Source organism: Podarcis muralis, chromosome 9, assembly GCF_964188315.1.
Source record: "Podarcis muralis chromosome 9, rPodMur119.hap1.1, whole genome shotgun sequence".
NCBI classification, from domain to species: Eukaryota; Metazoa; Chordata; class Lepidosauria; order Squamata; family Lacertidae; genus Podarcis; species Podarcis muralis.
Genome location: NC_135663.1, coordinates 41,209,282 through 41,281,370, shown reverse-complemented (window position 1 = coordinate 41,281,370; position 72,089 = coordinate 41,209,282). Strand labels below are relative to the sequence as shown.

Here is a 72,089-nt window from a genome sequence, read left to right as displayed (position 1 = left end):
GGACTGGTGGCTGAAAATGATATAGACAGACAAACAGATTTCCTGTGGATATGAGCGATTCTGCATCACTGCATGCCCTGGAATACAATTGAAAGATCACCAACTACTTCTTCAGAAACATAACATGATTTTTCCATAAGCAATCCTTTGATTCAAATTCATATGATTTTCCTGATACTCTGCAGCTGCTGGTCAATTGCTTCATATATCCAGGCAACTGTTAGTTCTCCGTTATTTTGCAAAAAGAACAGTTACCATAGCAACTGCTATACCTCATTGCTTAAACTATATGTTACCTCTGAAATAAAAGAGCAGCTTCTTTAAATCTACATCACCATGGGGGTGTGATCACAAGGTACATTGTGATATATATATCACAATAGAAAGAAATGTTATTCTGATGGTAAAGGACAACCTCATATATAAATAACTATATCTTATATTTCAGACATCTGAGATCATTGTAGCCACAGACAAAAGGAAACAAACACTCATGAGAGACTTTGTCAAAATAAGTATAGTCTTTGCATTATCCCAGTTGCTATGCCAGACTATAAAATAATCAGAAGAAAATAAATGATATAATACTCCTAATGCTGGTGAGAGAGGATTGCTTCTCCATTTGGGATTGAGCAAGGTAAGATCTAAGCCTGCATGCTGCATACAGCTCCCTTACTGATTTTGGAAAATACATTATGAGTTATTAGTGTTACGGCTTCACAGGTTCATGAAAAATCATTTTTACATAATGGAAGCTCTGGTGGAAGATCCTGTTTTTCAAATAAATCTTTATTAATTCATTTGATGCCTTGAATGAATCAATAAGAAGGTAAGTCTCATCTACAACGTGTCTGGAGTGGTATAGAAGGGACCCCCTCTTGATGGAGGGTTTACTTAAGTAATTTGCTCCATCAGGCATTCTGTCCAGAAGCGAAACCCAAAATTCTCCTTCAGCTTGTATACCTAACTCTTCCTTAGTCTTATGTATCTGCTCCCAAAACACCAAAATGTGCATCAGTGAGCTCCTGCCTACTTTCATAAGGTCAGACAGCAAGACAGAAGGCAACGTAGCTAGTCATCCTACTCAGATGGACAACAGGAAAAAGAGCGCAGGGGCATCAAGTCATTTAGAACTTCCAAATCCAAAGAACATCGAAAAGCTGAGGGTCACAAAGTGTTGTAATTATACTTGAGACAAAATTGACTACAACAAAATTGTGTGTTGAAATTCTCAGGCTTATCGTTAAAAGGGTTTATCCAATTTTCATTTGAGGGCAAGAACCAAAAGAAAAGTTATCCTCCAAACTATTAATGCCAATGTAGGGTTACCATAGTTCAAAAATATGAAGTTTTTGAGCTATTTTTAAGAAAATTTACCAAAATCTACACTTCCGACATGGGTTGCCATACATCCAGATTTTCCCAGACATTTAAGCGATTTCCGCCCAGGCGCTGTTAAGATCACCCGAATCCCAGCCATGTCTGGGAAATTTCAGACATATGACAATGCTGTCTAAAGTCAATGTGAAGGTTTAGAGCTGTGACTAGATTATTCCATATTTCTTCTGGGACGGGGAACCCATCAGAATTGGATTGGGGCCATGACTGCACACCTGTCAATCAGGTGACAACTTGAAAGGGCCTCACCTTTGAAGCCCGTTTGCAAGCAGTTTCAATGGGAACCACTTGCAAGCAGACTTCAAAGTGATCTCACTCAGCACCCATCAGCTGACTGGCGCTGAGAGATTGCACCTTTGAAGTCCGTTTGCAAGTGGTTTGCATTGAAACTGCTTGCAAATGGGCTTCAAAGGCATCTTTCACCATGGGTCAGCTGATGGGCAAGGAGAAAGGACACTTTGAAGTCCATTTGCAAACAATTTCAATACATGCTCCTTGCAAACAGACTCCAAAATGTTGGTAGCTGCACTTATACCTCCCTCACACTTGGCATGACATACAACATCAGAAGTGGTGCAAGTTGGCATGGGTTGGAGGAATGAGAGGCACAGGCCAAATCTGGGGCCCTGCCAGACTTAGTTAGGCTTGTGATTCCCCTGATGTAGCTAGGGTAAGCAAACTACATTTACAAACTTACGTGCAAAAACATTACATTCATTGGAACACACTACCTATATGTATGCACAATGGGGAACAATATCTATAAGGTGCAGCTATTTGGGCTCACATGTCTCCATCTTATGCAAATCTATTCATGGAAAAACTTGAACAGGACATTCTAAAATGGTCCACTAACAAACCACATACATGACGGCAATGCACTGATGAGTAACTTTGTGGAAAGCGTCAAGCAATATGAATATTACCTCAACTCTATTCATCCTGCAAGCTAGTTTACATGCAGCAGTGTCACTGAAAAATCTACACATTCCTTTACTCAGTGCCCTCCTCGCTTATCAACAACAACAAAATAGTCACTGTTCTTCACAACAAACCCACTGCTACCTAAATTGGAATTCTTGTCATTCCAAACATAAGCTAGAGGAACGTCATCTACAGATTGATCTCAGAATTAAATGCATCTGCAAAGAAAATGACCATAGAAGAGTCAATTAAAAAAAAATATTTACCTTCCACACAAAGAAAATTCTCCACGTGTTATTGAGTACAACACCCAAGAGACATGAATCTTCTGGAGCAGGGATAGGGAACAATTTTTAGCCTGGGGGCCACATTCTATCCTGGGCAATCTTTCAAGGGCCGCACACCAATGATGGGTGGTGGCAGAGGCAAAAATGTGTGGAGCTACAAACATAAATTATGCCTTTGTACAATAAACTAATTCCTACACATTCTCCCACAGCCCTCTCTATTCCCCTTTCAGATAAAGCAAGAGTTGTTATCAAAGGACACAGAGCAGCCAGTCCAAATTACTGAGTCTGGGGAGAGGTCTGGGGGTGAGAAATATAGGCCTAAAAGGGTGCATTTGGCACCCATTCTAGAGAAACTGTTCTCCATGAAAGTAAAGACTCCAGCAACAACAATAAAATCTATTTCCACCTTGCATTTTGTATCACTTGCCAATCAGAGAAAACTATAGCCAACTCTGAACATATTGCTTAAGCAATTATCAGGCTTCTCGCTATAGAATTGCACCAGCCTTTCAATCTACACAGATTACAAATGGCATTTGTGTTTAAACTATCCGTTTGTAAACCCGAAGCACATCCTTGTGATTTCAAATCACCTGTATTTATCTCAGGGAGGCAGTTACCATCAATAACACTATGACTGGCGGTAGTTGTTCTATCAAACAAAGCACCACTTGCAGATCCTGCAATATAATATGCCTCACTGAGTACAAATATTCAGGATATTCAGGTAGATATTCATACATGGGTAAAACAACAACTAACATTACACATGCATTTTAGGAACCAGTCATGGCAGAGAAATAAGAAGAACCAGTTGTAGAGCAGCTCAGTTGAGATAATTGCACCTCCCTGCTCTGACACTCATTTCATTTCAGATGCGATTTGATCCAAGTACACTGGAAGCAAGAGCAAATCTCTGCATATTTAGACAACATAACATGGCTTCAACCTGGAGAACAGTACCTACAACAGAATGCCACACTCTCAAATATTCCATCCTCATTGTTCTATAACTACCAGCTTGACTACACAGTATGCTTTGATTTACATCAGAGCAACTGAGGAAGGCAGAATATTTTATCATCTGTTATATTAGTTGATGGGATGCGGGTGGCGCTGTGGGTAAAAGCCTCAGCGCCTAGGGCTTGCCGATCGAAAGGTCGGCGGTTCGAATCCCCACAGCGGGGTGCGCTCCCGTTGCTCGGTCCCAGCGCCTGCCAACCTAGCAGTTCGAAAGCACCCCCGGGTGCAAGTAGATAAATAGGGACCGCTTTCTAGCAGGAAGGTAAACGGCGTTTCCGTGTGCGGTTCTGGCTCGCCAGAGCAGCTTCATCACGCTGGCCGCGTGACCCGGAAGTGTCTTCGGACAGCGCTGGCCCCCGGCCTCTTGAGTGAGATGGGCGCACAACCCCAGAGTCTGTCAAGACTGGCCTGTACGGGCAGGGGTACCTTTACCTTTACCTTATATTAGTTGATGTACTAGACATATTGCTTTAATGTTTAATTTCATCCTTCCAGGATCCAGAGAATATTTGCTTTAAAAATTATAGATAGATGATAGATGATATAGATAGATAGATAGATGATAGATAGATAGATAGATAGATAGATAGATAGATAGATAGATAGATACGGTAGATAGATAGATATAGAGAGATAGATGATAGATAAGTAGGTAGATAAGTAGGTGGGACGCGGGTGGCGCTGTGGGTAAAACCTCAGCGCCTAGGACTTGCCAATCGCATGGTCGGTGGTTCGAATCCCCGCGGCGGGGTAAGCTCCCGTCGTTCGGTCCCAGCTCCTACCCACCTAGCAGTTCGAAAGCACCCTTAAGTGCAAGTAGATAAATAGGGACCGCTTTATAGCGGGAAGGTAAACGGCGTTTCCGTGTGCTGCTCTGGTGCCGGTCGCCGGAGCAGCTTTGTCATGCTGGCCACGTGACCCGGAAGTGTCTGCGGACAGCGCTGGCTCCCGGCCTCTAGAGTGAGATGAGCGCACAACCCTAGAGTCTGTCAAGACTGGCCCGTACTGGCAGGGGTACCTTTACCTTTTTAAGTAGGTAGATTTCGCATAGAAGATTAAGAAGTGTAGCAGTTTAGGACACAAACTGCTCTCATACTTTGTTATGCCTGGGCCAGACAGTGGAATGAATTTACTGCAAGCAGATCCAGATAGGTATCCCCGTTTGTGGAATGCTCCCCAGAGGGGCTCGCCTGGTGCCTAAAGCACATATTCGCACAAACCTAATGCATCCTTGTACTTTAGCATTGCAGGTTTAAGATTCAAACTGTTTCCTTAATTTTTGAGGTAATTTCACAAACTCATCACACTGAATAGACCCTATGCCAACTTACCCATCAGCAGGTTGTGGGATAAGCTCAAAAATTCAAATTGGCAACAGCATCTAAAGTACTAGCTTATATTCACTTGAATATCTTTTTCTTCCACATCCTACTTTATTATTATTCTTGCTTTCCTTGTCTAGCAAAAAAACCACCCCACACATATTGTACAATATTGAGCCAGGTTGTAAATTGCTACTGAAGGAAGGAAACTGCTCAGACTCATAAGATCCAACAACTGGGTGATCAAACTCATAAACCTTGGACTGGATATGAATAAATTTTGCTGCTGGTTTATAAAACATATTGTAAAAACACTGTGGCCGTTGTGGTATGAATAATTATGGCTGAATTTTTAATGAATCTTCCTAAACCCAGGACTTTTACCTACTCTAATGGGATTTCTATATATAGCTGTGAAACAAATTCTTTGGAACAAGCTAAAATGAAAGATGAAATTTATCTCAAAGGAAGGAAGAAAAGAAAAGAAAAGAAAAGAAAAGAAAAGAAAAGAAAAGAGTGAAAAAGTCAGGGTTCAATTTTGATTAGAGTATGGAATACAAGTTTACCTGATAACTTTTTTTCCTGCCAAGTTCAAATGGTTGGTCTGATGATGGTCTATATGTGGGGTGGTGAACTTGTGGACCCCCAGCTGTTGTTGGACTCCAACTCCCATCAGCCCAGCCATCATCACCAATAGTCAGGGATGATGGAAGTTGTAGTCCTACTTATACTATACAAATGTATAAGTAGAAATGAGAAAAAGTCAGCCAAAAATAGCTGGAGAAGCAAAGAGAGAGAGAAACTAAAGGATAATCTATTGATTCAATTACCTAGTTTGTGCAACTAATTATGTATATTATCATAATCTATGTTATAGTTAAATGGCATGCCCTTCTTCAATCCATTTTGTACTTGGGAGTTTTTTATGAGTATTAAATATCTTCATCTTTCATAAAATGCTGTTGTTCTTATATTGATTTTATTCTGCATTAATCTGTGTTTACAGCTGCCTCATTTGTTGAAATGAGTTGAACAGTGCATTTGAATTTGAACCAATAATTCTTCCCTCAGGGACCAATTGAGGCTTACCACTCTTATTGCTAGTTTCTATACGGAACTGTGAGGTGTTCATTATCGATCATAAAAAAGGAATTATTTATCGTGGAAAATGATAGAGTGCTGTGCAAAGGAACAGTACAAAATGTGGTTCTGAAGAGAATCAGGCATATCCCAGTTTCCCACAAGCTGATTGCTATCTGTGATCAATCATAAAGCTGTGAGGTACAGCCAGGCAGGGAATTCCTATTGTACAAAACAAATATAACTTAATTTGGTTGGTGGAGGAGAAGATTCTACTGTCATTCAGCACACACAATTTTCAGGGTTACGATTTTAAAAAATAACTTCTCAGATAAAATACTTGCACAGATTTATGCTCAAGCCAGATTTTTTTCCCCAAGTGTTAATCAAATCCCATTCTAGCTCTGCATCCTTCAGAAACTATATCATATTTATGTTCCTTTGTGTTTTTGCCTACATTTCTTTGTTTTCTCCTTAAGCTTGATTTAATCCTTTTGGAAATAAATCAATGAAATCTAAGGCAGTGATTAAATGAACTCTGCATTAAGGAGCCTTAATGCTACACTGCATCTATTTATATATTTTGTTGGCATTTTTTAACATTAATAAGAGAAAGATAAACAATTGCACTGTGTACAGAACATTCTTCAAGCGTGGATGACAGAGCATAACTGGGAACTTTGCGTTCCATTTCCCCCTTTTTTCTAAACTTCATTTTTTAAAAAAACAAAAGTGAAAGAAAGCAACATTCCCTTTACAGAGAATGACAGAATCAGGCAAATGGATAGAAAACAAATGCAGGGTTTATGGGAGAAATTAAATGTCTTCCACCTGTCAGATGTTAGGAAAACATACTGGTCCAAATTTAACATCCACACGTAAGCGGAATCAGTTTATAAAGAATGCCATGCTCATTGGGAGGGGGGGAGTAAAGAACAATGCTGACAATTAAAATGTTTTTTGGACTCTCTCCAAACTGTTAAGAGATTTTCATACGCATGCCCAGCCCCCCTGCTGCTGGAGAATATTCAGTGATACTGAGATCATTCAGGAGGAAGGCAGGATAAATGTTCAATAGAAGCTAAAAGAAAATAAAAATGTCTTCCCCCTGCCAAAGTTATCTGCCCACGAACAAATACGAGACTGCCTGACACAGCTGTGGATCCATTTTTAATTATTGTTTAGTAACATTTTAGTATTGTTGCAGGAAGCAATAGGCTTGGCCCCTCACTCCATCTGGACCTCCTCTCTTAGACCATTGCTTCTTCATCCATCAGTATCAGGAATGGTTAGAGAGAAGCGTTGCCGCCACACAGATGACCTCCTGGCACCAGAGTTTCTGCCACTTGCCAAGAGGTGGCATGGAGGTCAGTGCTGTGTGAGTGCATCTGTAGAGCCAATCCCGTGCTCCCATTGATGCACCCACATAGTGCCATCTTCTCTGCCACCTTGTCCTTCCCTTCACCCTCCTGGGGAGTGGTAGTGACTATTGCTGGGAGGCCTTGTGGCAGTGGTACCCTCTCCTCGTTCCCAATCAGTATAAACCAACAACTCAACTTCATTCAGTACAAAGTGAGTGGAGATTCGTCTTCTCTAAAGGTTTACTGATGAATTTTCAGAGGGTTTTCTTCTTAGGACATCCTCAAACTATTGTGTGATATTTGATGGAGTCCCTTCAAATAGGATGGATACGTTTTGGGAAGGCATTTTTACTCGGTCCCAACCATGTATGCTGTGACTTGGAATGGGCAAACTGCAAATCTCTATCCATGGGTAATTGCACTTGGGCCTAGAACCTCAGCCAAAGGGGTAAGTGGAATTGATGTAGTGGTCCCTTTGGAGACCATGGCCTTATAACTGGGTCTGCTACACACAGTTGTGTACTTGAATGTTCCAAATTCCTTCTGAGATATTAGATACAAGCTAAGCAGATGCAGAGGCACTCCTCTGGGTCTCCACAACTTGTTAAAATATATCCTTCTTTTTCTTGCACAGTGGAACAGAATCAAACCCGCCTTTTTAACTCAGAGCAAGAAAGTAAAGATTAATGACATCCTGAACAAAGTTTTGATTTCCTCAGCATATTTTTTATGATAGGGTAAAAACTAAACATCTCCCATTCAAGAGCTTCATGAAAGGCCAACCAAAACATTGTTATGTAGCTGTTAAGATGGCCACAAACTTTCTCGTTTTTGAGCATATTCAGGTCTTACATGCTCCATATAAAATGCTTTCCCTCGGAATATTCTCCTGACCCAAACTGTATGATTTAGCCTTTCAGGTAGCATTTCTTTAAAAAGAGGGGCTGATGCCAGATAAGAGAATGGGACTAATGAATTGGAGAGATGTTAATATTCTACAATTTCATTACAGAAAATTGGAAAACTGACTGATTTGACCTCAGACTGCAACAGGGCTGTAATGAAACCTCTCCCACACTGCTGCTCTTTGCACAATTTATAGGGTCAATTTCAAGGTGTGTGAAACAAGGGATGGCTTAATTAATAAATAATTTTTGCTTCAGCTCCTGTCTCCAATGTGTGGTTAATATATGATCAGTTATAATGATACATCTGGAGGGGAAACCTGTGAAGCAGTAAATGACTAATCTAAATAAATAAATAACACTATAAGTTTGATTAATGACAATTCTGTTCCTTCCCCATATGGGAGAGTGGTACATTTGCCACACTCTCCTTCCCTGCAAGAAGAAGGGAGATTGACTCTCCTGAAGCGGAGAGAAGCAGAGATCAGGCTATTTAAGCCCATGTAATACCACATGCTGCCCTCTTCTCATTGAGACAACCCCCCACTGCTTTTTCAGTGTGGGCTTCATTAAGGTGACTGAGTAGGATTTTTTTGGGATGACTTTAATTGGCCTTTGTCACATCTTTTTTTTTGCCAACTTCACTGTTGGGCATCATCTGCATGAGCGGAGTGATGTTTTGTTAGAATCTTGCTAATTGGCATTTGGTCCAGGTGGGTGAGTGGATTTTGGAACATATCAGACTAATCTTGCAACCAGAGCGGTGTTTGGGCCTGTCAGGTGCATCAGGGCGAACATCGGCTAACGGGGCCGCAATGTGCATGTCAGATTCATATACCCAAGGAGCACACAGAGAGGAAGGTAAGTTTCCTTGAGCCTTGCTGTGTGATCCCAGTGTGTGGCTGGCAGCTGGCTCTGGAGGTGGAAGAGTTGAAATCCTCCCATCGCTCCACCTCACTGTCTGCAGTAGAAAACTCTTAATATTTGAGAAATCAACCACAACAGCACTTGCTAATGGAGCATGCTTGTGGAAGCGGAGTTCTGTGTATGCATCAAAGCACCCAGGGAACTGTATGGTGAGTAGTGGGGTGGAGGGGAGCAGTGAAAGGAGTACTTCATAAATTAACCCTCTATTTGCAGAGATAATTCACATCCAACCAATTAAAGCATGTACTGGTGGATATTAGAGCAAAGTAGGATTGACCTTTTGATCATATCAGGTGGATATAAAAATAGTTCATAATATCACAGATGTAAAATATTATTCATGCCAAGTTGATGTGGAAAGAGTAAAATCCCAAGGAAACTGTAATTATTTAAATAGTTTTCTGAATAATGGCTCTGATGCAATAATTAGCAGCTGTGGAAACCAGATATCTTTCATTAGTGGAGAATCAGGAATTAAGTGAGAAGTACAATACAGATTTTGCAGTTCAGTAATAGTGCTGAGGGGCATCAAGGAGACCCCCCAGGACAAGGAATTTCCAATTTTCTTCACTGTTCATTTGAAAAGCACAGAGATATAACATTTTAAAAGTTAAAACAAGAAGTATCTCATTGCATTAGCCTTAATGGCAATTTTAATGAATGCAAATGTATTGATTTTTATTTATTTATTATTCAGCATACATCAAACTATCTGCACAACCCAGCCAAAGTCTAAGTATTAAGCCCATTGATTTCTGTCCTCCACTGAAGCATTAAAAGTGTTCAGTTTTATAACACAAATGAAGAATAATTGCTTTATGGATCTTTCATATTCAGCTTCTCTTTCATATTTTTAATTAGTACTGAAATTATGGTTATCGGACCAGGTTATCTGAAGGACGGGTGACACTCCTGTGACTTTGCCCATGCTCTTAAGATTGGCCTCACAGGCTCTGGTTGTAGCCCTTCTATTAAGATCAATTATATTGACAAGCTCTAGAGACAGGGCTATCTCAGTGGAGGCCCCCGTATTGGTGAACTCCTTCCTGAATAATATATGTTTGGCTCCATCTTCATCAGCTTTTCAGTAAGCCTTGAAACTCCTTTATTTCACTCTGCTTTTAGTTAAAGATTCTGTGATGGATTTTTCATTGTTTTACTATATATGTTGTCGCTGTCTAGGCTTAAATTGTTTTGCTGAACTTGCTCTTACATCTTAATGCAAACTTTGTATGTAAGCTGCTTCAAGAAATGGACTACTCTGTGTTAACATTTTGTTTTTGTTTTTAATGTTTTCAGTGGAAAAGAGGCAGCAGGTTTTTTTAAAAAAGGTAGAAATAAAAGGGATAGTTGTGACTTGAAAACCTTAAATAGAAAAGTAAACTGAGAAAGAATCAAATGTATCTCTGTTTTCAACCATAAGTGCATTCTTGGTCATTTATAAAGGGGAGGGGGGGATATCAAATTTGGCAAAGAGTTTTTAGGAATACTTGGCTGCAATTCAGAAGAGTTATTTTCATAATTAAAAGTAACAATTCAGAAAAGAAATATGTTTCTTTTAGAGTATGATACACTTAGCATCAGGGTTGTGGGTTTTTGCTCCATGTTGGACAAAAGATCCCTTCATTGCAGGGTTTAGACTAGATGACCCTCATGGTCCCTTCCAAGTATAAAATTCTATGATTCTATGAAACTTAAGACAAGGAGGAGGAGCAGGGAGAACATTCTGTCAGGCAAAAAGAAATTCTTGAAGTGACTAGGACAAGATCTGCCAAGAAAAACAAAGAACTTATTTATGTATGCTACAACAGCGGTAAGAGTCTTGATAGCAGAAGGATGGAAGAATGAGGAAATCCCAACGAAAGAACAGTGGCAAGAAAAATTGATGAGCTATGCAGAACTGGCTAAATTGACATACAAATTGCAGGACAAGGACAACTGTGACTTTAAGGAAGAATGGGAGCTTTTTACAATTTATCTAAAAAGACAACAAAATGAACTGGACTCCTTGGCAGGTTTTGAATAAACATACACAAATTTATTAGTTGATAACATGGTAGATAGATAATGTAAGGGTATGTATAATTTTATAACATGCAGAGAATAATATGTGCTGAGAAATCAGAGAGAGAAGCTGAGGGAAGTCTCGGGCGGGGCGAAGGGTTTGAAGGGGTGGGGAAAAGGGGGGAAATAATGAATATGATATGTTTTGATAATTTGTTATGTTGAAATTGTTAATAAAAACATTTTTTAAAAAAAGAAATTCTTGAAGTGGCAGAAAGTTCACCTTGGTGCTATATTGAATACAACCTTATGATTTTCATAGTCCTCTGTACTGTAGCTCATTATTAGCACGGCCATACTGGTTAACAGTGTGCCTGGATGTAGAGGACAATGGGAGCTACCATTCTTCCATGGACTCCTAAAATTGCAGAGGCCTTTGAGAAATTATAATTGCCCCCGTTCCTCAATATGTTGCTGGCCAGCATGATGTCGAGAAAGAAGGGAGGGGAATTTGTCCCTCCTCCAGGGGCACTAGCTATAGGAGGCTGAAGGGGTTTCAGCCCCCTCAATATTTCTAGGCAGGGAGCTGAGCTCCCTCCACCTCATATTAAGGTGGCCACCATCCCATCACCTCCAGCGAGTGCCAGCCCACCAGGCAGGGGCAGAAGGTATGGAGGACAATTTTCACCCTCTACGCTCCCCACCAGAATCGCCTTCACATCCTGACCAGATGGGGGGCCGTCGTGTGTGTGACATCATGCATGGGCTCAACTCGGCGTACCTGCCCTCCTTAATTTGCCACCCAAAAATATCCCTTTGTTGCTGGTCAATTTAAAAGAAGGGAAATATGGCTGATCCAATTCCCCTCTCCCTACAAAAAGCAAAAGAAATGTTTGGACCTGCATACATGTTTGGACCTTAACTTCTCACATATTAGCATAGTCCATTATGACATTTTACTGTGGGTCTTTATCTTCAGTGTTTAACAACCTTTCGAGTTACATTGCTAATACCATTACTATTTCATTTTTTCATTTTGGAAGAGTCTTAATTTTGCTTTAATGACGTCTCATTACTGGAAGAAAATGCATATGTTCTCACTTACCTTATGTCTGCTATCGGCTCATTATCCTTCATTGCCTCTTTAAACCATTCCTCTAAGCATAAAGAAATCAGACATGTTATTGCATTTAAAATTATGAGTAATAAATGATACTTAGTTTTCCCGTGAGCTTTATGTCTTTAGTCTATAATTTGTAGGGAAGAGTGTGAATCATGTGGAAAACTCTGAAGAAAATATCCAAGCTTAATTTAATTTATAGCTTATTACATAGAAGTTGTGGTTCTTAAACAAACCCAGAATAAATCCATCTGGAGTGAGCGGATATAATCCACAATTACACAAGCATAAGAGCTTTCTTGATTACAGCCTACAATCCCCTAAAACAACTTACGGCAGAGTAACACTAGAGAAATAAATGGATGAGCTTTGGAGTAAATCTCTGCAGAATTGTGGTTATTCTTCAGACTTTTAAATATACACTCAAATTTTAACTCCACATTCCAGACCAGCTGCTACTTCCTAATACTTTTCAACTGCAGACCCACATCAAGTAGCTGATACTTGAGGTTTCCAGGGTGGGGGGAATAGTTGTCCAATGTGGCATGGGGCAAATAATAGGAGAAGCAATTTAAATCAGGGAAACAGTGAATGGAAGAAATTGTGTAAGGAGAAGGATTAAGTTGGAGGAGGAGTGACTTGTGGTCCTTCAGCTGTTGTTGGACTCCAATTCCCATCAGCTTCTGCCAGCATAGCCAATAGTCAGGGATGGTGGGTATTGTAGCTGAGGGCCACTGGTCCCACACCCTTGGTTGAAACCCACTCTTATTCAGCATGAACAATAGACCCCAGCCTTTTTATCTACTTTTAACTAAACATCAGTTGAGTGATTCATCATTGTTCTGCCTCCATCCAGGTCAAGCTTAAATGCAACATTTATATGGAGTATGTGATGCATAGCTGCATTTTCCATTTAAAAGGTTTATCCTTAAAGGATTTTAAAACACTTGTATTTCCTTTGTTGTTTCCTTTCAAGGATTTCTACCCCTAGTTTTTCATGTGAGGTTTTAATTAACTAGCACTTAATTCAGAGCCTGAGCAGAAGAAAAAGTGAACAGCAATTGCCTTATTATATCTTGATTCTGTGGCTTATCTTTTGCCCACAATTCTCATTCCTTGTACTATTACATTGCAAAATAGTTTAGTTGTTCTAAATCTGCCGTCATTGGCTGCGGCAGGGTCAGAAAGCAGAGTGAGCATCTTGTTCACTCAAACTATGAAGGCAATTCACCTTCTCTGCAGAAAACACTTGGGCACCACAGTGCTGAAGCAAACCTAATCTGTCAGAAAGTTCAGAAGCTACAGCTTCACAGAAGAGGGGGCAGGCTAAAATGTGCCCAGAGAAGTATGTGATAAGAAACAAACCAGCTGTAATATGGTCTTTGTGCCCTATCTAGGCTGTTTACTGCAAAGCTCCCTTAGCAGACATGGAGAGCCAAAGTAATCAATAAAGGCGTGATACCAGATTGAAAAGTAAAGAGAGAGGCTGCTGTTCTCTGCATAGTTTAGTGTACGCAACCACTGAATTCAGGTGAGCTAGGACCATAAACTAGAGTCCCATCTGTTGTAGTCTCGTTGCTGAGCAACAACGTGCAGAGCTCAGTGGAGTGGGAGGCCAGCCAACCAGAAGAGTCTCTGAGGTGTACTTGTCTGGAGGAAGAATCAGCATCCAAAGTTGGATCCATTCCTAGGGTCAGGCAAACAGAAGTCCACATGGTCAGATGGTCCAAGGGTCAGGCATTCCAATGATCATGGGGTCAAGAGTCAGGACAAGCAGGAAGCAGCAAAGAAGGACCAGGAACTACAAACATTGTTACCAGCATCTAGCTGCTGCTGGAAGCTCTGCTTGAGAAGGTTCAATCCAGCTGGTTCTCATCAGTGCCTTCTTCTTTGTGTCCTTGAAGGATGATCAGCTGCAGGTGGAGTCATTCTGCCTTCTCCCCCTTCAGGCTGCTCTTCAGCAGGCAAAGACCATGATACCACCTGAGCATTCTCCTCCACATGATTACAGTGGACCGCATCCCCCACCTGCCATTGCTACATCCCATGTTGACCGCTCCCACTTGCAGCCCATGCAATGGCCGATCATTTGAGGAGAGGAGCCTGCTCTATGTCTATCACTCACCCACACCCAATTGAGAAACCTGATTGTATAGGGCTCTCTGTCATAGGGCAGCCTACCCATGTAGGCTCACCTCTTTAGATCTTTCCCAAGCACTTGGAGGGTGGACAGAGCTGGCAGGGAATGTGGTATGAGAGATCTGGCCAATGGCCACGGCCCCAGTCTCCCACTCTAAGGCAAAGGCCTGAGTTTTATCATAAGAGGAAGCCCCAACTGTTGTTCACATGGAAAAGAGCAGAATTCACATACAGCGGTACCTCAGGTTAAGTACTTAATTTGTTCCGGAGGTCCGTACTTAACCTGAAACTGTTCTTAACCTGAAGCACCACTTTAGCTAATGGGGCCTCCTGCTGCTGCCGCGCTGCCGGAGCTCGATTTCTGTTCTCATCCTGAAGCAAAGTTCTTAACCTGAAGCACTATTTCTGGGTTAGCAGAGTTAGCGATTTCCGTTCTCATCCTGAAGCGTATGTAACCTGAAGCGTATGTAACCCGAGGTACCCCTGTACTTATGTCTCAGCTCATGGACAACTGCTTGGTGGCAGGTACTGGGGCAACCCCCTAACTGTTCCTCCTGAAACCCTTGCCAATGGGTTGTTTTTTATCCCTTTCATAAGTAATAGCAGAACCTTCTGTTGTTTTGAAGCTTGCTATGGAAGAAAGAGGATTACTGGAAAATCAGAAGAGTAAAGCAGTTTCCTGCTTATAGAACCACGACCAGTTGATGGGGAGGGGTATTTCATATAGTGAAATGAAGGCCGCATACCCAAAACTACGACTTTCTTTCTACAACTGAATTTGACATTTTAGCACATTTAGGTAGGAAGTAACAGAACCACATCCAGAAGTGAAGGAAGCATACATGTCCATATGAAATATTATTCTTGGAAACCTCTACTTCCTAAACTTGCACACAATTTATACTGGCTTCTATTTTATCTGAGAAAGGGAAACTTCAACATGAATAACTTAAGATTTTTTATAATTAAAACAAAAACCCCAAACTGGCATTTGAATGCCAAGGGCCATCTTTCATCCTCATGGCGTTCTCTTTCTCTCAGATATCCTTGATCTTCAATGTGATAAGGTCACATTATCCTTTTAACAGCAGACAAGATTGCAGAAACTACTGTCGGATCCTCAGGCACCATTCACATGGAGCAACGTACTGCCGTCTCAGCTACATTATTCCTAGTTTTGCAGTCTCACGGGGTGGGGGGAGGCCTCAAGAGTTGGGCTTTGCAAATCTGAGTGGAAAGAAAATAAAAAGATACATACACAAACAATTTGGGATATCCAGGAAGGCTAGGCTGAAGAAGGACAGATAATCTAGCGTGTATGTATGCATGAAAATCCAAAGCAGCTTCTTTCTGCTTGAATTTAGCAAGATGACCATGGAAGATACATAGCCCTAATGATTAAAATGCCGTATTAAAACCTAGCCAATTTGCAGATTATTCAAAGCAGCTAGGAAGTGTGACCCGCATTCCAGTCCAGCCCGTGTTCCAAATGCAAATATATCCAGCTATCATATTCACTTTTGAGTGTGCTGAAAGAGATCAAAAACATCTATGGCTTGGGAATATTAATCGGTAGCAAGGGTTTTGCATTGCAACGAGGGATGGGGGAGCATTTCTGTTTCACATCACTTGTTGCAATGAGGCACATTTAAATTGGTAGCATTTTAATGATGCTATGCAGTCCTGACCATTGCCTGCTCCCTCCTTTCTGGAAGCCACCTACTAGCTTTCAACAAATCAGGATATGGATACTGCCAGCGGTAAGAGGAATACATCACTCGCAGGTTCTCCATCTCTGCCACAGTGTTGTTGCACTTTACTGTTCTTTGCTGACAAGTACCTGATGTACTGCAGAATCAGTGTGACTGGTGGGTGGGTGTCCAGGATAGAACACTTCCTGAGGGCCAAGCTACACATCGCAGGGAAGATTGACCTTTTAAAACTGAAATGCAGGGATGTAGAATTTGCTCACTGCAGCAGTAGCAGCGGAGGAGGGAATCTTGCCTGAACCATTTCTCCCCTATCCCAGCTGCTGTTCTTGCCCTGGAGAAAGAGGGACTACTTGAAGAGGTCAAAATTTGTCCAAATAAACCATTGTTGTTGTTTAGTCGTTTAATCGTGTCTGACTCTTCGTGACCCCATGGACCAGAGCATGCCAGGCACTCCTGTCTTCCACTGCCTCCCGCAGTTTGGTCAAACTCATACTGGTAGCTTCAAGAACACTGTCCAACCATCTCGTCCTCTGTCGTCCCCTTCTCCTTGTGCCCTCAATCTTTCCCAACATCAGGGTCTTTTCCAGGGAGTCTTCTCTTCTCATGAGGTGACCAAAGTATTGGAGCCTCAGCTTCAGGATCTGTCCTTCCAGTGAGCACTCAGGGCTGATTTCCTTAAGAATGGATACGTTTGATCTTCTTGCAGTCCACGGGACTCTCAAGAGTCTCCTCCAGCACCATAATTCAAAAGCATCAATTCTTCGGCGATCAGCCTTCTTTATGGTCCAGCTCTCACTTCCATACATCACTACTGGGAAAACCATGGCTTTAACTATGCGGACCTTTGTTGGCAAGGTGATGTCTCTGCTTTTTAAGACGCTGTCTAGGTTTGCCATTGCCTTTCTCCCAAGGAGCAGGCGTCTTTTAATTTTGTGACTGCTGTCACCATCTACCATGATCATGGAGCCCAAGAAAGTAAAATCTCTCACTGCCTCCATTTCTTTTCCTTCTATTTGCCAGGAGGTGATGGGCCCAGTGGCCATGATCTTCATTTTTTTAAAACATAGAGGCCTATAAAATGCTATGTGAGGGGTGCCCACAAAAGCTGTTTCTGGGTAGGTTTATTGTGGAAACCTCCCCTTCTCAATATATTTAGGATGATTTTCATTATAAAGCTTCCCAGCACCTTTGTGGTCTATTGCAGGGCACCACTTCCCACTTTAATTTAGCCTGTTGAAATTGGGTGTACTGCAAAACTATCAAAATATATGAGAGTTTAATCAGTTGTATGTTGTTAAAAGCCTTGTCCAATATACAGCTCAATGTTTCATAGCTGTTTTAGCTCCTAAAAAAAAGCTGTAGGCAGTAGATGACAAATAAAATAGAAAGATTAATTTATTTATAATAAACAGCTACGTCTCTCCTTTTGATCTGGTGCTGTTAACCATTTAGCACGGTGGCATTTATCATATTTAAGGAAAAACAAATCAAAGTTAAATAATATTAATTAACAGCTTCACTGTGATTAACGATGCCTATGCCAATTTGCTGGGAGGGGGGCATTTTTGGAAAACAAGTCTGTCCTACTTGATGGGCTGTTTAAAAGGTAAGTAAATGGCATGACAGTGCACTGAATTGCTACATGACCTTAAAGGGAGAGGAAAAATGATAGATGCATTGCAGGTTGCTGATAACCTGTAAAGGAATAATGAAACATTCAGGAGTTCCAGGTAGCAGTAATAAAACAATTAGCATTTCTTTTTCTTTTCTTTTCTGTTTTATTTTTATATTCATATTTTCTCCCTTTAATTAAATTTAAACCATTTGCATTTCAAAGTTACCTACTATAAAAGGGGAAACTCAATAATGAGTTTGGACAAGTGGGCTTTGTTTAAAAGACATGAAACAGCTATATCTCTTCTCCTCTAAGGACAAAACTGGGAGAGAGAGAAAATGAGAGAAGAATTTTTTGCAACTTATGCCAGGCATAATATCCCATGATGACTGGCAATCAAGTTTCTTCAGGGGATACTCTTGAAAACTGTATTCTGTCATGCAGCATGGAGAGTCTCCCTTCTCTCTTGAACATGGTCGAACCAGCTAGTTGATGAGGGCACAGCATATAGATGGATGGGCAACTCAGTGCAGTAAGTGTCTTTTGCCTTGTGTCACATGGGATGCATCCCAGGAAGGCATGTATGAAGAGATCACTGAATGATTTGCTCAATTTCATGAGGCTTGCTAGGTGTGTTTTGAGATGTATGTGCATGGATCCTCCATTGCTGAGTTGCTTTTAATCATCATCATCATCATCATCCAGAGCTCTTCAGTACTTCACAGGCAAGATACTTTGGACAGTACTGCCTTCTTGCAAAGCCCATGGATCTAGGAAAACATAAATATAGACAGCAGTTGAGCTATAACATCCAGAAAAGAACAGGTGCAAGAGAGCGACAGAGCAAAAAGAGTCTTTGTGGGGGCCCAGAAGTGACATTGCCATTTGACTCAAGAGCAAGGGTGAAATTCTCAATGATCCTGATTCATCATGTAGTCCACTCCTCACACATTGCCAACACACACCTCTATTTTAAAGCCCTTTGTGACTTGGACATTGTAAAAACCACCCTCTCCTGCATGAATCTGCCTCAGGGGCAGATTTACAGTGGTACCTCAGGTTATAGATGCTTCAGGTTACAGACTCTGCTAACCCAGAAATAGTACCTCGGGTTAAGAACTTTGCTTCAGGATGAGAACAGAAATCGTGCGGTGGCGGCAGCTGGAGGTCCCATTAGCTAAAGTGGTATCTCAGGTTAAGAACAGTTTCAGGTTAAGAATGGATCTCCAGAACAAATTAAGTTCTTAACCCCCTTGGGACCCCTGGAGGAGGCCCAGAACCGAATTTAGTCCACATTGCTTAAAATTTATGGCACTAGTAGACCCAACTTGAGTCACACGACTCAAACTGATTAATTTTTTGTTGTAAGTATTTCAACAATTTCAAAGTTTGAGAGTCAGTAGCACAGATGTTGTAAAGGTTTGGTGATCTGTCGTGGAACAAACCTATAGAAGAAGATAACAGTAGTTACCCAGAGCTTGTTTCTGGTTGCAAAGGGGGGCCCATAACAGTTCCAGCTTCAGGGCCCCCAGGTCCACCATTGATCTGCCTCACTGCTAACATCATCTCCAAGTCCCCTGCATTCATAGGTGAGATGGGCAATTTGTGGGGCCCACTCTCTTGGATACTCTACCCTGTTATGTTTGTCTGGTACCAGAAATTATGTCCTATCAGTATCAGATTTTTTTAATTTAATTTTATTTGACCATGCCTTCTATCGTATCACTTATGTTTGCTTTAACTTTGCTGATAATTTTTATGAAATCTGCTGACTTTACTGTGTTGGTCCACTTTACTGTTAGCTGTGTTAATAATACTTGTTAATCCCATTTTCATTGTTAGCTTTTGTTATGCTTATTTAATTTGTTCTATTTCTAGATCTTCTATCAATCCAAGTTCAGTCATCAGTTTAGAACAGGCATCCCCAAATTCGGCTCTCCAGATGTTTTGGGACTACAATTCCCATCATCCCTAACCACTGGTCCTGTTAGCTAGAGATGATGGGAGATGTAGTCCCAAAACATCTGGAGGGCTGAGTTTGGGGGTTCCTGTTTAGAAGATGCAAAAATCCAGAAGCCAGCACAAAGCAGCATTAAAAACATAATAAAAACAGAGCAACCTACAACTGATATTAAAATTATCTTGAAAATCCCACAAAGAGAACATATTGTAATGCTACCCTGGAAGTTATATAACTGAGGGGTAGGATATAAATAAAATACCCACTAATCATTCCTCATATTGTTGAATTCACATTATTAAAACAGCCGAAGCTTAGACGTACATGTTAATTTAAGGCCAATTTTACTCTAAGGAAATCTCAGGGTGGGAGATCATCTTCCCACCAAATGGAAACATCCCATTGATGTTAAAACACAGGGGTGTCACTTCTCATATACCAGAACAATGATTAATTGTTCGCATTTTATATGAAGAATCACAAGCTAAATTACAGCTCTCTTAAAAATAAATTTTTTTTTTTGAAGTACAGGATTCAATAGATTGTTCCTGAAAGACCTCCTGCCATAATGGCCAGCATAAACATGGCATGGCCATCTCTTCTTGATGTTTTCAGAAACAATATTCAAAGGCACTTTCTGAAAGGATGGAAACATTAGACCTTCTCACGAAGAGAAAATTGCTCTTGAAGTTCTCTGAATGGAAGAGACGGCTCCAAAGTTACACTCTTTGACAGGTCATGCAGGGAGAGAGGAAGAAAAAAGGACGTAAACAGAGAAAATCATATGGGAATCTATAACAAAGGATATGCTGAAATGGGAATGATCAGAAACAGAAAAGTATAGAGGTGAAAGTTACACTCAATAGACTATTTCTAGTCACCAGCACGACAGAGACCAAGCCTTCCATTTTACTGTATTAAACATCAGAGACTGGAGAAAATGGTCATAAATAGAACAGCCAGGAGGATAATGAGAGGGAAAGGTTTTTATCTGCTTTATAGATGAATGTACTAGAGTCTCATTTAGAAGAGCAATTCTGTTCCCATGAAACAATTCTCTGCTCATCATAGGCATGGAATAAAATAGACAACCAGATTCTTTGCAAGTGAAAAGGAACGAAAGTATCACTAGAGTATATTGCTTTCAGATGCATACAGCAGAATTCAATTAACATACAAATGTGACACATAAAACTAATTAGATATTGCCAAGGTGACTGAAGATAAAGGAACAACCTACAATCACAATAGAATTTCTTATCTCTGTATCTGTATGTGATTAGATAGATAGATAGATAGATAGATAGATAGATAGATCTATAGATATCACACACACACACACACACACACACACACACACACACAGTCAGGAACTAAATGTCGTCCATCAACTTGTTTCCTTTCAAAATTCTCTACTGCTCTTCTATTACATGGCTTCATATCCTGAGTTATTTTGTGACCATTACGCATATAATAAGAAAATAACCATAAAAGGTAAATGCAATTCCTTTCCCCCCTATTATCAATTTGATTACCAACTATTATCAATTTGATTACCACAATAAATTTAGGATAGTATCATTGGGAAGGAGAAAACAGAATTTTCAGTTGGAAGATAAATATTACCTCCAAGCTAACAGATTTGAGTGTGGGAAATTCGTCATTTCATAACTGTATTGTGGGTGTGCAGTAACATTTCAGCTGACATTTGAAGTTCCTACAGACTGACTATGCAAGGAAGTCACGAGTCCAGAATAACTGTTGGCCTATGAGAAAGGAAAACATTAAAGGTTTGCTGTATGGTGAGGCAAAACTTGCAACTTTGTATAGAATTTGTGTGTAATTTGGGTAGCAGCCATAACACCCACATGACTGTGAAGGCATAAAGGCTTTAAAAAGGCACACTGCATCATTCGGAGCTACAGCTAACATGTGCAATCAAATCATTGTGCTGGTTGGATTAACAATATTGAAAGCAGAAAATGTAATTGTGCACTACATTAAACCAAGATAATGAAATCTATATAGCAAACCCTGGATAACTAGACATGCCTAGTTTTAGCATAAACATGTTGCACATTTCTTCATTCCCATTAGCGTGGCCAAGATCTTACTGCTGCAAATGGAATGGCCAACCCTTTCTAACTGGCTAAAACAGCTGGAATACTAAAACTGAGTTTTTAATTAACTATTATACAATATGAAGTGTATCTTAGCTGGAACATGAGCACAAAGTTAGATGTAAAAAAGCTCACATAACACTTAAGCATTATGGCTGCATTTTAAAACAAGCTGCTATATAATTAAGAAAGGCCAACAATGTAGAAGAACACAGTCTTACTACTTTAAAATAATTAAATTTCAGGCAATATTCCTGGATACAAACTTTTCTGGGTGCTAGTTTTACATACTTTTGAGCATCCATCTGCCATCACTGCCTTACCAAGCAAGGTTGCTGCTTGGTCCTGAATCCTAGAAGACTTAAAAATAGTTATAACGTTAGACATTTTTCTGGGGGGAAATATATGAGGAGGTGGGGTTTCTGATCTAATCCATTATTGAGTTATTTTAAAGCGGTCCTTTTCGTGTAGTCATATAATCACTTAATGGGGAAAATATATACAATGCAAACTTGAAAGGCATGGGGTAACAGAAGTTTGTATGCTGAGAATAGCCACCTCACTGTGACTAGAGCCCTTTGAAGGTCCATTCCCCAGAAGAAGAGCACCCTGTTTGCTGCTGCATACCCCACAAGAGTCCCGAAAAAAGGGACATCCCATTTTCTTGCACAAGGCAAGAACAAATAAACTTTATGTTATGTACTGAAGTTCTCACCCTGGGCCAGCAGGGGGATACTGTAGATAGTTCAGGTCCACATATGCAAATAAGGGGTCGAAAGTGACGTTCAGTGATTGGATAGTTACAGGAAATGGTTACTGTTGCGTTCTAGTGGAGCTCTATATAAGCAGGCTGACTGAACCCTTCAGTTCAGTTCTGTTCCAGTTTACAAATAAAGAGCTGCTTTGGAGAAATCGCTGCGTCGTCTGCTATGTCCACCCACAACTTAACACTTTACCAGTTTATTTGTTAACCTATACAAACCAAAGACTACGGGGTGAGACTGGGGAGAGCCTAAACAGAGGAGATACACTGAAGGGCATACAGGAAGAAAGAGTTGTTCCCAAGTACATCAGAAAGAATTTTATCCAAAACATGTTTCAGTTGAAGTGCTCAAAGGCACACATGTCCATCCAAATCCCTCGGCACGTAAATTGGGTCCTGACCTAGGTCACATCCATACCATAAAGTATTCTTTTTCCACTTTAACAGTCATGAAGAATTCTGGGAACTATAACTTGCTAAGGGTACTGGGAATTATAGATCTATGAGGCCAGCACACTTAGCAAACTACAGTTCCCAGGATTTTCCATAACAATTAAGCATGCTTTAAATGTATTGTGTGGATGTGACCCTAGCCATGCTTTGAAGAAGCCCACTTAATCAAGGGAACTTAAGTTAGTCATGACTAGCTTAATTCCTAATGATTTTAATAGGTCATTTTTAAGGATGACAAAGTTTGGATCTAACTCATTTTAGCCTGAGAATTAAGTTTGAATTTCCTTATGTTATAAGAACTTAGCTGTAGCTGTATCCAGCCCAAAGGATTATGTGCATATTAGAGTTCACGTCTTCAATTTATTAGGCTAATATTTGTATAAGTGGCAGCTTCATTAAAAATAAAATAAAGCACCTAATCATCTATTTCGGAAACATTTTTGGTGAATTCCTGCAGGAAAGCGGAGTTGTGTGACTTCTAAAAAATCTTTCTACAAATCATATGCTACATCTGAGCTGATGACAAGAAGATCAGCTGCAAAATAAGTGACAGTAGACTGTTTATCTTGGCCAACATCTTAAGACCTCCCACCCAGCATTAGGAAAATCAACATATGACTCTCTTTTTTTTGAGGGGGGAGTTCTGTATTTAATGAAGTAAAGTGCTATATGCCCTGCCTTGAGCAAATATAAATCACAGTGTTTGTTGGGTTTGATGATCTTGTTGTCAGCATGTGTCAATAAAAGCCCATGGTTTCTTCATGCTTGAGGTTTTATAAAGCATGACATTAAGGCATTACTAAAGGTAATTTTCAAGTAAGCAGCTATTGTCAACTCTTGTCACACTGGTGAAGGCCAAGAGTCACGTTTTTATCAAATAAAATAAACGCCATGGGTTTGTACTTTGTTTAAACTGGTGCATATCTTTGGTTTCTGTTGAAAAGATGGGAGGATACATTTTTATACTTGTTATTCTGTCTGGTTTCAATTACATTGTGTGTTTACATTGCAGTGGAATCAGATTCCATAACAGCAAGTTCCCAGCACCCAGTAGCTGCTGGCCACATAAAAACTGGGCCTGGTGATGAGGTTGCTGAGGAGAACAGGAAATGGATTACTGTTCCTTGCATATGAACGGCAGACAAGACCAGAGCATATCCCAATAGCAAGATCTCTCTTTTCACTCTCAGGTATATTCTGGACTTCATCACCCCACCCTATCATGTTTGCTCCTTTGTTTTGTGAACACTTTGCATCAATGTACATATGGAATACAGTGGTACCTCGGGTTAGGTACTTAATTCGTTCCAGAGGTCCGTTCTTAACCTGAAACTGTTCTTAACCTGAAGCACCACTTTAGCTAATGGGGCCTCCTGCTGCTGCTGCCCTACCGCTGTGCTATTTCTGGGTTAGCGGAGTCTGTAACCTGAAGCGTATGTAACCCGAGGTACCACTGTAAACCCCTGGCAAGGCCAAGGACATCCTCTGTAACTTTGATCAAGATCCATCTCCTGCTTTGCCCTATGAATAACAGCTTCCTGTCTCGTGGCTTAGACTGTCCAATATTGATGGGGAAAGGTTCAGATGTAACCTTAATCAAATGAATGATTAATCTTGTTGCTGCTGTTGTTTTATTTATACCCCAGCCACTCTGGGCGGCTCCCAACAGAGGACTAAAAACAGAATAAAAGTTCAAACACTAAAAACATCCCTAAACAGGAAATGTCACGTCATGCACAGAAAGAACCAACAATTTCGTTTCCATGTCGCTCGCTGACGTCACCTCTTATCCGCTATTGCATTACGCTGCAGCTTGTGGTTAAGCAATTCAGATTAAGTTTTAAGTTAGGACTTTTAATGAAAATGAAATAATTTTAACTCATGCATTACAATCAGTCAGCAAACAGAATAATATCCAAAGCTAGGCCAAATGGACAGATAACTGCGGTGCAAAAAACAAAAACCCTGTCTGTCAGGGCCGCCTCAGGTCCCAGCTCACAAGAGACCAACGCCAAGTCCACTTTATTTACAAAAGTCTTTATTGAAGTACATTGTTTGTTCCACAGCCGAGGCGCGCAGCCCCACGTCTGTTACGCTTAGACCGCTGAAGTCCCCTCTGAATCAGTCCCGCCTCTACACCAGTTTAAGAGGCTTGTGCTAGTCCACCTCTTCCTGTCCTTCCTTTTCCGCAGGGTCTTTCTGCCCCCCTGGGTTCCTTCCCTCCTGCTTTCCCCTGACGCTGAGTCCCCAGACGCCTGCTCCCCCCTCCTCCGTGCTTTGGGACCAGGCTCCTCCTCCGGGCTCTCCGCATTTCCGCGCGCCTCCACATTTGAACTTGGCGCGCGTTCGCTACCCCTGACCTTCCTCTTGACAGTTATACTACTCTCTGTACTACTCTCCGCCCCTTCCGGCAGGATGTCTTGCCCCGATCTCCTTCCCCTGTCTGCTTCCTGCTCTGCTCCGTGTGTCACACTGGGAACTCCACCCTCTTCACTCCGTTCCGGCTGGGAAGCCGGCCCCGATCTCCCACTCCCACTCGGGGTTTCCCTGCTGCTCCCCTGCTCCTGACGAGTCCCCCCTGTGGCTCCCCTTGGCCTGACCAGGGGCGCCCCCTTTTGGGAATCCTCCGATTCACTTGAGAGACTCATGGAAGCCCTCAAGTCATTGTCATCCTCCTCCTCCTCGTTCCTGGATTCTTCGCCCTCGCTCTCAGTCTCCTCCCTCATCTGTGCCTCTCTCCCTGAACCCCTGACACTGTCAAAATGCTTTGAGTGTACTCATCATTAACATCTGTCTAAATCTAATTTCTATGACCCTCACAAATGATTTTTTAAAGGCAAAACATCCCACAGCATGAATAAGAATGCATGCATTTGTTTTGTATTTATTTATTTAATATCAACAGTGTTATAGCTTGACAGTTCCTTGGTGTCTTTAAGATAGTGGTTCTCAGAATGGAACGAAAACATGACTGGCTATGACAAGGGGTGGAAGCTCTACCCAATGTATGTCTTCACTGGGGGGACGCGACTAAGTGCAAGCACACTCTTCCTATTCAGAAACAGTTACACCTGAACCCCTTTTCTGACCAATTCTGTACTAGAGTCCTTCTAAGATTCATTCACTCTTCTGGTGGTCCTGAATGATATGACTCACTCCCCCTTTCCTTCTTCTGTGCTCCTGGAATATTGATTCAAAAATTCATGCTTATCACTCAATATCTCATCAGTTGTTGACTTGCAACTGAATATATGAGCCGCTCCACTGAAAAGCATTGTGTCTGGAGTGCTATGAAAGCTCGGTGATATGTGATCTGCAGTGGCTGTTTCACATTCACATTGCCCGTTGTGGCAGTTGTTGAGTGATGAACACCTATGTGTGTACTCACCTAAACACTGAACCATCTTTTTGCTCTTTGTTTTGGCTTGTTTCTTTTCCGGGGGCTGGGGGTGGTTTGCTTCTTTCTTTGAACCAGGGACATTACAAACACACCTTTTCAACATCTCTCATGAAGCTAAAACAAATTGGCAAGTGAGGCTTTCCCCCATTGTAAAGCTTGATTGCTACAAGAAGCTACCCTGCCAAAATTAATATTTCTATACAATGATTAAAGTCATAAGCATTCTGTTCTGCTGGACTATGACAGCAGCAGGCAAGGCTAGCTACCGTATATTTCGCCCTATAGGACGCACTTTTTCCCCTCCAAAAATGAAGGGGAAATGTGCATCCTATGGGGCGAATGCAGGCTTTCGCTGAAGCCTGGAGAGCGAGAGGGGTCGGTGCGCACCGACCCCTCTCGCTCTCCAGGCTTCAGGAAGCTCTGCGCAACCCTCGGGAGACCGGCGCGACTTCGCGCCGGTCTCCCGAGGGTTGCGCAGAGCTGCCTGCAGTCCAGGGCTTCGCGCAGCTCTGCGCAGCCCTAGGGAGCCTGGCACGAAGTCGCGCCAGTCTCCCGAGAGTTACGCAGAGCTGCCTGCATTCTGAAGCCTGGGGCACGCTGAAGAGCGCGCCCGGGCTTCGCGCAGCTCTCCACAAGCCTGGGGAGACCGGGGCGAATTCCCGCCGGGCTCCCTAGGCTTGCGGATAGCAGGCTGTTCTCGGGCCTGGGGTCGGGGGAAGCTCAGGCTTCCCCCGCGCCAGCCCCGTGCCTGGGGGAAAAATAAAAATTGTTTTCTTTATTCCCCCCCCCCCAAAAAAAACTAGGTGCGTCCTATGGGGCGGTGCGTCCTATGGGGCAAAAAATACGGTACCTTCTAACCTCTTACTGTGCACTTGTAAACCTTGGGAAAAGTTCCTTTTAGACAATGCACTCTTCTATTTCATTTGTGGCTGCTTGCATGTTTTTTATTAAACTGAATATTTTTCACTACTTCACCATGATAGTTACTCAAAAATAATGCCTTCATTGAACAATGAAATGCTTCTGTACTTTGTAGGTATAGTGTATTTAAATTCCAGCAGACTCTCACCTTTATAAATGAACCCATGGGTGAGATCCAGGCTGCTAACAGAGCAATCATTCCACAAAGGAGAGCCCTGCCCTTAACGTAGTGCAACGGTCAAATCTAACAGGTAGAAGCAGGGCCGGATTTAGGTTTGATGAGGCCCTAAGCTACTGAAGGTAATGGGGCCATTTATATGTCCAGCTGTCCTTTGTCAATAACAAATTGTCGCTGTTTTGTGTTGAATATATGCTGTATGGTCATTGATGGACCTAATAGGTATCTAAAGCCATTTGCACATGTTGCCATGCAACCAGTCCATGAAGAATGTAGGCACCCTATATATAAAAATGAGCAAACCAGTGATATTTTAGGGAGCAGGCTAGCAGCCAGGGCCCAGTACTTGCATCATAGGAGCCTACACAACACAAAAGACTGTTGCTGCATGTAGGTTTTATTTTATTAGTTTTTTGTCTTATATTTTGGAAATACACATCTAGGTTTTTTTCTTTAAATTTTTTGGGGGCCCCCAAGAGAGTGGGGCCCTAAGCTATAGCTTGTTTACCTTGCACATAAATCCGGCATTGGGTAGAAGTGTGCATTGTTAAGCTCCCATAGGTTTCGTACTGTGATGCTACTTCTGCTTGCAGAACAAACATTTCATAGGATTGCGGAGTTCCAGAGATTCAAGAAGCCAAGCAGAGATGTGAGTTTTGCAGAGAGAGAGAAATGTGAGTTGGAAAAGTTTCGAAGGATAAATAAATAAACAATTCCTATGCAAATTGTGCTGTTTTGCATGTGGTGATGTGTATCAGCACATTTTCAGTTTGCATGGAGGAGGATTGATTTCGTAGAAGAGTGATCTAATTTAGTATGTTTATTTTACCCATGTTTAGTCAACAAAGCTTGAAACTGCACTAATACTGTATTTGCAGTGGCCATTCATACGTTGTTAATTATGAGTTTATGAAATGGAAAAATTCCCAAGGGAAAAAATGAAGCCTCTGGCCCTGCCTGTCTCTGGCATTTGACACTCACAACCAAACACACATGCACACACATTTGACCAGGTGGGGATGCAGTTCTCTGTCCCAAAAAAGCCCCTTCCCTTTGCTTTAGAGCATAGAACTGGAAACCCAACATGCTACAGAGATTAACATCATTTTCCTGTACACTAGTACCAGTCAATTCTATCCAGTCAGAGATAGATATTTGTTTACAACAAAGTTAATTTCTATTAAAGTTCACAACATTATTGTGGAAACACTGTTTTGTGATACTGCCTTTTATTTTTGACTCCAGATTTTTAATCCCTGTTGATAACTTGGAGATCTCTGTAGGCGGCAAAATATTATTAATTTCCCCCTAAATATTAATATTCAGCGTATGCAGCTGAATAATTAATAGCTGCAAATAAAGATGGGATTCGGTTGAGAGGACAGTAGCTGAACCATAGAAATTAGGAGGTGAAGATGCCCCATGGGTCATTTTGCCCATTTGTCTTTCTTGGCAGGAGACAGTCGGCGGCTATGCATGAAATGACTTGAAAAATCTTCTCCAAGAGTTTTGCTTTAAGTTTAGTTATTTTCTATGTTGTCGTCGTATTTTAACATTCATAAGCAGAAATAGTGTTCGCTTTGGTTCTTTCAGGGGTGAGGAAAGGTGTGATGAGCCACCATCGGCAGGGGTGAACTATTCTGGAATTTGGAAACAGTGCCATCTCAGTGGCAGAGAACCTTCTCCTCCAGTTGAAATTTGTGAAAGAAGCAGAGCAAAAAAAATAAGAACTTCCCTCTCAAACTTTTCCCCACTTTCGCTTTTCCCAGACATTTTAGTCCTGTTTTTGGCTGTGGGCTTAGCAGCTTCCTCTGAACTCTTCTGATTTCTCTGAAGTTACATCACACTTTCTGATGCTGCTTTTTATTTTGGTAATCGACTCCCAGGTATCTAATCCTGAAGTCCACTGCAGAGAAGGAACAGGACCCAGTGCCCATAATGGAGTGCATTCCAGGGCTAAGACACATGGATAGCGAGAGGATACTGTAGCACCCAACAACCAGGTCACTGGTGTCATATTAAATTGGAGTTATTCAGGTGTCATGTACCATGCACAACGTTGACATAACAAATGCATGTCTTCGCCACCAACTCATGACAAGCTCGCTAAAGATGTCCAGGCTACCATTCTCATGCAATGGCATTCAGCAATGGTATCAGTTCCACAGCAAATTGCTGACTGGGACACCAACTGTCCATAAATTTGGATTATACAACAACAACAACAACAACAGCAACAACAACAACAACAATTTATTGTTTATACCCCGCCCATCTGGCTGACTTTCCCCAGCCACTCTGGGTGGCTTCCAACAAAAGATTAAAAATACATTGCAACATCAGTCATTAAAAACTTCCCTAACCATAGCTGCCTTCAGGTGTCTTCTAAAAGTCAGGTAGTTGTTTGTTTCCTTTACATCTGATGGGAGGGTGTCCCTCAGTGCGGGTGCCACTACCGAGAAGGCCCTCTGCCTGGTTCCTTGAACTTCTCTTCTTGCAGAACCGCCAGAAGGCCCTTGGTGCTGGACCTCAGTGTCCAGGCTGGACGATGGGGATGGAGACGCTCCTTCAGGTCGTTTAGTGCTTTAAAGATCAGCACCAACACTTTGAATTGTGCTCAGAAGCGTACTATTTATAGGCATAAAGGGGTACACAAAAATAAAGAAAATAAGGTTATTAGTTATATAATTGTACGCAATTGTGCAGCTGTGTAGCCTAGCCAAAATCTAGATCTTATTTTTGTGCATGCATTTTAAATTGGCCAGGCATGCACTGCATCCATGGATACAAAGATTCCTGCTGCATTCATCTGCTAAATATTAATCTGCTTTCTGATGAAATCTTAATTCCATCCAAGGAATGCATGCATGCTCTGCTCTTCCATCCTGACAAAATGTCGTCAATAATAATTCTGGATGCAAAGCCCTAATGCTGTCCTCTCCGGTCACACAAGCAAAAAATAAATTTGATACACCTATTTTATTCATACTTAAGTCCAACCTCATAGAAACACTGGCTTTGGCCGCTAGATCTTCCCGTCAATTTGAGATTCATTTATTTTATCTGCTACAGCCTACTGTAAAACCTAACACTGGCTGTGGTACGTTGCTGCCCCCAAGCGGCCAGCAGGGAGATGATCTCTTCACATTGAATTTTATTATTTTCTGTGCAAAAGTAAACTACGTAGCTGATTTGCAACATCAGGACCACAAAGGAGTACACTAACAGATGAATTGGGAGTCAGCAGGAAACCCTTGATTATCTGAAGTGTTTAGTAGTCTGGTAGCATTAGAAGCCTGAAACTGTGTGGACAAAAGCTGAATCAGGCTTTCAGCTGCAGAATATCGTTTCACTCAGTGGATCTTAAAAATTGTATGGACAGATTCTAGTTTTTATACCAGTTTCAATGGCATCAAAGCACCCATACATTCAGGCACATGTATAGACACCATTAGAGGTGAGAAATTTATTCAGCATAGGACAAATAGGTCCCTGCTCTCAATGAGCCTGCCTTTTAAAACAAACACTGGAGAGCAACAAAAACAAAAGGTTGGGGGAGAGAAGAGAAGAATGTGATCAGTGCAGGCAGATATTTAGCTTACTAGAAGTTTGGAAGTAGGATTCAAGGGTTAAGCCAAAAGACATGCAGGAAAAGTGGGTTTTGATATAGATTCAAAAGGAGTAAAGTAAGCCAAATTTAACATGTGTTTCCATGGACTGCTGTAAAATTGACTCACGGTGAAAATCAGCTGCTAGTAGACTATTTTCAACAAACCCCTTTCATAACGGTTCTACAAGTTCTAAACTGGAAATAGGAAGTTTTTGCATTCTTCATTTTCACCACAGGGCGTCAGTACTGAAACAATGAATCTTGGAAATGGACTCTAGTCCAGGAAAGTAACACAGATGAACGGGGCTACCTCACTGTCAACCCATGAATTATCCCCCAGAATTTGTGGGTCACTTCCCCCTGTGGTGTGATGATGAATGTCTTTCTTACCACCAAGATATGTAAACGTAAGAGAGGTTTTGTTTGTGTGTTTTGTATTTTTAAAATCACACAGATAACTAATCTCGTGGAAGTGTAATCTTTGGACTTTGGAAGTTCCTCTTAATATTTGGCAGTTGCTAACAACTGAGGGGATTTAAAAATCACCTGTACCACCACCATTGTGACAGAACAATGTCTGGTCAATGGAAAGATTTGTACCAGCAAAGTTTGACTGAAGGGACACAAATGAGAAATCTGAAAAGGAAATAAGATTGTCATATAACTGAGAATTGTGTCATAGAACCATCGAATTGTAGAGTTGGAAGGGACCATATAAACACACTGGGTTGTATCCAGTGGTGTTGTTCAGCTGAGGTATGGCTTTGCAGCAATTCCTCTCCCTCTAATGTGCCCATGCCACCTTAAATCTGCTCTGGAGATTTGGGGGACCCTCCGCAGCAGATTTAGGGAGGTTTAGGGTGACATGAAATGGCTAAAAATTGCTTCCCACCCCATTCCACTGACAGAAGCCTTCCTGTCAACTGTGTGACATCACAGGATCCTACCCTGTCTGTACAGAACTATAAAATATATGTGACCAACAAGCTATTTTTCGCTCTATAAGACGCAGCAGACCACAAGACGCACCAAATTTTTGGAAGAGAAAAACAAGAAGAAGAAAAATTCTGAATCTCAAAAGCCAGGACAGCACAGTGAAAGCAGCAATCCCTCTTCCTGTTCTGGTTTCTGTGATAGCTGCATAGCCTGCATTCACTCCATAAGACGCACACACATTTCCCATTACTTTTTAGGAGGGAAAAAGTGAGTCTTATAGAGCAAAAAATATGGTACTTTGTTTGAAAGAAATAAAGCAGAAATGCATGAAGGGAAACTAGATTGTTTTGTTTTGTAAGTGAATGTTTTGGAAGATTTCAGTAGGCAATATGTCATTGACTGTTCCTACAGTACTTGTTGTTGTGGTGGTGGCTCCACTGTTCAAGCTCTGAGTTAGCTGAACCAGATATTAATTTCGTAGAAATCCACAGGTTCTGTTAATAAGTGACAATTTTTGGTAAAGACTGGATGAACCAGCCCCCTTCAGCCTCCTTTCTGGAATTTGAATAGCATACACAAATGTAGGAGCTCCAGGTACAGAGAATTCTGCCCGCTGTGTATTAAATGCATCTACAATTCTCCTTTACATTCCAAATGCAGACCAGTGCATAGCAAATATTGACTGTAGAGCAGAATGACTTTTTAACGACAGAAAGTATCATGCCTTCTATGACAAGTGGATGGGATGCACAAAGCAGATACGGGATATGTAAAAGGGCATCGGTAGTGTTTGTCTATCCTTTGCACTGTTTTTGTCATGTGACCTGGGCAAACAGTGACACTGAGTACAACTTGTACAAGCAACAAGGTATGTTCTTATTTGAGGTTATTTAACTGAGTACTACAGAGAAAATTCTTGTGAATAACTAGAATAAGAAAAAAGGAGTGAAGGGAGGTTTGCAAATAGCTAGAAATACACTTGCCCTTACCTTTCATGGTGGTGTTGTGGGTTGGTGCCACCTGCCTGTCGCAGCCTGATGACAGGGCCCCTTTTTGGTGGCAGCCACCAGCCATCAGAGGCTTGCAGCCTACCTTGATGGCCCAGGCTGTAGATACTAGCGTCCCTGAAGATTGGCCTATTGCAAGCAGGCTTAGGGACTGGCCAACTGAGCCCACAGGCTTGGGTTCATTCCAGGGGTATATAAGAAGGTCCACCAACCCTGACCTCATCCACTCTGTTGTCAGATCTCCCACTCTCCCTGTCTTGTATTTCTGCTTTGACCTTGCTATGAGCATCCTTGGTCACCATGTTTGGGGCCGGGCAGGAATTTCCCACCTGGCAAATTGACTCCCACCTTGTGGGTTTGCCTGTCTTACTGCAATCAACACAATTTTAGATAATAGAATAATAATAATAATAGTAATAATAATAATAATATTTCTTTATACCCCGCCCATCTGGCTGGGTTTCCCCAGCCACTCTGGGCGGCTTCCAACAAAATATTAAAAATACATTAAAACATCAGTCGTTAAAAACTTCCCTAAACAGGGCTGCCTTCAGATGTCTTCTAAAAGTCAGATAGTTGTTTATTTCCTTGACATCTGATGGGAGGGCGTTCCACAGGGCAGGCGCCACTACTGAGAAGACCCTCTGCCTGGTTCCTTGTAACCTCACAGTGAGGGAACTGCCAAAGGCCCTCGGAGCTGGACCTCAGCTGAACGATGGGGATGGAGACGCTTCTTCAGATATACTGGACCGAGGCCATTTAGGGCTTTAAAGGTCAGCACCAACACTTTGAATTGTGCTCGGAAATGTACTGGGAGCCAACGAAGGTCTTTCAAGACTGGTGTTATGTGGTCTCGGTGGCCACTCCCAGTCACCAGTCTAGATGCTGCATTCTGGATTAGTTGTAGTTTCTGGGTCACCTTCAAAGGTAGCCCCATGTAGAGTGCATTGCAGTAGTCCAAGTGGGTTTAGGCACTGGTAAGCCTTCGTCTTGGAGGAGAGATTGTAGCATCTGCCTGCCCCTCCAAAGGAAAAAAAAAAGGTAAAGGTAAAGGATCCCTGACAGTTAAGTCCAGTTGCAGACGACTCTGGGCTTGTGACGCCCATCTTGCTTTATAGGCCAAGGGAGCTGGCGTTTGTCTGCAGACAGTTTTTCCAGGTCATGTGGCCAGCATGACTAAGCCGCTTCTGGCAAAACCAGAGCAGTGCACGGAAATGCCATTTACCTTCCTGCTGGAGCAGTACCCATTTATCTACTTGCACTTTTTTGGCATGCTTTTGAACTGGTAGGTTGGCAGGAGCTGGGACCGAGCAACAGGAGCTCACCCCGTCGCAGGGATTCGAACTGCCGACCTTCAGATTAGCAAGCCCAAGAGGCTCAGTGGTTTAGACCACAATGCCACCCGCGTCCCTCCCAAAGGAAAAAGGGATATCCTATTAAAGACATCTGGAAGGTGATGCTTCTGTCCAGATGCCCAGGTGGGGGTTATGCACCAATCTATACCTTTACTGAACAGCCCATTGCATGCTTGCAGCTGATCAGGTGGGACCATGGTCCTCTGCTGCCTTATAAGCAAGTGATCAGCAGACAAACAGATTGAGGCTGCATGTTATTAGACAGGGATTTTGCTCCAGGCCACACAAGCATACTGTTAGATCAAAACCAGGGAGTGTATCATATCCATATTTCCTGATCAATTGCCACATAATAATTTCTGTAGCAATAGCAAATTTTACTAGTTATTATATCCACCAGCTCAAGCCATCCCTGATTTATAATGTTTGTGAACAACATAGTTGGCATGCTATTGTCTGGCAAGGACTTCTACTTAAAACAGCAAACATTTCTTGGACTAGAATCAGACAGTTTCTCCATCCTTAGCAGCCAGATACTTTCCAATCAAAAGCTGCTTTGCAGCTGAATTTTTTCAAGCTATGTTGATGGTAGGTTGCATTTTGATGCTGAGGGACTATTTCTCTACCTTCCAGTGGTCAAGAAAAAACAATTATGAAAATGCTGCTTAAATAGGGTCCTTTGACAGTAATTGTGAATGCACTTCGCTGTCAAGATGCTATTTAGTGGTTATCATATAATATCACAGTTCCAGTGGAGAGACAAGTCGTGCTGTTCTAATTACTGGTTTTGATAGGACAAGTAAATTTTCATCTGCCAGTTAAATTATTCTTATGTATCAGTTCAGAGACTCACAGTGCCATTCCAACCATGTTTGCTCAGAAGTATAACCCCCAGATTTCAGTGGAATTTTCTTCTGCATGAGCATGCTTGGTAGCTGAGACTAAATTGAGCAACAATTTAAAAATTAGTAACATTCTTCACATTTAGTAACAAGCAGGAATGCTTGCTTTTTACACACACAGCACAAACTCTGAAATCAGCTAACTGAATTGCAGTACCCCCAGAGCCTTGTGCCTATGGGAGCTTTTGGATTTTCATCTAAGTCTCATGAGCGTAACAACAAAACGGCTGCTGTGGGCTCAAAGGTGGAAAAATGCATGCCAGCTCAGTTTTCCACAGAAGATGGAAAGTAAGGAAAAGGTTTCCACCTCCCACTCTTGGCAAGAGCTTTGTAGGTACCATGTGAGGCCTCAGCACACACATACACAACTTGTGGGGGGGGGAGGGTTAGTGCTACTGGATATAGCTGTAGGAATGCATGCAGTCCAATAAGTGTCCATGTACTTTTTCCAATCCCAGCTGCTAGATTCACTGCATGCCATTTTGGGAGAACCTGTTCTTTGTTGAGCCACAGACATTCCAGCGAAGGCTTTTGCATCAATGGAAGATAGCCTGCTGCTGCCCCAAGGAGTTCATAATGGAACTCACTGGTGGCTCCATTTATATTCACAAAACATATACACAACCATTGTCATTACTGTGTGTGAGGCCAAATTATAATCCATCCTTTGCATTGCTTATTCTCTGGTATCATGCACTCATTGTGTCTGTGCATCTAACACACCTTTGTGCATACTGAAGTGCTAGAAGCTGGATAAAGAGCCAGATTCTGTATATGATTCCAGTTCCTGCTTTGTTCGCATGAGGTTTTGTTTTTAGCCCCTCCATGACAGTCCAGGAAATGGCCACAAAAGTTTGTGAAACTTGACCTTTCTGAAACACATTTTTTGATTAGCACTCCGTATTGGATCGTATGGAACCCCTGGGGAATAGACAGCTAAAGTAAAGGTAAAGGTACCCCTGCCCGTACTGGCCAGTCGCGTCCGACTCTAGGGTTGTGCGCTCATCTCACTTAAGAGGCCGGGAGCCAGCGCTGTCCGAAGACACTTCTGGGTCACATGGCCAGCGTGACGAAGCTGCTCTGGCGAGCCGGCACCAGCGCAGCACACAGAAACGCCGTTTACCTTCCCGCTAGAAAGTGGTACCTATTTATCTACTTGCACTTAGGGGTGCTTTCGAACTGCTAGGTGGGCAGGAGCTGGGACCGGAAGACGGGAGCTCACCCCGCCGCTAGGCCCAAATTAAAATGGGTTCCAATATCTGTGGTAAGTTGAGCAAAAGACATTGCAATTGGCTTTGCTGGATACAAGCACAAGTAAGCTTGCAGACATAGATTTGATGCCTGCATTCCGAGAGCCTATTTGTAATTTCAAGCAGACAGATTTCACATTCCTCCACTCAGTTTTGTTGTCTTGGGGTGCAGAAGCTGTGGGGTTGTGGGGAACCAGTATCTTAGCATGAGGAAAGCTGGTTGGTTCAGTCATCTTGAGGGCTGTCCTACCTGCCTGTCTGATTGTTTGCTTATATGCTAAGATACACACTGTTAAAGCACATGGCCCATGAGCAGATTAGCAGTGAGGAAAAAGCTGGGGAAATTAATTCTCAAGTATATATGATGATGAAATCCCTGTGTATTCCTCTGAAACCAGTTGCCACATACTTCAAATGCAGTGAATAAAGTTACTCAGAACAGCATCTCATATGTTGTGACCCCCTTCAATCCCCCATCATTTAACTCCCTATTGGAAATATATCCGATCTAAAATGAAAGGGCAGGACAGGGGCAAAGGAGTAAGAGAAGGTGTTGCAAGAATACTTAAAGAAGGATTCCTCTAACAATCAAATGGTAGCCTTGATTTTGCTGCCTCCTAGGTATTGCTGGTGAAGTTTCTGATGTGCTTATGTGAAGTGGCTGCTCTAAGTAAAAGCTTTGTGGCACACATTTCAGCCACTGCTTTCCCCAGGATGAAGGAGTTTTACTTTCAGGAAGAGACCTGTGTGCCCTGAGACCATAACAAATCAAATGAAAGCATCCTCTTTCAGTCATTGCCATAAACATTTATTTTGGGGAGCTGAAAAACAGCTCGGCAATGTACTCCAGACCATCACTTATGGAAAAAGAAGGCATTTTATATATTACAAGTTCATGTCTCAGTTTTCAAAACCCTGACCTTACTCGTGCTTAGCAAAATATTTCAAAAAAGAGTTGAGCTATTGTGACCCATTAGATAAGAAAAGCTGGGTTTGTATCTTGGAGACCAGAGTTCATCAAATACCAGGTACCTGCTGCGTGGTCTTGGGCAAATCACACTCTCTACCTTGGTTCCCCGTCTATAAAATGGGAACAACAATAATCCATCTCACAAGATTGTCATGAAGGCAAAACACAAAGTTGCAAAGCATTTTACAAATCAAAGTCAGAATTAGGTGAGTGTTGAATGCATAGGGTGCATGTTTTTCCACCTAGCAATATACTTTGTAACTTTATCAGTGCTGCAGAAATTGTGAATCAACCCCTAGAGGCATCCAGTCAGCAGCTGTGTTTTCTCTGATTTTCTGCTACTGCTGAGCTCTCCTTCTGCTTCTGTTCTTAAGCATTTCTGTTCTCTGGGAAAATGACATCACTTCTGTTTCGTATAGGCCCTAAAGTAGCATATTTAAGTCTTTGCTTCTCCATTTAATATTGGCAATCTGACTTCTCTTTTAATTGTCAGGTGTGCTGTTCCCTTCTCTTTGGCTCTACACTGGATTCACATGCACAAATGAATAGTATTTTGAAATGCTTAAAATTAACATTTGATCACAAAATGCCAGTACTTCCAAGCACTTAGGAAAAACTGTGGTGGCTTAGCAATCAATTTGGATTAAAATATGAATAAAAGTTACCTGAGTTGAACATTTATAATTTTTATAATAAAGAATCATGAAAAAAAAAATCATGGTTTCTTATTTTTATCTACAATTATAAAGGCTGGCATCCTTTTTTTTTTTTTTTTAGTCACTTATAATTGGAGAAGGATGAAATTCAGCTGTGGTTGCTTCATAATATATGCCAAGCATTATGTACAAAATGATGTTCTGTCCTCCTAAGCCAAGTCAAATATTAGCACAGTCCCTCAGTAAGGAGTCCTGGAGTCTCTCATAGCATTACTCTATTACCTTAATAACATAATGTGGAATTGATTGTCTCTATGCAGTATAGAAGATCAATGTGGTAAGTGGTACGACATGTTATTATCGCTGAAAAGAGGATTATATAGATTTTGCTACCTTATTTCTTCAGTTACTCGATACTACAGGGTAGATTTTTATTTTTATTTTATTTACAATTATTTCTATGCCACCTCCCAAGGCATGTCACATTAAAACATTATCTTCACAATCACAAAACTCAATAGTACAACCGAAATACATGTCTAAGCAAAAGCCCCAATGAGTGCAGTAGGGCTTCCTCCCAAGTAAATGCGTATAGGACGGCAGCCTAAAATAGTTATCTGAGCAAGCTTAGCAAATCAGACAGAACATTGTTAAACAGGGGCAACAACAACAACAGTTCAAAGCATTAAAATAAATGGATCTGAGTTGTTTGCCTCATCATCTCTAAATTTTATTTGTAAATTGTGGAGCTGATTATTGTGCTTTAGATACTATAGTACATTGCACATAAATAGATATAGATTTCTATACTGTTACATACTGTATGCATAAAGTATAATGTTAAAGGACCGAGCTTCATACAGTTATTTACAGGGAATTGACATGGAAGATTTTCAGTCTGAATCATCACTGCTGAAGTAGGAACTGTCACAATATTCTGCTGTGTAAAGGAACTTGTGAACAGTAGGGTTCATCCTGGGGATCCAGTGACGAGGCACCAAATATGTTGAAAGGTTGAACAAATCAACAAACACTTTGTATCGGTCGCTGCCAAGGAAAAAGAAACGTATTCATATTTTTAAAGGGGGGAATGGTATTCCATATTATTTTCTAGTTCCGTAGGTCATGATGGAGTGTGCTTTTGATATAGATAGTTCTGTTTTCATGTTCTACTGGCCTCCAGCACTAAAGCTGAATAGAAAGTGGTGAACTAGGGCCATGACAGTGCTATGATCTTATGCTACAAATTCTGCAGTGCCAACAACATGGCTCCTGTAGTGGTGGGTCCCCTTTAAAGTCCGCTGTGGCCTGATTCAAGCAGCTGCATGGATTGCAGTATGAAATGTAACCAGATGAATTTATGACAAGCCAGAGGAAAATTAGGGTAATTTTGACCACAAGAGCAACAACACCAGTGTAGCTACTTATGGACACCATCTTTATTTAGCCACATTTTTCACATTCCTGCATTCATGGCTGGCAGGGAACATCCTTGTCCTAGCTTATAGCAGCCTTCCCCAATCAGCACCTTCCAGATATTTTGGATCACATCCTTGCAAGTGTTGGCTGGGGCAGGTGAGAGTTGCGGTCCAAGCGATCTGGGAGGTACCAGATTTGACAAGACTGGTTTATAGCAATGAATTTATCACACTAATTTAAGATACCTTTGTCCTGAACCTGCTACCAGTCACTTTCACTGGGTGGGGAAAAAATTCTAGTGTTTTGAAATAGGGAAATAAACTTATTTCTCCATCTTTACTCTCCCTGTAAACTGTTAAAATCATATTTGTTAGTAGCAGTGTCATTTTTTTTATTTAAAAGAAAACCCTCAGACACAAATTTTGAAACAGTGTTAAAGCAAATATGTTCTATGTTAAAAGAATGGCTCTCTTCTTTCTTTTTTCATATCATCATTGTTTTTTGACTTGTCCATGTACATTGCCATTTATGAAACATGACTATAAAGTGGAACTCTATTTCCTAGAGACTCACCTCACAGTTGAGCGTAAATATTGATATCCTGAGGATCCTCCAGTCCCAGCCTTGCTGCCAATCATTCTGTGCACCATACACACATGGTTATCTAAATAGATGAACTTTTTTTTTAGTGCGTATCTCATTAAAAAGGCTATCGTATTACGACTGGAATGGCCCTTTAAAAAGTTGTATAATGCATAGCTTGGCTTCTCTGTATTGCAAATTTCAGTGTCTTTACATTAACATATTTCACCCAACTATATAATTTAATACTATCAACACATATCATGCTTTGCAATACCTGCCTATTCAGAGGTAAGTCCCACAGAGGTAAGCAGGTATAGGATTGCATCTTTAGAGTTTTTAAAGTGTCTTGTCTAAGACAGTTCAGTATCATATTGCAAATGAGACTGAAACTGAATGGCCTACTGAATGTGATTTCATGGGAAAGGCAAGATTTGAATTGGGAGACTTCCTGATGTGTAGCTCAATGTTTTGCCACTGTGCATCTAGTTATAAGGCAATTTTATTCAGTTAACTAGTTCAGGTAAAAAAGAAGAAGAAGATGGGGTGAATATTTTTCTAATAGACAAGGTAGATCCCCTAATAGACAAGGTAGATCCCCAAATATCAAGTAGAAAACTGCAGATATGTACTTACTAAGAGACAAAGGGTCTGTCTGCAGTATTTGTTCACCATGAATCAATGGTGCACATATTTCAGGAATCTGCAATGCATCTTTGTTCTCAATCCTATCACGCCACAACAGTGTTAGTTTGTGGTCTGTGTGCAAAGCTGCCAGGTGTCATCCACATGTAACAGCAGGGAGTAGGTAGCTATGTGATTTCCCATGTTTTGCAGGACAAGCATGAATTAATTAGCCACACATTTCATCAGTCAGTTCTCTGTACAACCTCTTGGGGTTTCAGTACTGTTATAGTAGCAATGTGCGTTAACAGTGCTTTTTTCTGGGGGGACACAGGGGTGCATACATTTTATGAATCTTTGTACTTTTGTCCATTTACTATATTTATTTTCCCCGGTTTGAACTATAAAATGGTGATTTTCTTGAGTCAAAATGAGAGTACCCCTAAACATTTTTTTTTGGGGGGGAGCACTGTGCATTAGTGTGTTGTGGCGGTCATAGCACAGGAGAGGAAACTTACATCTCCATTTAGTCATCAGCACATCGATATCCATCAGAGAAGTGAGGATCTGAAAAGGAACCTGAAAACGAGGCTCCTCTCTTAAGGAGGTGGGGAGGACAGAGGAAAAACTCATTAATGTACTAAAATTCTCATTTTTTACTGTATACATCAGAGGAAAAGGCACATTGGTAAATACATGCTATGCTATATTTTATACTAAACTTTGCAAAAGTACTTTAATGGCCTGCTATGGTTGAAATGTTGCCATTTCAAAAACAGCAGTAAATTGATAACAAAGATAACATTCGAAACTGGCGTCTCACAAGATTACATGGTTCTGCTTCTATTCTATTTCTACTGACATATATATGAGTTAAGAGGAGCTGGAGAGGGGAGTTTCATGCTGATGGTTCTGTAAGCGTAAAGGCACAATTGTTTATTGACTCTAGATCATGTGGCATTCAGCAGCTAAATTATAACCAGCTTCCACATAAGATAGAAAGATGGGCAGTGCATTCCTGTGCATGTTTTCTGAGAAGTAAATCCCACTGTGTTTAATGGGGTTTACTCCCTAGGAAGTATACTTAGGGCATAGTTCTATGATACCTTGGAGGATGATTGAAAAGGCAGACTTCCACACCCCAGCTTTAAGAATGCTTAGCCTTACACTTTATTTACCAATAGTAATGGAAACATAATGTGAAATCCTAGAATGTTTCATTCTGAAATCCAAGCCCTTTCCCAACCTTCTACAGTTCACCCAGGCAAAGACTGCAGGGGACATCTACTTGCAAAAATCCAAATACAGTTGTACCTTGGTTGTCGAACACCTTGCGACTTGAACGTTTTGGCTCCCGAATGCAGCAAACCCAGAAGTGACTGTTCTGGTTTGCAAGCGTTCTTTGGAACCCGAACATCTGATGCGGCTTCTGATTGAGTGCAAGAAGCTCCTGCAGCCCATCGGAAGCTGTGCCTTAGTTTTCAAATGTTTTCGGAAGTTGAATGGACTTCTAGAACAGATTTTGTTCGAGAACCAAGGTACGACTGTACTAAGAATATTTCACCCTCAAAACTAGCAACCACACTTGGGAAAGACAGCAGGAAAGTGGTTTTTTAAAAAAAGTTTTTATAAAAAACACACACTCTGAGGAAGAAAACAAGATTGCTAGTGGGAGAGATTTTACAGGGATGAGTCACCCTTTAAGAGAGAGATTTTACAGGGATGAGTCACCCTTTAATGTACCTGTAGAAGTAGATCATTAGAGCTCCTTTCATTGCTTTGTAAGACAGCCGTCTTTCACCTGCAAATTGTAATGCATGTTAAATAATATATCAGTTTTATTACAGCTTAGTTCCATCTGGCATGCTAGAAACTGGCAGTTCACATCTGCACACTCTAATGAGCCTACCTACCTTTACTAAGGAGATGTTCATGGCGTTTTTCATCAAACAATGAAATGAGCACTTCTTTTTGTTTCTGAAGTTCTGCCAGTTGATCTTCTTTTTCCTCCAAGTCTTGTTTGGCCTTTTGAAGTCACATCAATTATTTATTTTAAAAACATACTAAAAGCTTCACTTTTTCGTTGATTTGCATAAAATGGAATATGTCCTAAGTTCCAAAAATTTCCTTAAGAACTCAGTTATGCTGACCCAAGATGCACTCAACGTCATCCAATCAGTCTCAGCTTTCTTCATGAACTCTCATTCTCAGTCTTCCTCATCCTCGTGAATAGGGAACAAAACATGCACCCACCTGCTAATTCCCCCATTAACTTATTCACTTTTTTTTCATACATGAATATTAAATCTATGTTTAACATCCCATGGGGCAACATGGGAATTAGACTTCTGATAACAAGTTCAGTGACTGGACTTGAGAGAGCCTCAACTGTCATGAGAGAACAAAACTGTCATGGCTCCTAATTACCACTCAATGAACTTTGGGAACTGAAGTTCTTTGAAGGGGTTAAGGAACCCTAAGAAAGTACTCCTGGTACTGACACAATTGCCCACAGAACCTTTCTAGGAAATATATCCCTTATTCCAAATCACTGAATTGGCAATGAGCTTATGATCAGTAAAGATGAAAATTTTGTTTCACAGAGGCAGCCAAATGGATGTGTGGCACTTGGAAAAAACAAAAAGACACACACACACACGTATATGTGTGTGTGTGTGTGTGTGTGTATCCACAAGTACAAGCATAAATGATTCCTTATAGCTTGTGTGATTTTCAGCTATGTTAGAACCATATATCCTCACATAGGAAAAATGGACCACACAGGCATGCTTAGATTTCCCTTCCTTCAAAATGCACAGAGAATTGTTCATACAGATGGGCTCTCTCGTGGAACTGCACCCAGGAAGTTCTCTTGCAACAAACAGGCATGGATGGATCTGTGACAAATTATGTTTACCTGCACCATTGCAAATTCTTCTTCCAGTCCCTTCAGTACATTCACTTCAAATTTCCCCCAGAAATTAAATCCTTCTGGTTCAAGTCCTGGCGTTCTCTCCAACCATGCCTTGCAAAACAAAATAGATTCACTATTATGTAGGTTGCATAGCCTGTACTGGTAATATTTGATATTTTAGTATGTGAACTGGCAATGATGATCTTAAGAAAGACTTATGGAAATGTGTAGGCTTAAAAATAGCACAATGTTTATATTTGAATGTAGCAGTTCCTATTGGGATAGGGACTGCTTTATTGATACCCCCCCCCCAGCAAACTCTTACTTCCACTAGCTGCAATAGAGTTGGCTCCTGTTCAGATTTAAGCAATAATTCGTTCTCTTTTCCCTTGAAGTTATCCCGGTAATGTCTTCTGTTATATGGGACTCTCAGACTTTGAGGGACACCAATCTTGTTCTCCAGCAGTCGAAACTGTAAGCTCTGAAATCCTGAAGCTGGACTCAGATAATCTCTTTGAGGATAGATTAAAAAAAATACAATTGAGAATAGATTGTAAAAACACGTTTTCATTTTACCTGTAAGCCACCTTGCGTCCATCAGGGGGAAAGGCAGGGTATAAATAAATCTAGTAGAAGTAGTAGTAGTCATATACAAATAGTGTTAATAGACACTTTTTAGCAACCCAGTCCCACAGTCCAAATGTATTTCTATGTTTGATTGCAAATTTATTAAAAACAATGAAATATTCAATGCAGGAAGCTGCCATCAGCATTTTAGTGCAAATTTCTCCTAATTATACATATTTTCATGTAATTTTGTCTAACATTCACATTTTTTCAAAGCAATTTGGCCTAATATAACACATTTCTGTATGCTTTTTTTTTTTTTTTTTTTTTTTTGCTAACATGTGCTTTTATATGAACACATTACCAAAGTATATGGATTTTGTCTGCAAAATGGCACTGCAAAATTCTGAGAAGTGCAAATTTCAAAGGCTATGTTTCAGTTCACATATTGTTTTGGAAAGTGCAAACTAAGGAAGTTTTCCTCTAAATGCAAACAGAATCAAATTTCTACCTCATTGCTACTTCCTGATAGCCCCCTTCCAAAAACCTGTAATTAAGGGAGGAAATTGTTGCCTGCTACATACCAAGTGAATTTCAAGTTTGGCACTGAGCATAAGTACATGAAATTATTGCACATTTGTCTCTTGATTGCCCTGCACTTCTCTCCCTTTTGTCTGCCGTTTACTCTGTGTTGGATTTTAAAGTATAAGTTTCTGGTGCAGAGGCCTGCCTTCTTGTGCTTCATAAAGTGTCTCAGACAGTGATGGTACAATGATGGAATTTGCTCCCACAAGAGGTAGTGATGGCCACCCACTTGGATGGTTTTAAAAGAGGATTAGATAAATTCATGGAAGATAAGGCTGTCCATGGCGGCTTGTCGAAGCAGTATGCCTCTTCATACCAGTTGCTGGGAACCACATGGGCCATATGGCCATGTAAGAACAGACTGCTGGAGTTGATAAGCCCTTGGTTTTATCCAGCAGGTCTCCAACGTTCATAATGACCACAATAATAATGGAGTGTTGTCCAGCTTCTTAGCTAAATCCCAAAGTATAACCACTTATCTGTTGGCAGTGTGAACATTAAAATAATTGAATGCTTCCCTTGAGCTATGAGACGGGCGACCTAGGGTTGCCATATTTTGAAGAGAAAGAAAAAAGAAGGCACATTTGCCAACTTCTACTTTTAACTATGGATCGCTATCACGACTCTACACATGAAAAATAGGACAAGTTCAGGAAAAGGAGGACATATGGCAACCCTATGAGATGCTCAATTACTTGTGAACACAGCTAAGCATGAGAAATCAAATAATCAGATACAGTGTTTACCTGAAATCAAAGAAGTCCAGGGCAGTCATTGTTTCCAGAACAGAAAATTGTTCCACAAGTAGTTTAAGGATCATTGTTATCCTGTTCATTCGAGTGACAACCTTAAGCATGTTTCTCTCATCTCTCACCTTAGTAGAAAAGACATCATTATCATGACTCAACTGGCAAGGGAGAGCAGGGCCTCTATAGGTTATTCTAAATAGGGCTGTGTCACTTGGATATGTTTTAATCACCTGAGTCTTAATTTGAATGATAGCCCAATCAATTGAATCTGGAAACAATTGTTCTTAAGGGGGGGTGCACACTTTCATTTTGTTTAGATGATGCATGAATGTGTCACACTGAGGATTATCATAAACTCTTTTTGGGAGTATAGGAGCTGCTGGGATGTTCACATTTCTCTGTTTGCCCTGCACTTCCCACTGGCAAAGCCCTACTGATGTCCATGCTGTTGGGAAGATACGGACAGACAAACAAATGCATGTAAACTGTCTTTGTGAACAGGAACCTTAGGGATTCAACTGATGGAGCCTCTACATGTTTTCAGGCTGTCCTGCTGCAGATATTCTCCCAAATAAATACACAGATATCACTGGGGAAGGAGCAAAAGTATTGAGAGCCTTTTCTCCTTCATCCCATAAATAGGTCTTTAGAACAGGATGCCTGAACAGGGGTTGAATTTAAAATATTTAGTGATTATTTGGTGAAAAATAGAAATAAGAGGGTTTTTCCATTAGATATCTTATATCTCTCTTACTTACGTGACCATTCTGAAAAATCACTCGAACTGAATCCAGTTCCCACAGAATCTGCTTGAACCACAGTTCATAAGCTGAAATCAAAAGGCACTGTTTTTGGTTTCGCTTCTTAGGGACATTGACAATGAGTTAAGCTGAAATATCAGAGGTTGATCATCACCATATTATGAAATTGTCATATGGAAAAGTTGCTGGGGGCACTGTTTTACAGCTGGGAGCTGGGGGCACTGTTATACAGTGGTTTCGTTCCTTCCTCCTGGGCCGTGTTCAGAAAGTGGGGGGGGATGAGTGTTCAGACCCCTGGACCCTCACTTGTGGGGTGCCTCAGGGTTCCGTCCTCTCCCCCATGCTTTTTAACATCCATATGAAGCCGCTGGGAGAGATCATCAGGGGGTTTGGGCTGGGTGTCCATCAATATGCAGATGATACCCAGCTCTACCTCTCTTTCAAATCAGAACCAGTGAAGGCGGTGAAGGTCCTGTGTGAGTGCCTGGAGGCGGTTGGAGGATGGATGGCAGCTAATGGATTGAGGTTGAATCCTGACAAGACAGAAGTACTGTTTTTGGGGGACAGGGGGCGGGCTGGTGTGGAGGACTCCCTGGTCCTGAATGGGGTAACTGTGCCCCTGAAGGACCAGGTGCGCAGCCTGGGAGTCATTTTGGACTCACTGCTGTCCATGGAGGCGCAGGTCAATTCTGTATCCAGGGCAGCTGTCTACCAACTCCACCTGGTACGCAGGCTGAGACCCTACCTGCCAGCGGACTGTCTCGCCAGAGTGGTGCATGCTCTGGTTATCTCCTGCTTGGACTACTGCAATGTGCTCTACGTGGGGCTACCTTTGAAGGTGACCCGGAAACTACAACTAATCCAGAATGCGGCAGCTAGACTGGTGACTGGGGGCAGCCGCCGAGACCACATAACACCGGTCTTGAAAGACCTACATTGGCTCCCAGTACGTTTCCAAGCACAATTCAAAGTGATGGTGTTGACCTTTAAAGCCCTAAACGGCCTCGGCCCAGTATACCTGAAGGAGCGTCTCTACCCCCATCATTCTGCCCGGACGCTGAGATCCAGTGCCGAGGGCCTTCTGGCGGTTCCCTCATTGCGAGAAGCAAAGCTACAGGGAACCAGGCAGAGGGCTTTCTCGGTAGTGGCGCCCGCCCTGTGGAACGCCCTCCCATCAGATGTCAAAGTGATAAACAACTACTTGACATTCAGAAGACATCTTAAGGCAGCCCTGTTCAGGGAAGTTTTTAATGTATGATTTTAGTGTATTTTTGGTTTCTGTGGAAGCCGCCCAGAGTGGCTGGGGTAACCCAGCCAGATGGGTGGGGTACAAATAATATATTATTATTATTATTATTATTATTATTATTATTATTATTATTATTATTATTATATTGCTATCATTACTGAAAGGTAGAATCCATAAATAAAATGTTTATACATACTGACTCCAGTTTTTTCTGGCCTCAAGTATCCTTCTTAGTTGCCTTATCTGGCCCCTCTCTGCCCTTCCACTTCAATGACTTTTGCAGCCAAAAGGCAGTTTAACAGGATGGCCTCTGGGTAGTTAGCAAAAGGTCCTTGAATTGGCCTTCATATGCGTCTAGTGTAAAATATATGTGTGTCCGATGTCTACAGCATATATATTTCACTTAATGATGTTTTTTTAAAACATCAACCAATCAAGCAGCTTTCCTAAATCTAAAATAGTTTGGTACCAAGACATCTAGGAAATCCCCCCCCCCAAACTGAATCATGCTCCACCACATCTTTCCCATCAAAATTTAAAAATGGGGCAAGGTTTCAGAGGAATGGATAATATATGTCCACGTGCTCTCACTGTATTAATGCATTATTATTATTCATTCATAACTCTGACCAATATAATAAATATGACAATAATTTCATCATCAGTCCAGTGGGGCTGCCTGCACAGCATTTGTTCTGCTCCTGCTTCGTCTGAAAGGTTACCTTGATGGGTCACAATAAACAGATGCTCATCGTGGATTTTGTTCCCCTTCTTTTCACTCTGAAGCTCCTGAGCATTCAGTATTTTGTCCAGCTTTAAAAGTAAGACATTGAAATAGTATAATTAATTCTCACAAAACTTTTCTTAGTTTGGCTTAAAAAAATATATTGAACAATCAACATGAACAACTTTTAAGTTCAGAACTGTGTTGCAGCTTCACAGATTCCCCCCTCCCCCACCGCTGCCCCCCCAAAATAAGAGTAATATCCAAATGAGTCATACTCATTGGTTTGGTTTGGGGGATAAATTTGATTCGGTTTGCGTTTAAAGCTGAATCTAGCAAATTTGCACTTTCCAAAACAATATTATAACCAAAGGGCAGCCATCCTTTGAAATTCATACATATCCGAATTTTGTGAAGCAGTTCTCCAACCAAAGAATGTTTGCAAAAATGCACATATTACAGTAAAGTGTGCATAAAATAAATCTATTAGTGAAAATAACATACAAAAATGCAATTTAAGGAGAAACCACTTCCCAAGATGTGTGCATTAGTCAAGACTTCATTCAAAAATATATGTGTTAATAATTCTGGGATCTGTACTTCGTTAAGGGTGCTGAGAATTAAGGATAGGAGACCCCTATTCTGTTTACAGAGCTACAATTCTCAGAGTTCTCTGTGAGGAGGGATGGACTGTTAAGCCACTCCATGAGGGAGAACAGAGGTCTCCTAACAACTCTCAGCACCCTTAGGAAACTCCCAGAATTATTTGGGCCAAGCCATAACTATTTAAAGTGGTATCAGAGCACTTTAAATGTATAGGGTGAATGTGTACACATGTGTCAGAAACTAGAAGGAACTGAAAAACAACATTAATTGTTTTGCTATTGTAGCTTTTGTTGTTCTTGTCTGAGATGTCATTCCCAAAAGCTGTTTTGATTCAGTACTGTCCATTACAGTCTGTACTGAATAGCAGCAGCTCTCCAGGGTCTTATTTCCTCAGCCCTGCCTGCAAATGCTACTGAGTTAATGTTTTCATAGGGCTTTGTTTTGTAAGCCATCTTTAAGCACTTGTCAAAAGGTTGCTCTTAAACCCTGCAAATAAATGAGAAGAAGGACAATTGTTTGAATTATCTGTTGATACTGTTGTCTGGCAGCTGTCTACCTAGGCCTGGCCGGTTGCTCTTTAATAGAAAGGAGAAATGGTCACAAATATGCCCTAGGTCATATGATGTTGAAGAAAACTGAGCCACTGGTCCCTTTAACGTGGTATCACTCTGATACCACTTTTTATCACTTTTTATCACTCTGATCACTCTGATTCTATCACTTTTTATCACTCTGAATGGCAAGTGCTTGCCAGAGTCTCAGGAAAAGGGCATTTCCATCACCTCATCCTTTTAACTGGAGATGCTGGAAATTGAACAGGGGACCTTTCACATGTAACACTAACACTAAGCAATGCCCCTTGAAAGAGAAATGTTATAAATATCAACAAGCCCATAAGTGAGCACTTTAAGCTTGGGGAAAAGTCCATTTCTCATCACTGAGACAGGAATTGGGAGGGGGACTAAACAGATAAGATTAACATCAATGTATTCAGAAAACCCTGTCCCTAATCATTGTCTGTGGTAGCCAGGCATACAGACACACAAATTTGCCCCATAATGACTTATTGTCAGGCAGGATTTGTGGCCTTTGTAGGCTTTTGTAAAAGGTAAAGGTAAAGGTACCCCTGCCCATACGGGCCAGTCTTGACAGACTCTGGGGTTGTGCGCCAATCTCACTCAAGAGGCCAGGGGGCAGCGCTGTCCGGAGACACTTCCGGGTCACGTGGCCAGCGTGACATCGCTGCTCTGGCGAGCCAGAGCCGCACACAGAAACGCCGTTTACCTTCCCGCTAGAAAGTGGTCCCTATTTATCTACTTGCACCCGGGGGTGTTTTCGAACTGCTAGGTTGGCAGGCGCTGGGACCGAGCAACGGGAGCGCACACCGCCGCGGGGATTCGAACCGCTGACCTTTCGATCGGCAAGCCCTAGGCGCTGAGGCTTTTACCCACAGCGCCACCCGCGTCCCTTGTAGGCTTTTGTAATGTAATGTAAAATCATCATCTGACTTCTGCCAAATAAAGCATCTCAGCTGACACAGAGTAACAGAACTGCTAGTACTAACAACACCTTCAACTCTTAAAACCATTTTCTATATTCAGATCCCCCTCTCAAAAACAAAAACAAAAATGAAATAGAGTTAAACTTTTAGAAAGCATAGCTTAGTGAAAACCATTATAATTTAAAAACTTTTAATTATCTATTATTATAGTTGCATTTGGAAGCTGTACGCCGGCTCCCTCGGCCAATAAAGCAAGATGAGCGCTGCAACCCCAGAGTCGGCCATGACTGAACCTAATGGTCAGGGGTCCCTTTACCTTTATAGTTACATTAGCAATAGTTTACTGGCAGTAGTTATCATTCTTACTAATTTTTTTAAAGTTTGGTACTGTAATTGGTTTGTTTGCAGAGGGCATTCTGATCACCCCCACCCCGGCAAAATTCACAGAAAATTAGAAATGCCTGAGGAAAACAATTTTCCGAACCCAAAGTTAGAATACATAAAGGCTGCAATCCTATACCCACTGATGTGGAAGTAAGGGCTTATCGACACCTCCGTTTGCTTTGCAACTTTCCCCCTGGGAATCCAACTTTTTAACGCTGAATTGGCAGATGTGTTTTCCATGGATTGCTGTTTGTTCCGATTTTGCGCCAAAGAGTGGGTTTTCCAGGGGGAAGTGGCGGGGGAAAGGTAAAACCACTCAGACCCATGCCTAGAAAGTGTGGGTCAAGCGGGAAACAGTTCAGGCCCAAGCTTTTTTAGGCACAGGTCAAGCAGAAGTGTGGAAAAGCCCTAATTGCAAATGAACTTGGTGGAACTTGTTTCTGAGTAGATATGTATATGAATGTGCTGTTAAATACCTCACTATTATGAAGGATATATTAGCTACTATAGAAGATGTGGGTAATTATTTTGCGTAGCCACAAATGTTCAGTATGTTTACAATTGACTATATGCAAAAGGTCCAGCTGTCATTGCTGAAGCTGCACCACTAAGTCACACTTACCTGCAGATAGTCTCCATAGATGAGGCCACCTTTGCTAGCCTTGTTTAGCCCTTCTTGTGATTTGTCGCCTTCCTCATCCTCCAGTGACAGCTTCTTAAAATTAAATCTAGGAATAAACAACAGACATTCCTAATACCAGTAAAAGTGATATTGGGTGTATACAGTCTAAAGATCACTTACAGAAAGTATTCAATGTTAGCGAGAGTAACATTGTTCAGATCATTCAAATTTGCCTTAGAGTGATTATATATATTCATATTATATATACTAATGGAAGTGACCAAAGGACGCATACTTGTTCTGACATTATGACGGTTCACGTTTTTAACATAACTGATTGAGCAGTTCCATCTTTTAGTGTAAAAAGCAATATAAAATATGTCACGTCAATTCCTAAGATCCCAAAAAGTAGCTCTTGTGATTTGTTAAAAAAATATACCCTTTTAGAAGTTAATTATCTACCCATTAGGCAGTATTTTATTCTTTCTTTTTGTCCTCTTAAAGTTTGGTCATTCATAACATACCCTCCAACGTTCCTCAGAAAACAGGGACATTCTGTTCTGTGCCTATCTAAATTACTTCCTTATTCTTTAAAGAGAGAAATGTACTTACTGGTATTTGTTCTCCCAAAATGGACACCCACTCATGACTCCAGAATCTAATAACACACTGAGTCAGAATCACCTGGAGGTAAAATATATTGACATTTCCTAAATGCTAGCAGAACCGTTTTTGTGTAACCTGATCCCATGATTTAAGCCAATCCCCCTATTCAACAGCCATTCCTCTTGTCATTCAGCTACAATCATAGAGTATATCCTGAAACAAACTCCATGAAATATTTGTTTTGTCGACTGACCTTGGTTCAACCCAAAGAAGAACTGAAGAAATGGTCATAAAGGTCAAGGGGTCACAGTGAGCAACTTGTGCTGCAGTTGCACCCAACTGATCATTTTCAGCTACGCACAAAGTTTGAAATCAAAGTTGAGTGAAATGACAGACAAACGGATCAGTGTCCTTTTCATGGAGTCAAGAACATCCTTAATTGCTGAAAGTAGAATGCCATGTATAAGAGTTCAAATTCTGAAAGCAATTCTGAAAAAAGAAACAAATGAAATGCATATTATGAAGGTAACAAGAAATACTTTCTAGCAGTAAACCTATAATTCAGGCAATCAAATGTTCACATTTTAAATTAAAATGAAACATTATGTTTTGAGGGCTTGTTAAGTCTTTCGGGGGGGGGGGGGGGAGAGCTTAACTTTAAAAGAGCTTTGAACTTTCACAGTAAGTTTCCCAAGTCCTGGTTTTATTTGTTAAACATTGTTACTCAATTCCATCTAATCATTAACAGAGTACTGTTGAAGTAAGTGACAGTGTCTTCTCACGGTGCCTCTGTTGTATTATATCTCTGGTATACAACATAGTCATATAAAAAAGGGAAAGATGAGTATAATCCCAATGATAGAACATTCCTTTTCTTAGCAACCTTATTTTAAAATAATCAGTTCTATATGAAACAATTATTCAAGAAAATAAAATACAGAATACCATTTAATAGGGAAAAAACAAAACATAAAATACTGTACTGGCCTGAATATAAGAAGCACTTTTTTTCCAAATTCTGCCCGTGAACAGTTAAAGTGCAGCTTATATTTGCAAACTTTCAAAAATTGGGTTTTACTCCAATATTGTCTGCTGCCTTTAAACACTGCTGCAAAAGCCACACTGTGATCACACCGTCCCTTGCAAGCACCCTGCTAACTTTCCAAACCACGTTCCCTTACACAGGCAGCAACCTGCTAGAAAATTAACAAGCTGAAAGGTGGTAGCACACACACACACCAAACGCAAGCAGGAATACAAACCTCTCTTCCTTCGATAAGGATAAGTTGTCATAGCTAGAGTACTCTCCCATTTCAGCAGTTCCATTTAAGGACTCCAATTTCATCCAAATAGATGGCTTTTCTGTAGGAATCTCCTTTATTTTTCCAGGAGATTCTTTTATTATTTCAGGAGAATCCTTTGCCTTGGGGGATTGAACTTTTAGACCAAATGCAAAACAAGAGGAGAGGAGGGAATGGCAGGCTCCAGAAGCTGAGTGCTTCTATAGTGCTTTACTTTCTACCAGCCAGAAAGCAAAAGGCCATCTGGTTTAATGGGTGATAATTTGATTTTATAATTTTGTACTTGTGCTTTCACACAATTTTGAGGTGTGGGTGGGTGTGGGTCTCTCTGCTTCACACTACACTGAGAGACTGTTAGAGGAAGAGGCATCAAGCTGCCCTACAGAAACATGGCACTGGAGCCAAACAACAGTTTGACCTGCTGGAGTGGAGCTAGGTCCAGCCTTGTAGCTGCTGAGATGTCATACCCTGGACTGTGGACTTTGTAACCTTGAATATCAGGGCAGAGGGAGATGGAACATCTCCATGTCTGCTGTGAAGACAAAAGGGTTATGTCATGGGCACAGGCCTCTTCCCTTTCGGTAGCTTCAAGTCCCTCTGCCAAGGTCACTTCCTGGCTTAGCATCCCAGCCTTGCTGTAGCCTTGCTTCCTATCTGGGTACATCCTGTTTGCTCTCACGGTGTTCATTTGGCTTTGCTCTACATATGTTTGCTATAGTGATTTGGGATGAATCATGATTCCTTGGGGAAACTTTTGTACTGTGCAGCCTGAGGCTGTGTTTATATGGCTGGGGTTTTTTTGGGGGGGGGGGATTTGTAACCTTCTCCCATTTTTCCTCTGACTGATTTTACCCCTGCTTGGAGAAAAGACATTTACTTCAGCAGGGCTTTTCTTTTCAGCCCAAACTCGCCAGAACTCAGTTCCAGGGCCTCTCAGGTGAACACCAATGCCATTATAAGCGAACAAGGGAGGAGTTCATAGTGAGTTCCCACACCTCTTTTTCTAGAAAAATAGCATTGGACTACAGATATAATTTTCTCCCAAGGAGGTTAGAGCAGCTTGAAGGGCGATTTCCAGGGGTTAAGCTGAACAAGAGGGAAAGGGCTTTGAAACATCCTCTGCCCCCTGCCTGCTCCCATCCATTGTCAGCCTCAGCAATTGGAGAGAACATTTCACAAAGATTCTTAAAACGGCATAGGATGTGTAGTTTTACCCTCATCTGAGGTATCCAGAACATGCTCCGTCTTTCATTACTTGATCACTCACACCACAACTCACGATAAGTTTCTATGAGCTAGAAAGCAGCTTACTTCTCCTCCTCTTACTGGTAGTGACTGCGATTGCATCATAGCAGAAAGCAAACAGCTGGCTCTGGGTCACCCCTTGCAATGTGGGCCCTGAGCTGAGGTCCAGTTTGCTCAGCCTCTGAACGTGGCAATGCTTGATTGGATGGTCTGTGTATGTCACACGGTTTCTGATGACATCCAACTAAAACAAACATTCTTGTCTGACCAGTTCATTAAGTAGAAAATGGAGAAAGGAGCCGCCTTCTAGTCAAACCAATAGCAGACATGCTAGCTCTGTGTTAGGGAAACGTAAAAACTCCTAGTACATTTTAATCAAGGCAGTTGAAGCGTTATCTTATCAGAAAGCAATTTAGGCAGCAATTCTATATATGCTTACCTATGAGTCCTCCTGGACTCAGTAGGGCTAATTCTGCATAGATATACCTAGAATAGTACTATAAATGTCAGAAATGGTTTGTTTGTTTGTTTAAAAAACCTTCCTCCTCCTCCTCCTCCATCTCCATAGCTGTATGTCTGCAAGGCAAACAAGCAGGAGGATGACAATGGGGCCTAGTGGTTACAGGAGATCCCAACAACTAGCAGCCCCTTACCTTTCTCCATCTATCTCTGGGGTCCAGTGGGCAAGATCCCCTGCAAAGAGCAAGTCCACATCACATAGTACTCAGGGCTGGGAGGGGTTATTATTGGGGGTCTCAGTAGCCCCCTTTCCAGAAGGATCCATGTGCACTGGCAGAGAAAGGGGTGTGCGGTGGGGGTGGTTTTTCCTGGGTGTCTCTGCTGAGGGGGGTGACAAAATGCTGGGCGGCACTCGCCACGGGGCCTACAGCGCGCCTGAGCTACTCGTCTATCCTGGGAGTCACGCGGTGGCTTTGGCGCCCGCAGGCTCTGTGCTGCCCCAAACAGTCTGCCCACTGCCTCCCCCTCAGCTGTAGCGCGGCTGAGTGGGAGGAAGAGGCAGGCTCCTTGGAGGACCCGTGGAGTGTCCTGCCCCAGCTTGCCCAGGCACCCGATCGGCTTGCTCTGCCGCTGTCCATGTGCAGGGATTCAGATTGATCATGGACACTGTAGAGCTGTTTGGAGAGCTGGAGCAACCTATGTGTGTGGGGCAGAGGTTTGACTGCCAGCCCTGAGTGTTTTGAACAGTAATCAGCAATTTTATATCTGAAGCAATCATTCTCGGGTGGGTGGGCAGAATAGGATGTAATTTCCATCTAATTTCTACTTTAGAAATTCATGCTTCAGTCCGTCTTTAGCAGTTTGGAGCCTATAGCTGCACTATGTTGGCAAATGTGGAAGATGAGATGGCCATCCTAAGAATATTGGAATCGTGCAAGTGTGAAAGGATCTGCTTCAGCAAGCCATTGTGATTTGATAAGGAAAGGAAAGGAAAGGAAAGGAAAGGAAAGGAAAGGAAAGGAAAGGAAAGGAAAGGAAAGGAAAGGAAAGGAAAGGAGAATGTGACAATCAACTGAGGCACTTCAGTATGACTCAGCACACACGAACTGAATAGAATGGTGTGGGAGGAGGGAAAACTGAAGGGATAATTTGGCCCATTTGTCAAGTTCTTAGATGGCTGAGCCTCTTGGTTACAATAATTTACATATAAAGGTACATAGTACTCCATTGGATGTGCCTCAACCGATTGTTCTGTTCACCTTTCTTTTCTCCTTAGCTTTATCCAATTATAGTGCTTTGCATGTCTCTTCATCCTCAGAGTATATTTTAGGATGACAACAGCACCTCTTTTGGGGGGTGCCTAAAGATGCTGACAAGCCTACATGCATACAGTTGTACCTCGGGTTAAGTACTTAATTTGTTCCGGAGGTCTGTACTTAACCTGAAACTGTTCTTCATCTGAAGCATCACTTTAGCTAATGGGGCCTCCCACTGCCGCCACGCTGCTGGAGCACAATTTTTGTTCTCATCCTGAAGCAAAGTTCTTAACCTGAAGTGTATGTAACCCGAGGTACCACTGTACAGGTATAAATGCACATATAGTTTTGATCAGAACTGACACTTGAATGTGTGGACATAGACCCAGGCCCAGGAGGCACAATTTTGATTAAAGTATGGCCACTGGGTGCAATACAGTCATACTGGATGTGTCCCATGAACAGAGCCTCGTTATCAGAAATTCCTTTTCACAGCCACATATTAATTTACTTCTGCAACATACCTTTTTCTTTCAGTTTCCCATTAGGTAGAAACATCTGGTACTCATTTTCCATTCTTCATCCTTCTGCTTGGTATGTGTGAAATTAGCCATACTATTCTACGGAGAGATACTCTGGTGATAAAACTTAAAAGGCCTCCATCTGCTATCAACACTTGTTGGAGCAATTTACTATTATGCATCCCGGCAACTTCTTGACCGCAGTGAAAATTGCATTTTTGCAACTCATACTAATCCTTTAATTTGTACACTTCCACTTACCTTTTGATTTTATTTTTTTAAAAAAGAAAAGAAAGAAATTAATAATATTAAATTGTGAGCATTTATCAGGGTCTCTCATGGGCTATTTAGACAAATCCATTATCAAATCTGGATAGTCAGCATGGACTATTTTGAGTTATGTTATGTCATAAAAATATTAATATCTATATATATATATATATCTACTCTATGGTTAAGTTTAAATGCTTCCTATGTTCCCTGAGCATTTTGTAATTTCCGCAGACATGGTGCCCTTTACGTTTAACCTCCATTTGTAATTAATAGTCTGCTTTAAGTAAATGGGAGATCCATTTACTCAAGGTTAAGCAAATACGGATAGCAGTTATGCAATATTAATAATCCAATCAGATACTCATTCTCAGTGGGAGGAATAGAGTTCAAGGTTTAACAAACTGCAAACTAGTTTGTAGCAAAGAAAGGCAGCAGGGGAGGGTGTGTTTTTTCAAAAAATAGTACTCTTAGCTTAAAAAATATGTTTACGTGACATGACTTCAAGCCTGCAACGTGGGGGGGGGGGCATCCTTTGCTACTTCAATAGACACAACCTTAAAAGAGCATGGCCCAGAATTCTCTCCAGAGATATTTCTCTTGAACTTGGCTTCATATTCTCCCTTGAAACAGAAAGATCCATGAATACCGTAGTTACTTTGCATTTTATACTTGGTTATGATTGCTAAAGAACAAAACTGCATGCAATTCTGATGCAAACCAGCAGTCTTCTATCTCATCTTGCTAAATAGCAAGGAGACTCTTTTGCAACACATTAGGTGCAGAGAGGCAGTAATGAGGCTACTGATGTCTGGGCATCAGTGTAAACCATTTCACAAATACTAATGAAGCTGTTCAGTAGAATGAAGCATTTGCTGAATAAATCAGCTCTATCAGTAAATTACTTTCCTCAGTTCCTTGCCTCTATTAGCAGAAGAGAGATCTGGTTTGTCAGTGCATCGGTGCTGTGCTCCCTCTAGTGTTATCAATGGAAATAAACTTTAATTTTTGATTTGCTTTCTGGAAATAGGTGGATTTTTCAGAGAGTGAATAAAAGAAAAGCACTTTGGACCCATTAAAAACAAATTTTTCAAGATAAGTAACAAATGTTAAACTCATTAGATCTCATTCTCCAAGGTAACTTTGAGGACTACGATCCTACCAAGTACCTTCGTCAAATTTCCACCCAATTACAACATTTAATTATATTATTAACAAGTTTTATGAGAGTCCCAAATGTGAAGCAATCTGTCAACCCCTGCTTGAGCAATACTGTCTACTTTGTACTGAGTTTGTACTGAGGCATGCAGGGGTAATGTGCCACCGACAGATAACATTTTATTGTGCTTCCTTTATTTTTTTATCCTAATCGAAAGATAAAGTTATGGAAGAGGTTCAAGTACTGTGCCAATAATTTTCTGACAAAGATTGCTCTCCCATTCTCCCACCCCCATACACTGGGTAGCATGGCATCCAAAACTGGCATTTAGAGGATATTATAAATAGATGCTGTTTCTTCAGCTAAAGGTCTGATATCATCTATTTATAATATCCTCTAAATGAGAGACATCTCTATGACCATGCTGGCTAATTTTCAGCAGCTACAAATTCTGTGTTCACAGATAAGTCTGCCAGCATGTAATACCATTGTATGTTATTTAAAGAGGGAGAGGGAAGTCAAAAATCCCATTGATTGCTCAAAAGTCCCCTCTTTTATATAAACCCTCTGCATCCTGCTACTTTGGAAAATTAACCGACTCAATTATTTTTAAATTCCAGGAATTCTCCACTTTTATCTAGCCTGCCATACATTATCTGTGTTGAATCCTGTTGCTCACTTTAAAAAATGCTATGAGTATAGCAACAGAGGCATGTGAATTGCCTCTTGATGTGTATGAAATGTAATCCCCACCCCTTTCCTCATTTTATATAAGCTATTAACTGCCAGTCTTCTGTAGCTGAATTTTCCTTTTCAAATAATATATGCCCAATGGAGAAGCTTAGGAAATTAAGTGGATTTCATGACAGAGGTATGTAACAGTAGCTATTACAATGCTATGCATCCTTGTCTGTGTGGTATTCTTTTGGGGAGGTGATGATTTAGATTTTCTGCAGATACAAATGCTTTTCTTATGAAAAGAGGCATGAGTTTATGCATCTTTTGAGCATCTTTTATCAGTAGATAATGGCTGCAATCCTAGGCACACTTACCATTTCGCAGTAACGTCTAGTAAGATTCTGTGCTGTACTTGGTCTGAGATTGAGATTGAGATGTAGATCTAGAAGTAAACAGTAAAGCAATGCACTATGCGTTAAAATAGGGAAAATGTCTGTTAGTGCTACTTCTTGTAAAATTCTGAGTAATAAATGCTAATGTTTGTCATTACTGCTTTAACCGATACTTTATTTCAAAGCTTAGAATCATATTCTAGATATGTAAACCTCTGTAACAAATGAATTAAATCTGGCAATGCTACATTATGGCTTTTCCCTGCCATTGGAATCCACCTTGAAGCATCCTTTTCATTTGGTTTTGTAGGGAACCTATGTGCCAATAATTTTTCTTCTTGTCAAATGTTAAGGATTGTTGGAAAAAGCCAGGCTCTACTTAACCAGAAAACCACTGCCGTCTCTGGAAGAAAGGAAGAAGTATGATTATGAATTTGCAACTTCCACTTCATTCCATGGAGTGCACAATATTGTTCGCACAAGGAGCAAGAGCCGTAAGGCACTGTGGATGGCAGTAGTCGTGGGCTCCATTTGTTTGGTTGCCTGGCAAATTGGCAGTCGTTTCGCCAATTATTTCAGCTGGCCCACAACAACATCGGTGGTAGTTCAGTATGTGGAAAACATAGAGTTTCCTGCTGTAACTTTTTGTAATCTGAACAGGTAAGGCACCGTTTACTTCCTGTAGGAATGGGCAAATGTGTTAATTTTGGTTTCTCTCAATTTCTCATTCTTCCCATCTTCAGTCCAATTTTCCACATCAGTTTGTGAAGGTTTTTTTTTTAAGTTCCATTGAAAAATTCATGAAAAATTATTCCTCCATACACCTTTTAATATACAATTTTATATGCATTTCTGTATGTTATTTTCACCGATACACTTTAATATATACATTTGTGCACTTTAGTTGGCTGGAGAATTGCATTGCAAAATTCAGAAAAGTGTGAATTTGGAAGACTCTATGTGTGCTGGTTCACATGTTGTGTTGGAAGGTGCAAATTAAATAAGCCCACCTTAAATGCAAATTAAATTGAATTTCCCCATAATTCCTATCCTTCTGCTAGATTTTCTATTAAGGTATATATAATATACATAGGTCTTCCATAAAATGCAATGCTATGACCACATACCGGCCTTGGGCTCCTTACTCTGTTTCTTTTAAAAGTTTTAAGAGTTGCTTTGGAATTATCCCTTGGAATTCAGGCTTAACCCTGCTTTTATGGTTTATGCTCACAGGTTCCAAACCCAAGCAGTAGCTAACCTGAGCGCCATTTTCTTCCTGTGGAGCATAGTGTCGGGAGTGCTACATTTGTTCGATACTAGGGAAACGTTTGGCCAAGAGATAAAAGACTTCCTTCAGGGGAATCAAAATTTCAGCATCAAAGAATTCACAAGGAATAATGGGTTCTATCTCAACAACAGTACATTGTTGGATTGTGAATATTTTGGGGAGCCGTGTTATCCAGAGGTAATATTTTTGTTTCTATTATCAGAGGTAACGTAGACATTGTGAGGGCATGTGAGTATGGAAACTCACAATCTAGTGATCACAATCTAGTGATCTGGAATGTATCACTTTCATATGGAGAGGAGACTGCATGTATGTACAAAGTACTAGATTGAATACGTTTTGTTGGGAGCTATTATTATGATACGAATTTTATTTCCTCAGTGGACATCCACCAATCGTGAGCCTCAAAGACTGGAAAATAGGTCTGTAATTGCTTGTCTAAGGCTTGATAAAGCTTAATGTGACAAAAATCAAAAGGATGCTTCAGAAAGTCTACACCTATGAATTTCATCCCATGTTTTAAAATTCTGAATGACTTCATCTGGTTTTAAAGTGGGAATAAGGCACTCAGAATTCTTCATTGTTTTGTTTCTTTGGGAGGAATTCTTCATACACTTTTCCAAATGTTCTGTCAGTGCTGAGACATGTCATACAACCCTTCACATATAGGTTGTAATATTCTCGAGTATGCATGGTTGACAAAGGTAATGTTTGAGATAGTGAATTGTTGTATTGGTTGTGTGAAACAGCTGGTGAGTGAGAGTGTATGGATGGTCGTATATATGTTGCGTACTTTGAAATTCTATATTATTCTGCACTGTAATGCCCTCTGGTTTTATGTAAAACCAAAACCAAAAAAGTGGATACTGTTTGTGTATTTTGTTATGTGAATCATTTGCTGGGCATTGTACTTATTATTCATGTAAATCTCTTTCAGATCTTTTCAATAATAAGTGGAATAAATAAATGGAATAAATAAATAAACTGTTGACAGACACTGCTCTGAGGCATTTTGTTGCTTTGGGCAAAATCATAAATAGTTCCCAGGACACCAATCAAAATGCTTGTTACCTGGTATAGACTTCCTTCCCCCACCTGGCAATAAAAAATACAGTGATAATAAATAAATAACAGTTTGATGTTCCTTCCTGACACCCCAGATCAGCTGCCTGGGACATCCTCCTCATTCTGCCTTACCTATTGGTAAGGCCAGTTTTTACCTCAGGTACAACCCTAGGAACTATGAGGAAGTGCAGCTGAGAGGTTAAATGGGTTGCATTTCACATTTTCATCCAAAATAAATCCAATTCTATAGCTACAGTTATCTGTGAACATACTTAATATTAGGTGAGCTAATTCAATTTCTTATTTTCTTTTACTTTCTTCATTGAAGAACTTTGAGCATGTCTTCACTGAATATGGAAACTGCTTCACCTTTAATCACATTAACATTCCAGCAAAAAGAAGAGTGAGTGCCTCTGGAAGGGGCCTGAGTTTGCTTTTTGATGTCAAACAGGTAGAGATATTCAAATTTTTTCTACAATGTGAGCGCAAAACCTTGATGATAAAGGACAGGGCATGTGGGTCACTATAATGGTACAAGTTCTTTAAAAACAAAGCAAAAAATAATAATAATACATACATGATTGAAGTTTCCCACAAAGTCAAATTTCATAAGTAAAACTTATGAAAGCCCTAGAATATAATCTGCATCCTGAAACTTAATTTGCATTGACAGATTTTGAATTGGTGTGAAATCTGATGTAGAGTCAGATGATAAGTGATACATAGTGGATTACAAAACGAAAATGCTGCATGTATACTATTGTTTTTCTCTTAATGTTAATTATGGTAGTAGATAATTTTTTGCCAAGGCAATTCACAGTTCAGTGTGACAGTGATCTGAAAATTATCCTCTGTAATTTTACTGTAACCCTTCAATGCCTTGTGTCCTAGGCAGAGTTCACCGACGACCCTGCTCTTGGTTTTGTTGATGTTGGCATCACATTTGCTATCCACTCACCTAAAGCGCCTCCCCGATTTGATGGTTTAGGTATATCAACCCCAGTAGGAATGCATGCTCATGCTGCAATCCAACAGGTGAAGGTAAGCATTAGAGTAAGACACAGAGAAATGAAAGTACGTACAGTGGTACCTTGGGTTAAGTACTCAATTCGTTCTGGAGGTCCGTTCTTAACCTGAAACTGTTCTTAACCTGAAGCACCACTTTAGCTAATGGGGCCTCCTGCTGCCACCGCGCCACCGCTGTGCGATTTCTGTTCTCACCCTGAAGCAAAGTTCTTAACCCGAGGTACTATTTCTGGGTTAGCGGAGTCTGTAACCTGAAGCGTATGTAACCTGAAGCATATGTAACCCGAGGAACCACTGTATGGCTAGCCACTTTAAAGTCCAATAAACTGCATATGCAATCATCATTATTGATAATAACAATATTTAACAATATTAAAATACAATATTAAAAATCAGTTAAAGCAATTAACCCCTAATGATTGACAACTTTAAAATATAAGCAAGACTTTAAAAAGACAAGGCACACAGGAAGGATAAAAAAAAGCAGAGTAAAATTTTAATTTGATATAGTACTCCAGCTCAGTTCTATGTTCAAACTCCAATGTATACCTAGAGCTTCCTACCCTGAAAATCTTTCCCATTCAGTTGCGTACCTGAGCATCCATCTTGAATCAGGAGAAATTGAAGCTAGCTGGGGCCGGTCAGGCTGTCCTCTGGGGGCAGCCCTGCAGAACAACAATCAAGTTTACTACCAAGTCTTTTAATTTAATTCAGTTTGGTCTGGTCCAGCAACAACAACAAAAATCTTTTGCAGCAATCTGTATATATGTGTGGAGGTGGGAATGGAGGTGGTTTTTGTTCAATTAAAACTTGACAGTAGTAATGTATATAACGTATGTCGTGCCATTTCTTTCACTCAAGACAATTATTCAAGAATACCCTTGGGGAGAATGCAAGCCAAACATCAAACTTCAGCACCACAAGCTCTATAGTACCTACGGATGCCTACAAGAATGCAAGGCGCGCCATATTCAAAACCAGTGTGGATGCTTACCGTTCATGCTCCCAGGTATAACTGGGCAGGTATAAGTTGCTTTATTTGTTTGCAGTGTTCAAAGAAATCCAACAAGAGTGTGCGGATCACAGCTTGGGGGGATGCCTCTAAGCCACTGCTTTTTTTCTTTAAAAATGTTTAGGGGTACTCTCATTTTGACTCAAGAAAATCACCATTTTATAGTTTAATCGGGGAAAATAAATACAGTAAATGGACAAAAGTACAAAGATTCCCAAAATGTTTAGGGGTATGCATCCCCCCAGAAAAAAAGCACTGCCTTTAGCCAATTTTGAGCTATCTGCTCACTAGTAAAACCTATGCACAAGCAGGGAGGGCGGAAAAAAAACAAAGGTCTGAAGTGACTCATGGCAGCTCCTCACACAATTTGGAACCCTTATTGTACAGGGTTCCTAACAGTACAAGGAGAAAGAACTCCCCGGTTCACCCTTTCACCCTCCCTGACTTGTAGGGCAATGGGAGGTGGGGCTTAGTGCTCCCATCCCTGCTCCCCGTGCACAGCATGCAAGCATATGACATTGCTGTAGAGTCTTTATGGATTACTTTCTGTGCAGGCAGAGCATCCCAAACTTTTCCCTGCTGCCTCTGAGCCTCTGCAGAGCAGTGGAGGTACTGCCACGTCTGCAGCCTGGCTGCTCATGGTGATGGTAGTAGAAGGCAGAGGGGCAGACCCAATCCCTGTATCAACTTCAGGCTAGTTCAGATCCAGGCCAAGATCAGGACCAATGACAGCCAGCATCAGCTGGGAGAGCAACTTGGGATCCAGTGGATACAGAGCCAGCTCAGTTTCATCCCTGCAGCTGGAAGGGCCCATTTGGAGGCTTTCTGCCAGGCTCTGCTAGCAGGAATACCACCAACATGCCTTTCACCCACCCAAATGTTCAAAGGGTGCATGTTCTGCACTGGCAGAGTGACAAAAGTATCACTCCATCAGTGGTGGCCAGAGGAAGGACAGCTGAACCAGCAGAAGCAATCAGTGCTGCTTGGCATAAGGAGGAGGGATTGAAATGTAGTCTCAGACAGCTCAGTTTCAAAGATAAGTCCTTAATTGCTTAAGGAATCACCTCGTGCATAAATGACAGCTGAATAATGAAACCATTAGGATAGAAACAGGCCACCTGCAGCCTAAGGGTCTAATATAGCTCTCATGTAAAGGTAAAGGTAAAGGGACCCCTGACCATTAGGTCCAGTCGTGACCGACTCTGGGGTTGCAGCGCTCATCTCGCTCTATAGGCCAAGGAGCCGGCGTTTGTCTGCAGACAGCTTCCGGGTCATGTGGACAGCATGACCAAGCCGCTTCTGGCGAACCAGAGCAGCGCACAGAAACGCCGTTTACCTTCCCCTCACCTTATTTTCAAAAGCTCTCAGCAAGAATGATCTGTCTCTGGCCAAGCAGTCCTCCTGCGGAACAGAGAGAAAAGGAGTTGGCAATAGGTGAATCAAGGAGCTAGCCTGCCCACCAGAGGTTCAGCTCTGCGTATCCAGTCCCTAACATACCACCATCAGATGATGTCATAATGATGATATGATGATGAGTTGCATTTCTTACCTGCCCAAAGGTGTCTGGGGTGAGATACAGCCATATAAAAACACAACATTAAAATTGCTAAGCGGATGGGTACTAAAGATATATTTCTCAGGTGTCAAAAGCCAGGGTAAAATTAATGCAGCCCCAAATAGCAAAAAGTTTGCCCATCCTCGGCTCAGGTGCTATGAGTGTTTCTACATGAGCTTCAGGCTGATACATACAGACATCAAATTCTTAGCTTTACTAGCTGGGGTCACTTGTTTATTGGTTATTATTGGCTTACCAAACAGATGGATTCAAATGTGTGTTTTGATACCCTTGTCTTTGTGTTTTTCTCTCCTTCCCCACTCCCTCTTCTTCACACCTGTTGAAAAGGAAATGGCACAGAATGTGACTTGGACAAATTTTACAATTGTGTTTCTCCTGAACTGTGTAAGTAAAGCCAAAGCCAAATACTAGAGCCAGTTTCATACATCTGCAACTGGCAACCAGCTGGACCAGTGGGGGTGGGGGCATGTCTCACATTTTTACCAACCTGTGGAATCCCAGTCACACAAAAGCATCATTTGCACCAGGACAGTCAGGCTTAGGGGGAAATCCCATAGCCTGGGATATTCTGCTGATTGGGAATGGTTTATTAGGGAAAGGAGAGGACTTGATTTTTCTCAGAATACTTTAAATGATCCCAGCTGAAAGTTGTGTTTAGACAAACCATAAATAACATTCTAAATGTACTCTTCCAATCATCTGTACAGTTTTGGTTTGATTTCATAAGTTCCAAATGCTGAAGAAATTCAGTGTAAAATACAGGCACCTATTTTTAGTGGGAAATCACACACTACCATCTTTCTACCACTTAGAATGTAAGGCTGCTGACGTAGATTCAAATTACCACCAAATCCTGCAATATAATATAATATTTATTATGCTTTATTAACTCATTTTCTTGGGATGATAAACTCAATCAATTTTTTGTTGATTTCACTATGGCTGCTTGCAGATGGTGGTGAACATGAAAGTCGCCTAGAGTGGGCATTTATGTTTGAAATTGGTTCCCATTTTAGATAAAATTGAGCTCGCAGGATTGTGTACAGCAGGAACACATAATTCCACTTGCCCTGTGCCTTGTGAGGAAACAGATTATCCAACCACCATTTCCTATTCAACTTTTGAAAGTGAAAAGGCTTTGAAATTTCTTTCTACAAAGCTGAAGAAACGTCCAGAATATATCAGGTACTTTTCTTCTTCATTGTCATGCTGTCAAGAAATGTGTTTTACACAAGAGCAACCTTTATTAACCAAACTGAAGACATATTCAAGAGATGTTGGACCCAAAGAATTACTATAATTCAATGGCTTCTATTTTATTATTTATTTCATATATCTAAATACTGCTTAATACTAAAGCAGCAGTTTGAAAGCACGTCAAGTGCAAGTAGATAAATAGGTACCGCTCCAGCAGAAAGGTAAACGGCATTTCCGTGCGCTGCTCTGGTTCGCCAGAAACGGCTTAGTCATGCTGGCCACATGACCCGGAAAAACTGTCTGCGGACAAATGTCAGTTCCCTCGGCCAGTAAAGTGAGATGAGCGCTGCAACCCGAGTCATCCGCGACTGGACCTAATGGTCAGGGGTCCCTTTACCTTTAAACAAAAAACTGGAAGAACTACAAGGTATGCAAGTCCCACTATCTGCCTTTTCACTATATAAAAATTCACTTATCCAAACATAAATAATTATGCCCAAACCTTGCTATACACACCACAGATTCAGATATCTGAACAGCCAGAGTTTGCCTACTTTCTTTCTTCCTTGCTTGATTATGCTTTGCTGGTTGGTGACAAGGAGGGAGCAAGCAAGATCAGACAAATCAGCCGGCAGGACAATTGTTTTTTCTTTGCCTTTCTTTTGCTGGTTGCCTGCAGCCATTACAGAAAGAACCCATTGAAAAAGCAGGGGAGAGATCAGAAAAAATCCAGATTAGAAATGTTCCCATAGGAATCTTTGGAAATTGTGGACTCGTTATGTGAATGCTTGCCTAACGAATGATTTCCAGGCCACACATTGTGTTTGGTAAGCAGGACCTGTGTGTACAATATAATACAAAACTACAATATAGCACAATATAAAACAATAAAAACTTCCAAAAGTAAAACATATAACAGCACATTTTGAAAACGTTTTGAGTCAGGAATCCCTGATCTCTTCGCCCGATATCCCCACCCCCCACAAAAGCAAAAACATATAACTTCTGCAAGGGTAGTTATGTTGCCCTGCAACAGCAAAAACACAGAGGCACCTTTGGAAAAAACCTAATAGATTTATGGTAACATAAGCTTATAAATCACATGCTCTTTAAAAATGTTTATAATCCAATATAAATTTTAAAGTTCACTCTTCTATAGATGAGGACTCCTTAGTTTATCTTCATTATCACTGGAAAGGTCTCTGATTTTATCAACACTAAAAGCAGTTTTATTAATGATTATGTTATATTAATCTTGTGAAGATCAAACTACAGAAGATCTGTGCTTAGATCTCACATTTCCCCCTACTGTTAATTTAATGGAGCTGGAGGAGGCTATGGATTGGGGGAAAGTTCTTAACTCTGTTCCTCCTGTGACATTTTCTAATCTACTATTAGCTCTACTTGGCAGCGGGTGGGACTAGAGGAATGGCCCCCCATTGCCACTGCTCTGATCAAAATTGCACAAAATAAATGAAATGCCTAGAATTCTAGGTTAATTTTTTCCTTAAACTTTTTGATTTTTGTAATTTAGTTTAACTCTATAGCCGATTACTTCTCCTTTCACGGATTTTCACGGCATTTCATTCGTTTTGTGTAATTTCTTGGTTCTGTGACTGTCATTTCTTCACTGATCAGAATTGCAGGTGCTTTTAATGAAAGTTAGAAATGCTATGGATCTTCCCCACCCTGTGCGATGGTGTCTTCATAACAACATTTTTATTTTACTCCTTCTGACATTTGATTACTGTTCACAAATGGGGTACTATCTAGCAATTAGTCACTGAAGCATGACAAATTACAGGGAAATGTTTCTGTTCCCAAGTGATTAAAGAGTCAGGATCAAACAAACATATTAATGAGTTTAACATCATAAATTAACTAATAGCCATCCATTGATTTTTCAGAAACTTTAAAAGGTAGTTTCAACTATTTACAGCCCTATTCCAAATATGTATTGTGGTATTGCCTCAGCTACCTCAGGAAGCCCAAACTGTGGGATCCATTAGCAGGGTCATTATGGTAATTATAACGCAACAGGTTTAAAATGGAGAAGGTCCTTGAAGAAAGGATTGCTCACGCGAGTTGAGCCTTCATTTTTAGAGCTAGGATTGCCTAACATTGATTTATTAAACAAAATTTAATGGTCCAACTAAATGTTCATAAAAAAAGAAAACTATTAGCTCAGAATTTAAGTAATAGCTAGGCCAAGGTGAAGCACTCAAAGCTGGTCATCAGCAATCATTTGAACTGAGTAAGTAAATACTTACTATTTCAATTGTGTCATTTTTCATTGTTATCTTGTGATCCTAGGAATTTTAGTACATTTTGCAGCAACCAGTGAGGGTTGCCATTAAGTGTACACTCAGCCCAGAGTTTCTGCTGACCTTATCTCTTTGGCACATGTACCTAAAAGAAATATTCATGTTCCCAGGCATTTATCTGTTTGTCATATTCAAACATTATATTTTTAGATTCATATTGTTTTTTTAAAAACCTGTAGATGTGTGCTTAAAAAAAACAAGGACATTATCCAGTCTTCCTGCCTACCTGGATAATCTGTTCCATGCACAAGAGTTGCCTGCTTCCCATTGGAAGTTACCCTTCTTCCCATTGGGATATTTCTTATGAGAAGACACAGGGGCTCATAAGAACCATTTAGGCTGACTTTATAATATGTGAAAACACTCTTGAGTGTGCTGCAGAATCAAATTCTATGTTCTCTCCACCTCCCCACGATTTCGGATTATTGTTACTTTGTTTAAAGCATGAATAGTATTTTCTGCAGATGGTGATGGCTAGACTGATCATCATGATGATAATAAATAGTAATACAATTGCATAATAAAAGTGTGCCTTTATTATCCATAGGCGTAACCTTGTATATATTGACATTAGATATCATGATTTGAATTACAAAATGACCCGGCAGCAGAAGGCATTGAGTGTATCTGAGCTACTTGGTAAGTGACCCAAATGAACTTAAAAAAACAAACAAAACCCACCCACCCCTACATTTCTGTGTGTTCACAATAATGAAGTAGTTGTTGACATAATTACTTTATGCTGCATCACACTATCACTGTTTTCTTAATTAGCATTATTTGGATCATAAGATATAACTATCTTTACCAACGGATGGTATTTAACAGTGGGCAGTATATAGTGGGTAGTCTTTTTTTTTTTACTCAGAATAGAATCAATAAACATTACTAAGTTAGGGTCATTAATTTCAGTGGGTCTACTCTGAGTAAAAAAAACAGTTGACTACCACCCAGTATTTCTATATAATACGTTTCTATTTGTTTGCTAACAAGTCTTGTATTACACTAGACTACAGCACAATAATATTTATTTAGAAGTAATTTCCACTATGTTCAGTAGGTAAGTGTGTATGGTATTTTAGTTTCACTTTGGGCCCACAGAAACCAGTAGAACTTAAGTTAGTAATAGATTTCAACAGAGTTGCATAACGGAAGTGGTCGTTCTGGTGAGTATTTTTCAATCTGAAGCACAAAATCTATTCAGTTTTGAAATGGATCTTATTCAACATTGTGCAAGTACATTTCTGTTTCAGCAAGGGACTTCCCTTGCTCTCTGCCCCACCATCCAAATGCTTTCTGGAATGTTCTGGAGCATATTGGGGGGGGGCATGTTTGGATTACAGGAGGGAGGATAGGAAGGGGAAGTCCCATTGTGATGACATAAGTCCATTTCATTAGAGGGCTTTCACTCAGTGTGTCAGTGATTTCAAGACTGAAGACTAGTATCCCAATCCTGAACACATTTAGATAGAATTAAATCATACTAATGTATAGCAATATAGAGGCACAGAATTGCTGGACCAATCTCTCTATTTCTTTCATTACAGCTGATGTTGGTGGCCAACTTGGTTTGTTTTGTGGAGCCAGTATGATTACAATCATAGAGGTTGTGGAATATATTTTCACCAACTTCTGTTGGATGTGTGTCTTTCTTCTACTGAAAGCACCAGAAGTGCCCAATTGGAATACTACAGATCAGAATGCACAAACACACAAAAGAAGAATACAAGAATGTTAAGGGCTTGCAGAAAGGGAATGGAAGAAGGTGAAATTTTCTTTTCAGTAAATGGCATTTCCTTCTGAAATTAATGCAAGATAAAACAGTATTCAGTTCACACTTATTTCTCTGATGCAAGTCCAGAAAACACATATTAGGGAAGGCAAGTATTTATGAATGCAGGGCTTGCTTATCCTGGTAGTCTGCACCATCATGGAGAACACAGAATTTCCTCGTGTACAATAGAATTCACATTAGTCCACATTTATGTCAGTGGGATGTAGGTGTGCCTAATTCTCACTGGAGTGCACAAAATGACATTCCCCCATCCCAACTTATAATTGGTTCTCTCTCTCTAAGTTCTATTGGATAACTTTCATAGGAAACTGAGTGGGGTGGGGTGTCCTAGAATTCTCCTAAGATTAGAAAGGTCCTCCACCATTGCTATCCCTCTGAGTGGTAGCTTCCTTCCCCACCTGCCCTGCTCCTTTCCAGCAGTTTCTCAACTGTATCAAGTGTGAGGGCAAGAGCCAAAATGGGCAAAGACAAGACTGATGGAGGTCAAGGATTCAATATGAATTACCTTGGTTCTCATCTCAAATGAAGGCATTTGAGCATGCCCATATGAATAGGAGTTCTTGAAATGGCCATTTTTATTTCTGAAGATGTATTTATCAGGAGAGCAATTGTACAGCTAAAGCGCATGACACAACTTCCATGTATTCTGCCACTTAAAGGCTAGCAGGTGTTCAAAAGGATGCCTCTACCTCCATCCTTGAGTGAGGAAGTTCCTCTTCATTCAGTAGTCAAGATGGGCATGAGATGTAGTCATGTAGTAAATTCATGATTATTAGATGTACAACTGAACACATAATACGCATATGCACATGTGAGCATGATTGGCACATGAGTGTGTATTTGATAATGCAAGACTGTACTAATGAACCTGATAAAGGTGCAAACTGAAATTGTAATTCACTGTGAATTCTGCTTTATTTGGGATAGTCTGCTAATTTTTGCATGCAAAAGTCAAGTTGGACTAGCATAGCAAACTGCAGACCAATAATGCTTGCTATTGGGTGTGGGTCATGAGTCTGCACAGAAGGAAGAATGATTTGGAGCTAAATCACTCTGTCACTGCTAAATGCTATGTGCTCATGCTTCCATAGAGATATAGGACCTCAGGCATCTCCACTTGCTGCCTTTTTCTCCTCCTGCCTTTCCTTAGAAGCCTTATATTGAGTCAGACCTTTTGTCCATATAACTCAGTATTGTCCACGCTGGCGGCTGCAGCTTCCTCCAGGGATTCAGGCAGGAGCTGTTCCTAGCTCTACCTGGAGACACCAGGGATTGGACCTGGGTCCTTCTGCATGCAAAGCAGGTGTTCTATTCTGGAAAGAAAGTCCTTC

The 72,089-nt window shown here is 41.0% G+C and overlaps 2 protein-coding genes across 4 annotated transcripts; one reads left to right on the top strand and one right to left on the bottom strand.

Annotated features, from left to right (window-relative positions):
• Positions 1-31,414: 31,414 nt before the first annotated feature.
• Positions 31,415-71,654, top strand: ASIC5 (acid sensing ion channel subunit family member 5). Of its 3 annotated transcripts, none has more exons than XM_077934128.1 (10): positions 31,415-31,632; positions 59,829-60,135; positions 60,709-60,940; positions 62,157-62,279; positions 62,720-62,869; positions 63,716-63,863; positions 65,770-65,826; positions 66,459-66,627; positions 69,511-69,602; positions 70,511-71,654. In XM_077934128.1, exons 1-10 carry the CDS (start codon positions 31,596-31,598, stop codon positions 70,699-70,701), a joined length of 1,506 nt encoding a protein of 501 aa, XP_077790254.1. In that variant the 5' UTR covers positions 31,415-31,595; the 3' UTR covers positions 70,702-71,654. The 3 variants fall into 3 exon arrangements, with proteins under 3 accessions (XP_077790254.1, XP_077790255.1, XP_028600258.2); XM_077934129.1 differs by lacking the exon at positions 31,415-31,632 and adding an exon at positions 54,781-59,276 and having other exon boundaries at positions 69,538-69,602; XM_028744425.2 differs by lacking the exon at positions 31,415-31,632 and adding an exon at positions 54,781-59,276.
• TDO2 (tryptophan 2,3-dioxygenase) lies at positions 38,726-52,291 on the bottom strand. The gene is made up of 12 exons (XM_028744419.2): positions 52,201-52,291; positions 51,589-51,694; positions 48,474-48,564; positions 46,500-46,570; positions 45,739-45,866; positions 44,166-44,352; positions 43,844-43,951; positions 42,840-42,951; positions 42,670-42,727; positions 41,445-41,524; positions 40,294-40,384; positions 38,726-39,348 (listed from the first exon to the last, which is right to left on the bottom strand). The coding sequence occupies exons 1-12, from the start codon at positions 52,233-52,235 to the stop codon at positions 39,195-39,197; spliced, it is 1,221 nt and encodes a 406-aa protein (XP_028600252.1). The 5' UTR covers positions 52,236-52,291; the 3' UTR covers positions 38,726-39,194.
• Positions 71,655-72,089: the final 435 nt, after the last annotated feature.

Excerpts from the sequence above, each read along its gene's own strand:
- TDO2 (XM_028744419.2), bottom strand. The coding sequence starts at position 52,235 with ATGAGTGGGTGTCCATTTTGGGAGAACAAATACCA. Across the intron at positions 44,353-45,738 it reads CTGGACTTCTTTGATTTCAG|AGATTATCTGAGTCCAGCTT; the intron begins GTAAACACTGTA and ends CTATCCTCAAAG. Across the intron at positions 39,349-40,293 it reads TATTTACGCTCAACTGTGAG|CGACCGATACAAAGTGTTTG; the intron begins GTGAGTCTCTAG and ends TTTCCTTGGCAG.
- ASIC5 (XM_028744425.2), top strand. The coding sequence starts at position 59,237 with ATGGAGAAGCTTAGGAAATTAAGTGGATTTCATGACAGAG. Across the intron at positions 59,277-59,828 it reads AAGTGGATTTCATGACAGAG|GATTGTTGGAAAAAGCCAGG; the intron begins GTATGTAACAGT and ends TCAAATGTTAAG. Across the intron at positions 62,870-63,715 it reads CTGCAATCCAACAGGTGAAG|ACAATTATTCAAGAATACCC; the intron begins GTAAGCATTAGA and ends CTTTCACTCAAG.